At 49.2% G+C, this 70,779-nt stretch overlaps 1 protein-coding gene across 3 annotated transcripts; it reads left to right on the forward strand.

Annotated features, from left to right (window-relative positions):
- The first annotated feature begins 594 nt into the window (after window positions 1–594).
- Window positions 595–57,874, forward strand: Gan (gigaxonin). Of its 3 annotated transcripts, NM_001414939.1 has the most exons (11): window positions 595–922; window positions 25,600–25,714; window positions 28,838–29,188; window positions 32,112–32,329; window positions 32,540–32,661; window positions 35,231–35,343; window positions 36,130–36,279; window positions 37,740–37,876; window positions 38,519–38,647; window positions 45,704–45,813; window positions 45,896–57,874. In NM_001414939.1, exons 1-11 carry the CDS (start codon window positions 756–758, stop codon window positions 46,075–46,077), a joined length of 1,794 nt encoding a protein of 597 aa, NP_001401868.1. In that variant the 5' UTR covers window positions 595–755; the 3' UTR covers window positions 46,078–57,874. The 3 variants fall into 3 exon arrangements, with proteins under 3 accessions (NP_001401868.1, XP_038953702.1, XP_038953701.1); XM_039097774.2 differs by lacking the exon at window positions 25,600–25,714 and having other exon boundaries at window positions 792–922; XM_039097773.2 differs by lacking the exons at window positions 595–922; window positions 25,600–25,714; window positions 28,838–29,188 and adding an exon at window positions 31,605–31,697.
- Window positions 57,875–70,779: the final 12,905 nt, after the last annotated feature.

Raw genomic sequence — 70,779 nt, forward strand, 5'->3', positions numbered from 1 at the left:
TCTCTTCCCCTACTGTAGTCCTGTGCGGGGGCGGGTGAGGGTCATCTACCACAGAGCCCTTTCATCCAGGCCACCATCTAATCTGAGCACCGATCTGCTTTAAACACCCCGATGTTAGTAATGTCCGCAACACCTTACCCCTACAGCGGTATTTAAAACCCTGGCTCCCAATCGCAGACCCTGCAAGAGGAAAACAACTTCCTTGCCACAGCCTTGCAAAACTGAACTGCCTAGTCTCTCGCTTCACCCACGACATCTTCAGCGAATGCTTCTGGCGGACTCCACGCTCTGCCCGGGAATAATGGACGTGAACGTAGCGAGGCGTAACTCCCGCGAAAGGAATAAGTCTTCGGCTTCACTCTGCGTCTCATCCCCGTCCACACTCAGTACTCGATCACCGAAACTAGGAATTCGATCCCGCCGAACCGCTAAAAACCTTCTTCCCGCACCAAGTCTAGAACGCTGGGCGCGCCCGGAGCTCACAGCCCAACCCTTCTGATTGGCTGCTGCGAAGTAGGGCGGGGCGCGGGGCGTCGCGGGAAGATGACGCAACGCCACAATTCCTTAAAGGCGCCGGCCGCACGCGCTGCCGATGGCGCAGGCGCGTTGTTGAACTTCCAGCTCTGACTCCAGAGCTTCACTCAGTCCGGGCGGGAGGACGCGCGGAGTGGCCGGCGGGGACGCGCGCGGGATTCGGGCAAGCGGGCGGGCGGGCGGGCGGGCGGGTCGGTGGCGGCGGAGGAGCGGGAGGCGCGATGGCCGAGGGCAGCGCTGTGTCCGACCCTCAGCACGCCGCGCGCCTGCTGCGGGCGCTCAGCTCGTTCCGGGAGGAGGCGCGTTTCTGCGACGCGCACCTGGTCCTCGACGGCGAGGAGATCCCGGTGCAGAAGAACATCCTGGCGGCGGCCAGCCCGTACATCAGGTGAGCGGGCACCGCCGCCCATCGCCTCCGCATCCCTCCCTCTCTGGCCTGGCCGCTTGCGGCTCCCGTGGCTCTGCCTCCGCGCCCCTCCGGCGCCCAAGGGCCTCTCCCGGAGATCCCCTTCCCCACCGAGATCTCCCGGACCCCGGACCCCCGGGATGTGCCCAAAAGCTCCAAAACACGGTGTACAGGCCGTCCTGGACCCGCACCCGGGAGCAGGGCGGGGCTGCTTTGGGAAGAGCCGCCCCTTCGCCCCGACAGGCCCCGCCCGGCCCGCGGAGCCCCGCAGAAGTTTACCTCCGACTCACCGCACAGTGAGCCCGCCCGGTTTTGCGCCGGGAAGCCAAAACAAACACCGGCGGCATAGGCAGGAAACCCTGTAAGATGTCGGTGGGAAGCCCCCACCCACAAAGCCCAACTGTCACTTCCCCACTCCCTTGTTATAAACAGGTTAAACTGTTGCGAATTTGTGAAGACCCACTGTCATTCTTTGGATACACTTATGGTCGAGGACCCAGAGATTGTAACCACCAAGGGGGCACTATAAAACTTCAGCGACACAAATCTTAGCCCAGTTTACTAGGTTAATGAAAAGGTTGAGACCTAGCTTATAGCATCTTATCAGAATTTGCGAGGAGGGCTCCTGTCTTTTCTTTAGCAACTTTCCTTCAGGCAAACTGGGTTGCTCTTTTAATATCGGGGGGGGGGGGGAGGGGGACTAAAAGCTGGAGAAAGTGCCCAGTAAGCTGGTTAAATATAGACTAATGGTAGACAATGTCACTAGAATTGGCAAGCCAGAAAATGGAAAACTCTGTCTATGCCGTTCTTAGAGCTCTGTCCCTGCAGAACTCGACACATAAGCTGTACTTAATCTTTGCTTTTGGAGACCTTCGAAGTCAGAAGCAATCCAAGTGCCCTTGAAACTTCTGGCTTCTATCCTAGTCTTACCTTATAACATTGGGCTCTTTGTGGACTTGGGGGGTCAGGTGTCTTTGTTAATAGGAAATTTAGATCACCAACAGGACAGCTCATAGCTGGCAGTTCAGAGGTTAGGACAATCAATCAAATTGAATTTCCAGGCCAGACCTTTCCAGTATCCAGAGTAATCGCTGTTTGGGAAATGCTTGGGAATACTACAATGAATGCTGTATTGTTACAAATGCTTAAATGGCACTTGGCTCGAAAGTTGCACATCCTGAAACACTTGCTGTCTCCATCTGCAGTAAACCTTGTATCTCTGTGAGCCACAGTGTAAAGTCAGTGGGCCAAAGAGTTTTGTTTCTTGCTGGGACCTTCACAGAGAACTGGTGCCTGGTGCCAGAGTAAATGTGTTGAATGAATGATCACCTTCCTTTCCAGTGGACCTCAGAGGTTTGGCCCTGTTGTATTTCCATGTTAACTGATTGAGAAGAGCTGGGTGTTTGGAGATCTGCTTATGTTTCAGCTCTTACCTGTCTAGCTGTGGGTTGTTGGGGATGACTTAGTCTGGCCTCCTGCTCATCAAATATGACAAATGAGGGGCACAGTGTTGTTTTGTGTCATTTAATCTCCGAGACATCTACAAAGAAATGTGTAATGAGTTTCAGACACTCTACAGCTTTCCATGCAAGTCTGTCCACTAGTTAGCATGATCTCCTTTGATCCATGTCTGTCAGTTTCCAAGTAGAAACATCTCAGAGGATGTTACCAACTTAGATGTTGAGACTCCTGGTGCCAGTGGCTGAACTAGCAGTGGACTCCCAAGTTTATTACTCATAGTGTCCTGCTCCCACTGTCCTAGATGACAATTGGTTGAATTTGGCTGTACTTGGGATAAAACCAACACTTGATGGCTTATAGTATTTTATTATTTAAATCAGTAGTCTCATTTGTGGGTCAAATGACCCTTTACCAGGGGTTGCCTAAGACCATAAAAAATACCAAATTTACATTGAGATTCATAATGGCGGCAAAATTAGAGTTGTAAATAGCAATGAAAACAATTTTTGTGGTTGGGGGATTCATCACACCATGAGGAACTGAATTAAAGAATTGCAGCTTGGAAACCACTGACTTAAATGCTTGTCAACATGGCCATGGACTGAGCCATTTTGGTTTTGATTTTTAACCAGTTTTTACAATTGGTAGGGAAGATAATGTTAGTATTTTATCAATAAGCTGAATTTTCTTTATTGATAGATTCAGCGTGACTATTGAAATTCTAGAACATTTCTGTGATATTTTTAGATTATCAATTTCAAGGGTATTCCAAAGTAATCTGAATTACTACTTAAAAGCAAAGGTTAATTTTTTCGTTTTTATTTATTTTTAGAATATTTTTATTTTTGGATAATTTCATACACGCAATGTATCTTGATAAAATTTTGGATTTATTTATTTTTGTTTTATGTGTATGGCTGTTTAGCCTGCATGTGTGTCTTTGCACCACGTGTGTGAAGTACCTGCAGAGGCCAGAGAGGCTGTTGAATCCTCTAGAGTTACAGATGATCTTAAGCTGCCATGTGGGTGCTGGGAACTGAACTTGTGTTCCCTGGAAGAGCAGCCAGTGCTCATAACTACTGAGCCATCTCTCCAGTCCCCAGTTTAATAACTTTTGACAGCAGTGCTATTGGACTTTTAAAATGTAGATTTGTTGAAATGGCATTGAAACAAAATGAATTAGGTCTGTGATGTTCTTAATTTATAAATCTAAAAGTATGCGTTTGTTCCATGCTCTTAGCCTGGGTAGAGCCAGTGTCACAGGAGGTCTAACTGTAGTTTAGGAAGCCTTCCCAACTTTATCACTCTAGGGAATAGGACGACACGATCAACATCTTTTCTACTGACTATTCAAAGGTCTCGCGGTATAACTTACTGGTTTAGTCTTTTCTTGGGCTTTCTAGTGTTTGTCCTCTCAATAAATAGCCAATTTCAAGCATGCCATGTTTAAAAAAAGGATTTTCAGTAAAAAGGGGGAAAGCAGGAAAATTCAGTTTCGGCAACAAATCCTTCATAAGCAGCTGAAGGAGGTCTGATGTTGAACCCATGTGTTCTAAAGTTTGAATGCCACGGTGCTCAGGGGAGATGGGCAGATCCTCCCATGATCTGTCACTCCCTCCGCTCTGCAAATGGAAGGCTGCCTTCCCCACAGACTGCTTTCCCAGGCCCACAGCTTGTTGGGGAAACTAGACCTCAGTGCAGCTTCGAGCCTTAGAGATGGCAAGACTCTGCTGGTGGGTATGATGCTCCTCATCTTTCCTTTCTCAGCAGCTCGGACTCCCCCAGGGGATGGCTCCTTGACGTGTAAGACATTGCTTTGGAGCACTGCACAGGCTACCTCGCTTTCCGTCCAAGGCCTTTTGTATCTAACCCAGTCCTGTTAATACAATGGGAAGCGCTGCCCTCCCTCTCAGGCAGTTCTTGGGGGTGATTCAGAGATTTGAGAATCAATCTGTGCTTGTGAAGTGACATCAAAGTGGCTCTGCTCAGGTTCCTGGTCCTGTGTAGACTTTGCAGGGTTTAAACATTTCTGGGACCTGTGATGATACTGTTTGCCATTCAGTCTTGGACAGTAAAGAGTTCCCCAAGATTTTATTTTTAATCCTTTGGTGAGTCAGCCGGCAATGGAAATGGCTTTGCTGTTTGTTTTCGGGTTGGTCCAGTGAAAGTGCAGCGAGATGCTCGCCTTGCCTTGCCTTGCCCTGCAGGACTTGGTTGAGTGTTCTTTATGAGTGCAGCCGGCAGCATTGTGTCATAAGGAGCATTTGTCTCACACTGTGAACTTGGGGACATTCCAGGCCTAAGTATTGACAATCCTGTTTTACCATTTAAATCTTAGAATTGACTCATGGGTGGTGTGGAGAAAAATCCTGAAGGAGGCTAACATGAGCTCTATTGGAGAGCCAAGTTCTTAGTAGCATAGACCTTGTTAGCATCCATTTCAGGGATATCAGAAAGTTCAATGCCACTGGGATTTAAGTATTATCTAATGTTGTTCACTGCATACAGAGCATGTTGTTAGCTCCAAAGCCCTTTCTCTTGAGTCACTTACACAAGTAACGAAGTAGACTTTGGCCCCTCTTGGCTCCTGTGATACGGAAGCCGAGCCACTCCCTCAGGTAGCTACGCCCACACAGGTCCTTGCTATGAACCAGACGCTTTGCCGAGTGCTGTTCTCCGAACAGTCTTTTGCTTTCCTTGATATTTTCATCTTTTCCCTGTGCTTTGAGTTTGTAGCAGCTCCTGAATGATCCCTGTCAGGGTTCTGAGGAACCAGGGTTGTCTCCTGCAGTTTTTAGGATTCTTCCAGTATCCCAGGTTCTGAGGCTCTGTCTGAATCTGCATTACTCTGAGGCTCATGGTACCCATGTCTTGTCAGGATCTTGCAGTGATGGGAATGAAATTGAGCCTACATCCTCCAATGGATCTGGGTCGTTTGTTTGTGTCTGCCTACTATAAGACTTTCTTTCCTAGGAGCTGCTCGAAAGAGCACATCTGTCCCGAAGGTCCCAGAGTCAGGTCTTTTAAAATGCGCAGCAGCAGGTAAAGGCACTTGCTGCCAAACCTGGTGACCTGAGTCTGATCTCTAGGACCTAGGCATGATAGGACCAAAGAGAGCCCTGACTCCTGATACACGTCCTCTGCTATGCAGACAAAAGCGTGCACACATTTTAAATGAACACATTTAACTTTTAAAAATCCAGTGGTCTTTCTTCACCTTGTTTGGTTAAACCAAATGTGTGAGTTTTTCAAAAGGAAAATTCAAAAGAAAAAAGTCGTGATCCCCTTTGGGTCCCTTTCAGATCACCAGAGTGCTCTGGTCTAGCCTTCTATGGAAAGTAAGCATTTCTCAACTGGTGCTGTCTTTTAGGTTTCACTCCCTCAGCTTAAACGTACTTGTTTGTGTACAGCGGTGAATGCCACAGTAGTCCTGAATGCCCTGATTAGAGAGGAAGGTTTCAAATGCAGAAACAAATCAATATGGTTCTTGTTAGCCTGCTGCCGGGACAGAGGGGCAGTGTTGTCCAGAGTCCCGGTATTATTTAGAGTCTGGTGGTGAAGCTCAGCGGTGATTGGCGCTGCCGTCTGATTGCTCCATCTCCTTCTCCCTCCTGACTCCTTCGGCTCTTACTTATATTTTGGGTTTTCCCATCAGTCTCCTTCATCCTTTTTACAGTAATTCTCATTTTATAGTTAGGATTCAAGTGAAGTACTTTTCCACATAGGAACTCTGAAGCCTTAGGAGTCAAAACCACATTATCTATTGTGCAGAGTGCTAATCAGTTGATCTTATGCTGTCAAAGAGGGACCTGCAAGCTCTTTACAGTCCATAAAGAAAACATAATTAAGACAAATAAGGAGGCATTTGGCTTGAGTAGCAGGCAGCAAGTCTCAGGGAGCTGCCTCATCTTTCCAGGGAGAAAGGCTATCATTTTGTGTACTGAAGCTATAATATAAGTGAATAATATGCAAGTTAGGATTCTAGGTTGAGGGCGGAGATGTGGGGGCGTGGGGTGTGACAAATGGCAGGCTCAGGTTACAGCCGTGAACTTCAGTGATTCCCATGGTTCTGTGCCTCCTAGGTGGTAGGAAGCCTGAAAGGAAAGGGTGAAAAGCTCAGGTGAACAGAGCAGGCCTAGCAGACGAGAGAGGCTGCACATCGCCCAGCACAGCTCTTGGCCCTCTTGCTTGCAGAACAGAGTTGGGTTGACTCCAAAGCCAGAGTGACCAAGCCACATGATGATGGGCTGATGTTTGCCTCACATCGCCCGTGGGAGTCAGTGACAAAAGTCCAACATTGTCACAGAGTGACTGTAGGAAAGATACTGGCTAAAAATCTGAAATCTCCCTGGCCTTATGTCATATGGGTCAGAGTTAAATGTAGACACAATTTAAAATATATATAGAACTGCAAAGTCCATGCAGTTTTGAGAGTCCTATCCCCAAGATATCTCATGTATATGAAAATGTAAATCTGGAAGATTAACTTCTGGTCTGAGGGAAGGAAATGCAGACTCATTTCTCAATCTCCATACTCCTTTGGAGAAAAAGGATTAATGCTTGCTCTGGTTAAAGATGCTAGAAAACAGAATACAGAATACATAGGTGAAGCATTTGCCCGGTCAATATATGGTATGTAAAGCCTCCATGAGAAAGAAGGAAGGACGGACGGACGGACAGATGGACGAACTGACGGCAAATGAGCAAGCAAGCTCCAAGGGCTGGAGAGGTGGTGCAGTGGGTACAAGTGTTTGCTGTGCAAGCTTGAGGACCTGGCTTTAGATTCCTTAGTATCCATGTAAAATCTGGGTATGGCAACACGTCTGTAACCCCAGTGCTGGAGTTAGTGGAGGCAGTGGATGCCCAGAGCTGACTGGCAAGCCACTCTAGCTGAAATGGTGGACTATAGGTTCACTGTAAGATGCTCTCTCTCATAAAACCCAAGGTGAAGACTAATCGAAGACATGTAAAGGAAGAAGGAGGCGCCTGAGTGGACCTCTCCTTCACAAACCCCTATGCACCACAGAGGTGCACAGGACACAAACACACTCAGTTCACAGAGCCTTGTTGGGCGGTGTGCAGCCTAAGTGGAGGATAGATAGGCTGGTTTTAACATCTCTGCTGGATTAAGAAGCACCAAGGGGAGCCATCTTTTGTTTCCCTGGAGCTGCGTGCTGATGGAGGCTGTCTCTCCACTGTGCCCTTTTTACTCTGGTTCTTCTCTACCCGGAAGCATTGCCCTGCCATTTTAGGAACAACTTGAAAGAGGAGTCAGTGCTGACAAACTCACACACCTTGAAATGTGTTTTTCAGTTGTTAGCATTTGCCGTGAGCACCTGCTCTGAAAATTGAACACTGTTCTGTGGGGCTCAAGGTATCCCCAAACTTCTGTGGTTTGATTGTTTGTTGGCCAGTCTCTGCACTTGGTCCCTCATCTTGAGGACATGAGGTTGGGTGTGCCTCTCTTCTGACCCATGGAGAATGACAGATGAGGCCAGAGGTTTAACAGTGGGGTTTCAAACAACAGTGAGAATCCCGAGAGGAGTTGCTGATACTTGTGTCTGCCCTGTCTTCTGTAGGCTGGGGTCCAGCTTCATCTTCAGAGACAGAGTCTGAGGCTGCAGGGGCCCCTGGCTTCTACTTTGTAGTAAAGGGAGCATCCCTGTACTCCAGCTTTTCCTTCCGGGGAGTTGGGTTAGGACTGTTTGATGTCGTTTTTAAAGATCCCACCTCCTCCCTCCCTCCCCAGACGCCCCCTTCTCTGTGTGTGTATGTGCATGTGCACACATCTTTCGGAGCCCGTGGAGCTGGGTTACAGGTGATTGTGAGCCACCCAACTTGGTATTAGTAACAACTTAGAACTGTCCTCTGCAAGAATAACTAGCATTCTTAACACTGAACCATTTTCCAGCCCCTACTTATCTGCCTTTAGGCAGGATCTCGGCTATAGAGCCCAGAATAGCCTCAAGTTTAGTGCTTTGGCCGACATGTCTCAGGTGTCAGGATTACAGGTGTGCACCACACCCTCCTGGTGTGGATTCTTTGTCCTCCAGCAGCATCTTCCAGACCTCTCTTTGGTGTGTGGTTCATCAAACTTACAGCACTTGCTAGTGGCAGGGAGGTGTAAAATGCTGTCTGTCCCCTCCTGCAGTGGCACCCAGGAGCAAGAAGTCAATGCTTCCTTCTGGCTCCTATAGGAGCCAGGGTTCCGGGGACAGTGTTTACCACCATTTATGGTCAGCATTGTTCACAAGTGTGTCACATGTGCCTTCGCACATGTGCTGATGGGGAGGAGTGCTGCCTGAAGTGTCTCCAGTGCCCTGTATCTGGTACAGCTAACAGGGGGCCTCGACGGGATCTGCATCAGTTGTTCAGGGGGCTGAAAATAGCGCTAGACCACCGTCAGCAGGTACATTCAGGAGTAATCCCAAGTCTTGGCAGCTACAGCGTGCTGGTCCCTGCTCTCCCAGGGCACACAGGGTCGCCCTTCCTGCCATTTGACTGGGTATTCACTGCCCTCCAGCAACAGGGTCAAAGCTACGATTGGGTACCTGGAACTCTAGGCTGGCTCTACTTTTCTACCTCTGTGGAGCTAGTGAAAGAATAAACACATCTGAGACTTTAAACTCTCTTGGGTGTTCACTTTTTTCATAGTGTGGTCCCAGCGTCTAGCAGAGGGGTTAAGGTCAGGAATGACAGAGGAAACTTCTGTTTACTGATGGACACTTCTGAAATCTCGTTGCAAACAGTGACAGTCTCTGTGAGGCCTCCGGTACAACCGAAGCACCCATCCCTATGTGGCAAGAAAGACCGACTGGTGTGCTGCCGCTGGCTTGCTAACCTTTTCTTTTGTGTTTGTATGCAGCCCTGCCCTGAGCCAGGCAGGCAGCGTTCCAGGGCCTGTGAAGTCCCCACTGGGAAGCCACAGTACACAGTCTGTAGGCAGAGGGGGAGGGAGTGTGTGCTTTGGGGATGCTTCGAGGAACTTGTTCTGTTAGAAGTACCTGTGAGGGAGGAGACATCTAAACTGAAGAGCAGGGGGCAGTGGTGCTGGGTCAGAACCAGCAGTTGGGACAGGGTATCTGCAGAGCAGTGCAGAGCAGAGCAGAGGGCCACCATGCCCGTGGTCCCAGAGGCATGCCGGTGGCACGCTGCCCCTAGATAAGGTGATGCTTCCCTGTCTTAGGAAGTGGCAGAGTAAAGGCGGGAACAAAAGAGCACATTCATGATATCATTGAGCTCATGTAGAGCTGATGGGTTGTGAATGGCACTGGCAGCTTCTTGGAAAAACAGTCTATAGTCTTGTTTATACACCTCTCTCAAGGTCACTTGAGAACAGGTTAGAGGAGTCTGGGCAGGAGCCCTTGATGAGGCTATTGTAGTTTTTCTGATGGAACGTAGGGTACCCTGGACTAGGGCTGGGCGGTAGATGGAACAAGGGGGCTGAATTGGTGATCTCTGCATTGGGGCTTGGTGGAGAAGAAAAGGAGGCACCAAAGTGGTCCCCTACCTCACTGATGATGTCTTCATTTCCACCCATGGAAAGTGCTCACATCACTGATGCTGGATGAGGTTAGGACCCTCTACAGGACTGCCGCAGAGGGTAGAACCTCCTGATGTGAAACAAAGGCTGTGTTTAACCTCCTAGCTGTAGGAGGTCGAAGGACTTCTCCTGGGATCTCAAGTGAAGAAAGCCGTGTGTGAGCAAGGTGTGGAGAGAAGGGAGATGGGTCTGTGGGGGTGTTCATGTAGAACAGGTCTGTGGCCGTGCAGGACAGGAGGGTGCATAAAGAGGGAAGGGAGGCAGAGTGTTCTAGAAGACCAGGTCTCATTGGCTTAGGTTCTTATTCAGTCTTAAGCTGTTGTCAGTACAGAGTGTCTACTGGAATGTGGTGTCTTCTTGTGACCTGGCAAGGGGGAGAATGGAGTTCTCAGCCCATGGCAAGGGGGAGGCCCTAGGTATGGCTGATGTCAGGCTTGAGGAGAAATCAGCTGGCTCCTATTTCAGTGCAGGGTTGGGGGACCTAGACTTAAGACAGAATGGGGAGAGCATAGCTATCGAGGCCAGTAGATAGCCATCCATCGGAGCCTCGCCCTAGTGCATATGTGGCTCCTGACTGACCTGTGGCTGCTTGTGCCTTTCTGGACCCCCTGATACTTTCAGGAGGGTAAATTCATGTCCATTCTTCAAGACCTGCTTCAGATGGCTCAGAGAGCAAAGTGCTTGCTGTGGGAGCACTGGGAAGGTGGAGACGCATGGCTACCAGAGCTCCCTGGCCAGTCCCTGTTACTGAGCTGGCAGGCTCCAGGCTCAGTGAGGTTCCTCATCCCTCAAAACAAGGCAGAGAGTGACAAAACCCCGGCCTCTGCCCTACACATGCATGAGTGCGTGTGGGCACGCATGCGTGCATGCACACATGTGCCTGCTTCAATTACCCCTCTGTCGACAACTTTTTTTTCAGCACTGTCAAATCATTTCCTCCCTCACACAGGCCCCTTCCATGTGTGGCAGAGTGCTCCAGTTTGCCCTCCATCAGTCCTGGGTCCAGCAGAGGGAACAGACAGTGGGCTGGCTGCTTTGAAAGCCCATGATTTTGTATTTCCAGACCTGAGGTGCTAGAGGCATAAGTGGGCCATGCATGTATGAGAGGTAGGTAGGTGTGACCTATCAGTGCTGGTGCTGGCCTCAAGATGCTGTGTGTACCACCCTGGAAGATGAAACTTTCGGCCAAAACCTTTCGCTCCAAGGCTGAGTATATAGGTGTGGAAGGAAGACAGAGTAGCCATCATACCACAAAGAGTAACTGATGGGGGTGGGGAGGGCTGAGGTGCTGTTCAACAACATGGTCAGCTCTGGTGCCAAGAGGCCATGGAGAAGAGACCAAACTGTATTCAGAAGCAGTAGCAGCAGTGAGAGAGCCACTGTCCCGGCAGGGCTGGGGATTTAGTGGAGAAGCATTCATTCCCTTGACAACACTTTGGAAAGCCATGCGCAGCCTCAAGTTGTTTGGAGACAGTTATAGCAGCGGGTTATAAATTAAGGAGCTGCCAGAGCAAAGAGGTGGCTCGGAGCTGGAGCACAGTGCTGCCAAGTGGAAGCTGGTCCTGGAGCCCCCTCCAAGTGTGTGAGGGACTAACTTCTGTTGCTCCTACTCAGGCAACGCAGACAGCCCTTAAAGCTCACATAGCGCTCTGGTTTGAACTTCTCTGAAAGGATGAACTCATGGAACTTCTGCTGTCCCCTGTGTTTATTCAGGAGGCTTGCTGTGTTTGAAAGGCCATAAATCCCCGCTCCTTCTCTTTCGCCTCTCCTGCTCCCCGCCCCCTTCTCCTCTTCCTCTTCCTCCTCCTCACTGCTCCATTTGGAAGGAGAAAATGGAGAGCAAGAGAAATTCGAACCTGCTGCTAGGATGTGGAGTGTCTGTGATATTTAGTGCCATTTATATACTGGAGCAAAGAAGAACCCAGGGAACTCTTTGTGAGGGAGGGAGGGAACAGTTAGCCCACATCCCTCCCTCCCAACCCCCATTCCATTTCTCTGTCTGCTATACAAACACAAGTAAGAAAGACTTCGTAGATGAGCCAGGAGCAGCCTGAGACCCTGGTACCTGTCTTCAGCCTCTTGGCCTTCAGAACTACAAAAAAGAAATGTAATATACACAGTAGCCAAGGCAAAGAGCTATACTTCTGGCATAACCTTTTGCATGAGGTCTCAAGGTCATTGAAGGAGCCACTTTTCAATGACATCTTGAGAAATAATTCTCAAGGAGAAAAATCTGGAAGTGTTAGCATGTCTCGTCATGACTGCGTCTCTCGCCTGTGTTTTCAGAAGACTGGGGTGTAACCAAAGCCAGCCTCTGGCTTGCTTCATTCTAGAAGAATTCGCTTCAGAAGTTGCTGGCTCACCATTGGCCTTTGAGCTCATCTTGAAATCTAGCATGCATTTTCCAGACTTGTCTTTGAAAATGTAAATGTTACTGACTGACTAGGAAATTACAAAAACTGTACTTAAATTTAGAAAATGTATTTCCCATGTGTAAAAAGAAGATGTTATGAGAGTTGAGCTCAGTTTATTTCTGGTCGTGAGTGGTGAGCTGGTGTGATCCTGTAGTCATGTCTGTGTGCACACTATTTGTGTTCACGCTTTCCCTGGAACTTACTTCATATCAACTCTTCCTGTCTCAATAAAAATGCCCATAGCCGGGGCTGGGGATTTAGCTCAGTGGTAGAGCGCTTACCTAGGAAGCGCAAGGCCCTGGGTTCGGTCCCCAGCTCCGAAAAAAAAGAACCAAAAAAAAAAAAAATGCCCATAGCCACGTGGGGGACAGTGTGTGTGTGTGTGTGTGTGTGTGTGTGTGTGTGTGTATGTTTGTTTGTTTGTTTGAGAGACGGGGTCTCCTACCGTAGCCCATAACGCCCTCTAACTCACAGCAGTCCACCCACTTCATTCTCCTTGCAGGCATGAGCTACCACAGCAAGTTCACATAATTATCGCTTTCCGGGCTGTGTATTGCTGCATCATACAGCATTCTCTCGGTCGATGCTCCCGTTTCCGCTTTCTCACCCTGAATAGTGACCCTGTGATCCCATCAGAAAACCCCGAGCTTCCCTCTGCTCTGTGTCTTGTGGGTATCAGGAACTGACCTTGAGGCCTGTGTTCTCTCTCGGTGGATGGTTGAGCCAAACTCGTTCTTGCTGTCTGATGCCTGACGAGGGAGACTGTGCCGTCTTCTAAGGACAAGGGTGACACAGGGCTCATTTCTAAGAAGACCTGTCATGATTATTTAGCACTTTTGGAAGTGGGTTTGCAAAACCATTATTTTGCCTCTCTAGAAATTTTAAAATCATGACCCCTTTAAGGGTCAGACATGTTAGCTTGGAAGTGTCCTGTAATTTTTCTGTTGTGTATCCTTGCTGTTTGTCCTAACACATTTTGAAGACAAAAAATTCTTCCTTCAAAGGTCTTAAAGAAACAGGCAGCAAGGTAGAATTTGCCACCCTTTCTGTTACAGGGTTAGAGCCTTAAGTTTTGGGGCAGAAACATAAACATGGTGCTCTGTTTATCTGTGTTATGCATGTTCCCATGTGTAGTGCCTCTGCACATGTGTCACATGTATGTAGAGGTCAGAGGTCAGCATTCAGTGTCTTCCTCCATTGTTCTCTCTCTCCCTCCCTTCCTTCCTTCCTTCCTTTCTTCCTTTACTTATTTATCTAAGGCTCGAGTGTGTGCGTGTGTGTGTGCAAGCGATGACCCACGCTGAGACCAGAGGTTGACTTTGGGTATCTGTTGCTCTCCACCTTATCTTTTGGAACAAGGTCTCTGACTGAACTGGAGCCCCTCAATTCAGCTAGACTGGCTTCCAGTGAACCCCAGGGATCCTCCTGTCTCCACCCTTCTAGAGCTAGGATAGCAGCTACTCACCACCCGGAACTCAGCTTTTTACATGGGTTCTGTGGATCCAAACTCCAGTCCTTCTGCTTGTGTGGGAAGCGCATCGCTTCACTGTCACTGGCCTGAGGCTCTCTGTTGACTGTTTTGTGTGAGCCTTACCGTCTTCTACACTCAGTGTGGATGCCGCCAACCCTTCACTTACACGGAACCTGTTCCTTCAAGCTTCTGTTCTGTGTTCTGTCTCCTTTCCTTGTCATGCTAATCTCTGCTGAATCCCTTCCCTACTGGAAAGCATACCTGCCTTCACATTGCCTGACCTCACATGTGCCCCAGCGAGAAGCACAGTGACTGTCCCTCCTGACGGTGTCTGGCCTCCACTTCTTAGCTAAGACTTGAGGAGCCAGCTCTCTTAGTGTAAGTCCCCTGTTGCCTTCACTCTGCAATTAAACGTGCCTTTCATGGCTCCACTGAACCTGTCTGTTCCTTGAAGAGCTGTGGAACGTAATCTCCAGACGCAGTGGAAGCTAATACATTTCTCTTCCTTGGCCTGTTCATCGCTGCCCATCACGTTCTTGACATTTCGCCTCTACGCTCCAGTGACGGCTTTTGTCTTGTTTCCCCCACAGTCGACTTTCTGGCTCTCCTCCTTCCTGTCCCTGTATGTGGTAAGGCATAGAGTTCTGACCTTACTCTGTCCCCTTCCCCTACAGCGGCACTAGCTGTGCCAAGACACCTGCTGCCCTCTCCTCTGCCCCAAGCCAAAGGTCACTTAGCTATACATGGCCACCTTCACCCTGGTAGCCACACTGCTCCTTCCATGTAAACTGTGTGTCAGGCGTCTTCATCTGTTGTTGCCTACGTACTTTTCTTTTTTTCGGAGCTGGGGACCAAACCCAGGGCCTTGCTCTTGCTAGGCAAGTGCTCTACCACTGAGTTAAATCCCCAACCCCGCCTACGTACTTTTTAAGGCAAGATCTCTGCCCTCAAACCCTGGGCTTTCAGGCACACAGAGCCATGTCCGTGTGAGTGGCTCGGGATTTGAACCAGGTCTTCCTACCATAAGAACAAACACTCTTACCCACTGAGCCATCTCCTCAGACCCTTATTTCCCTTCAATTTTTTTACGAATTTATATATACATATAATATTTAGGTATGTATATGACGGAGTGGTACACATGCCACGGCAAGGGAGTGCAGGTCAGGGGACAATTTTGTGGAGATGATTCTCTCCTTCCCCTTCGTATGGGTTCCAGGGTTGGAATCAGGCCATCGGGCTCACAGGACTCTACCCACTGAGCCATCTTGCTGACCCCTTCCATCACCTTTAATATATACCAGGCTCCCCAGGAGAGATCTGAGAGCTGCTGGCAAAGAGGCCCTCTCCCTGCTTTCCTTCAGCATCTAAGTGACGCCAACACAGCCCTTCTGCCCTCTGGTTTCTGGACTCTGTCTCCTCCCCTCCTCCCGGCCGTAACTGCCCACTCAGCCTCCAGCTTCTATTGACCCCAAGCTGTGTCGGGCTCCCACTGGCCTGCCTCCCTCCCCTCACAGTCACCATCTGTCTTCCACCCTGCTGCTGCCAGAGGGAGGTTTCCAGAGTAGAATCAGATAACATTTAAAACTCTAATGTCTTCAGAGACCTAGTTGGCTTGGTGCCAAGGCAGGAAAAATACTCCATAAGCCTGGAGTGCCAGAACATGGGGAAGGGCCAAAAAGAGCCAGCCTCAGAAACTGTAGTGGCCGAGCTACAGGATTGGAGCAGCAGAAGACCATGCTGACTTACAGCTGGGACAAACTGAACAGCCAGCGTGTGTCTGCGAGTGAATGAATGAATGAGCAAATGTATTTACAAATGGGACAGGAGATGCAGTGTGCCGCACAAAACCATCTCAGCTAACGTCCGTAAAGGGAACTGAAATAGAAAGTTCTTGAGGCTAAGCACTCAGGAGGCTGAAACAAGAGCATCATGAGTTCAAAGCCGGGCTAGGCAACCTAAAAGAGACCCCAGTGTGTATGTTGTGGGGGAGACGGGAAGGTAGACAGATGTAGATGGGAGTGACACCATCCTTGACAATGGTAGTAATTGTTGCAGGCAGACCCCAGGTACTGGGTCACTGGGCAAGAGTCTGAGGAAAAAATCAATGGATTTTTATATTTTCCCAAATGATCTTCAACGTGTTAATTACCTTTGAAAGGAAAGCGAGTGGTTGCAGTGGCAAACCCTGTCAGAGCCATTTACCCAACTGACCAGTAGGAGGCAGGTTCTCCCCCATGGATCAGGGGACCTCTGTTTCTGGAGCATCCCCGCCACGCTTCAGCCACAACATAATCATATAAATTAGTCAACTCTGACTTAAAGGATGCTGTCCAAGGTACCTGGGCAGCTCAGCAGTCAGAATCAAGAAGGACAAGGAAAGGGGGCTGGAGAGACAGACCCCTTATTCTCAAGAGCACTTACTGCAGGAGACCCAAGTTCAGTTCCCAGCATTCAGTGGCCAGTAGCTCTGGATCCAGAGGATCTAACACCCTCTTCTAGCCTCTGTGAGTGCCTGCACTGAGGTGGTACACAGAAACCCATGCATGCATACACACACACATACATTCCTGCATACATACATACATACATACATGCACACACACGTGCACACACACATACATATATACATGCAAACACCATGAAAAGATGGTAAGCATCACAGACGAGGGTCCTGTGGTGTTTCCTCAGCATTTCCTATGTGTCATGACTTTGATGCTGGGTGAGAACTAGTTGCTTCCTATGGTGCCCCTCGGCTTGGGCTGAGCGTAGTCTCTGGGTGTGTCAGATCTAAAACTGCATGCCATCAGGGGTGTCCCAACCCTAGCAGACTCAGGTCACAGAGACATCTCCTGGACTACGCAGCTTTCTCTCGGTAACCAGGAAGTAGATCTGGGAGTTGATAGTTACCCACTGTCTTGCTGGTTTCAGCATCCGCCTACAGTCTGTAACACCTTCCCCTGGTATTTATTGGTTTGTCTTTGTGCAGAGCTGGACAGGGATAGTAGTTTACTAAGAGGACCATCCAGAGGAGCAACAGACTCTGAGCAGGCTGCCAAGGAGGGAGCCTGTGGACTGTACCAGTTGACACAAGGGAGTTAAAACACAGACTCCCAGCGTCAACACCACATTTGATCTTGTTGACACTTTGTTTAGAAGTGCTGTTGCCATAGCTGCTAGAGTGGGAAGTAGTGGCTGGCTCGCTGACGTTGTCAGGACCTCACAGGGACAAGGAAGGAGTAGTTGCAGAAGACTGAGCTGAGCAGCCTGTGCTGCTGGGGTCATGGCTGCCTCTCTCTCAGTGGAGTGGCTTGGAGTCATCATCACTGTGAGCGCTCATTACTATGCTTCCTGGGATGCCATGTGTGCTGCCTGCTCCCTCCCTGTCCCAAACAGTCTAGATGTTCCCATAGCATCCTGCGTGTGTGTGTTACACATGTAGTTCACGTATGTGTGTGTGTGTGTGCACGTGCTAGAGGCCAGAGGCAATGCCAGGAATGATCCACTATGGCCCCCACCCTACCTTTTCAGACAGGATCTCTCCATCTGTATTGCCTCTCACAAGGCTCAGGGAATATTGCAGAAGGCCAGAAAGAGCCCAAGAGCTGGACGATTTGGAGGAGTACTGTGGAATGTTCTTGTGGACACTTGTGACCTCACAGCAGCTCTGTACCTGTACAGGACCAGGCTGTCAGCAAGGCCAGAGTAGATGAGAGGGCTTCGCCTAAGCTGAGGAGCTCTTACAGTTGATGTTCCCTGGGGAAAGGGGTGCTGTGCCTTTCAGGGATGCGACCCCTGGTAGCTTGCCTAGGAGCAGACAGCTCCTAGAAAGGTCGTGATGGTAGGAGGAGCATGTATTGTGGGGTCTAGAGGGCTTGGAGGGCGGGTTTGGTCAAGATACATTGTAAAGGAACTGGAGAGAGAGCTCAGCTGATGAGAGCATGAACCACCCTTTCAGAGTACCCAGGGTCAGTTCCCAGTACCCATTCGGCAGCTCACAGCCATCTCTAGTTCTAGGGGATCCTTCACCCTCTTTTGGTCTCTGGGAAATGGTAGGCGAAACACCAATACACTTACATATATTTTCCTTAAGTATTTAATATTTTTAAGACAAAGTCTCTCAGCCCCACCAGTTGGCTGTTACTACCCTCAACCCCCATCACTGGGCACAGAGGCATGACCACACATGGCTTTTGTGTAGGTTCTGGGCCCCAGACCCAGAGTCTCATTCATGCTTCTCTGGTAGATGCTTCACCACAGCTCTTTCCCCAACCCTCTACTAAGTAGTAATGCATGCTGAGTTCCCACAGTCTCTCTTTAGAAAATGTGGCCTCCTTAAGGTAAATTCCATGTTCCTTCAAGTCACTAACTCTCAAAGATAAACATTGATCGTCTCGTGTAGCATCAGAGCAAAGCCAGTGCTATGTTTCCTTCTTGGCAGTGGAGACCAGGCTCCCTGAGGAGAGGGAAAGGTGTCCTGTGCCTGTGCCAGTGTCACAGCCTGGAGAGGATGTTGGGAGAGGTGGGGCCACAGCTGTGGCAGGAGCTGCTTCTGAACCTCTGTGGGACCTGGTGGGCCTCTTAGTTGTCAGGACAGCACCTGAACTAAGGTCAGAGCTCTAGAAACCTTTCGGAGTCTGTATTGCATTATAAGCCTAGGTTTCCCAGCAGGCCCCTGGTGACGGTGACCGGGGACATGGAAGCACAGAAAGATGAGGTATGGCTAGCTGACCCTCAGATGAAAGCTTCTTTCCCAGCCAGCCCTACAGGGCAGCTCCCATGTGAGTGCATCAGCCCAGGGGGTAGCGGAGTGCTTGCACATTGGACTGCAGTGCGCCTGGGCTGCTGTGGAGGACATTGCCTCTGGGCATGCCACACGTGATGGTGAATGCTCTCAGCTGCTCTGCTGGCCACTTGTGCCCTGCCCCAGCAGCTGTGGTCACTTCATTTCAGCCACTGATTCCTCGGGGTCAGAATCTATCGGTTCCCACCCTTGTCACATGCTGAGGCCAAGTTTTTATGTCTCAAATACCAGGAATGTTGGTGTGGGGCAGTGCATTAGTTCTTGTTCTTGCTGCTGTAATGTAAGTCCCTTGCTTAAGGAAAGAAAGGTTTACTCAGGCCCTCTGTTTGCAGTTACTGTCAGTTGTGGCGTTGAAGGCCTGGAGCCTGAGGCAGCTGGTCTTGTGGCATCCACAGTCAGGAAACAAAGCATGCCAGTGCTCAGCTCGCCGCCTTTTATTCAGTGCAGGACCCCAGACCATGGATGGTGCCACCCAGAGGTAGGGTCTTCCACCTCAGTTAACCTAATGTAGATGATTCCTCACAGGCTAGGGGACTGACATCCAATTTTAGATCCCGTGGGGTTGGCTGTGTCATCATCACAGGCAAGGTGCGAACAGTCCATTTTCATGGCAGTTAGGGAAAGCAGGTGCAGTTCATTAGGAGATGAACAATCCTGTGAAGGAAAATAAAAGCAGGGAAGAGACGGTGCGGGTGGGCGTGCAGGCTGCCATCGTGGGTGTTGGGAACACCTAGCATGCAGCTGTGGGGGAGAGGCCCCAGAAGCACTCTGGGCAGCAGGAGTGGGCCAGAGCCATGGTATAGCTTACACTTACTGTGCAATCTAAGGCTGACCTAGTTGGTCTAGGATAAGACCCAGATATCTGATTCTCCATAGTAGCTCTCCAGCAGGTTCTGTGAGGTCAGTCCAGGGACCTACTCATAAAGTCCTTCAGTTGTGACTCACAGGATCTGTGAGAGAAATTGTGGGAAGGAAATAAACACTATGCTTCTTGGGGAAAAACAGTCCGATGGAGGAGTGAAGGGGACAGCACACAGACTGTTGGGACGCCATCCTTTGAAACGCCATTGGTGAACTGCACAGACAGTTCAGTGGTTAAGTATACTTGCTGCCCTTTCACAGGACCTGAATTCATCCTCAACACCCATCCTAGTGACTCACAGCCACCTGCAACTCAGGGGTAGGGGACCCAACACCCTCTTCTGTACCCCACAGACACCCATATATTCATGCACTTAGCCACACACATGCACACACATTCACACATAAGTTTTTTATAAACGTGGCATTCAGAGTCCCACAGCACTTTCTTTCCCTCCTCCCCTTTAACACCACACAGGCAGCTCCTTGGACAGGCCCTGTTGTTCATGGTCAGTCTCCTACTGTGGCTTAAGATTTCCTGTTTCACCTAGAAGTTGTGGAACTGTGTGCGAAGCTGGCCTGGGTCTCTAGTTCCCAGTGCACAGCCCCTCTTGCTTAAGCGTCCTGCTGAGAGCTCTGTCACTCTGTGGTTCTCAAGGTGAATGCTCTTCCCCCATGACTGTGGGAGGAGCTGTGAGGCTAGCTGTTGTGTTCCTACTAGAGACAGTGCCATCTAAAGACTGTGTCAGAGGGTACTGGTATCATCTGTTGATTGAAATGTTAGCAACAAATGATACTACCTCAAGTGGGAACCAAAAAAGATCTTCAGAGGGGGAAAAAGCACAAAACAGATGTTAGGGACTGGAGAGGTAACTCAGTGGTTAAGAGTGTCTGGTTATGGGGTTGGGGATTTAGCTCAGTGGTAGAGCGCTTGCCTAGCAAGCGCAAGGCCCTGGGTTCGATCCCCATCTCTGAAAAAAAGAAGAAAAAAAAAAAAAAGAGTGTCTGGTTATATTCCAGAGAATCTGAGTTAGGTTCCCAACTCCCAAGTCAGGCAACTTGCAACCTGTAACTCCAGTTCCAGGGACTCTAGGGCCCTCTTCTGGCCTCATGTAAATGTGCACAAAATACAACTTTAAAAAATTCAGACATAACTTTAGAAAAACATTTTCTTAGCCAGATCATGTCTTAGGATAATTGTAAGCTCACAGCAGAATGTGGGGCATGTGTTTCATCTAACAAACCTGTGTTGGCATTGCATAGTAACCCAGACCGTGGCTCACGTTGGGCTCCCTCTGGTGGGTGTGTAATTTGTACACTTACACAAATGTGTGAATACATGTGTTTGCTAGTACTGTGTCACACACAGACTCTCACTGCCTTAAACCCTTCCCCTACCTGTGTATGTGTGTGAGTGTGTGTGTGTGTGTGAGTGAGTGTGTGTGTGAGTGTGTGTTTTCTGAACTCTCACAAAAACAGAAAAAGGAATGTGGGGGAGAGAGGGTCATCTGTAAAACAAATTCTCCAAAAGAATAAATGACTAGTTTGCTAATTCGGGGTAAAGAGTGCTGGCACAGGCTGTCCCCGAGCGCCTCATAGCTGCAGAGTCCCAGGTGACGTGAATCATAGTAGCTGTGGGAATCATACCATGAATCACCCCAGACTGCAGCACCTCAACTCCGCAGACATCACCTTTCCCTGTGTTCTGCCTGAGTGTATTTCCTTTATTAGAAATGAGTGTTTGCATCAGCAAAGAAGAAAAGCCCCTTCGTTCCTGCTTGTCACTGTCCTGTCAAACCGTCTTCCATGGCTTTTATATGTGAGTGTTTTGCTTGCATGTGTGTATGTGCACCATGTGTGTACAGAGGTCAGAAGAGGGCATCAGATCAAGTTATTAGAAAGTCCTGCCTAGGTAGCTGATTCTCTCAGCTCTGTTGCACCTGAAGTCATCTGGTGGCCTTTTTTCCTGGCATCCCTTCAATGGTAACTAACAGCTCAGAGTGCTTTACAAATAATAGTTGACCATGGTGTTAGTTACATTTCAATTGCTGGGATTAAACACCCCAAAAAATCAACTTAGAAGAAGGAAAAGTATGCTCATTTCTTCAGTCCATGGTTGCTTATATCTGCTGAGGCTGAACGTCCTAGAAGAACACTTGTCAGAGAAAGCTGAAGAAAGGCTCCTTCACCAACCCATAAAGCTGTGAGTCCACAAATGGGTTGGCTCACCCATGAGGTCAGAGGCCTCGGGATCCAGTCTTCTCCCAAAGGCCCTAGACACTGTTGCAATAGGGACTGTCACTTCATCACTTGAGTCTCGGGAGGCATTTAGAGCATCATTTTTTCCGTCCAAACCTGCTGAGTTTCCTGGTAGGCTCACAGTGGTTGGAAGAATTCTTGCCTTGGGCCTGGGAGCTTAGTAGAGGAGCTTGGATGTGGCTCAGTTGGCAGTGTCAGCCTGATGTGTAGGAAGCCCTGGGAGGCAGCACTACACCTGTGGGTCCAGCACCCCGCAAGTGGAGGCAGGGGGATCACAAGACTATGTTTCTCTTTGAGCGAGTCTGAGGCCAGCTAGAAATCCATGAGCCCTGTCAAGGGAAGCTAGGACACGGACTCACACATGCATAGGCACATGAGCACACGCATGCGTATACACACATAAGAATTTGAACCTGTGGCTGTGTGTCTGTTGTGGAGAAGGGGAAGTGTAGCTGTCTTGGTGAGAGCAGTGTTCCGGTCCCTGAAGGAGTCTGCAGACGCTCGGCCGTGGAGCAGCCTGGGATGAGTCTCTCAGGAGGTTGCAGGAAATTGTGCTCAGACAATGCTGCGGGGGAGCAGGGTTAGGATAGAAGGACAGGTGCGTTTAAAACACGGTTCATCATCGCTTTAAATAAACCATAGTTCTTTCAGCCGTCTGCAACACACACCGCACACCCAGACCTTTGAGCAGCGCACTAAGGTGAGAGAGCTCCCCCCAGCTAAGCACACCTTTAACAGCCTTGTGCTTCTCCATCTAGGTCAGAGCAACCACACGGTAATTTGGACATGAAAGTTTAGAGCGTTTTTTTGTTTTAAAGGTTTATTTACTTTAAGGTTTGTTTATGAATACCTTGCCTTCCTGTGTGTATGTATGAATGTGCACTATATATGTAGCTGTGCCCAAGCAGACCAGAACAGGGAAGATATTGACTCCTCTAAAACAGGAGTTAGGAGATAGTTCTGAGCAGCCACATGGGCTCTGATACCTGAACCCAAGTCCTCTGTCAGAGCAGTTAATGCTTCTAACTGTAATTCATATTCATTCTCTCTCTCTCTCTCTCTCTCTCTCCCTCTCCCTCTCCCTCTCCCTCTCCCTCTCCCTCTCCCTCTCCCTCTCCCTCTCCCTCTCCCTCTCCCTCTCCCTCTCCCTCTCCCTCTCCCTCTCCCTCTCCCTCTCCCTCTCTCTCTCTCTCTCTCTCTCTCTCTCTCTCTCTCTCTCTCTCATGCTATGGTGTTTTGTTTTCAGACAGGGTTTCTCTGTGTAGCCCTGGCTGTCCTGGCACTAGCTCTGTAGACCAAGCTGGCCTCAGACTCAGAGATCTGTCAGCTTCTGCCTCCTGAGTGTTGGGATTAAAGGTGTGTGCTGTGGCTACCACTATCCGGTTTTGACTCTCTGAACTTTATTAATTTTTTTATCTCACTTATTCAGGAATGAGTGAGTGAGTGGGTGTGCCCCGGTCGGTGTGCCCCAGCACATGTGGAGATTAGAGTACAATTTGCAGAAGTCGTTTCTGTCTGTCCATCAGATTTCCAGGCTTCTTTACCTGCTGAGCTGTCTTCCCTGACCCTGAACAAAGTATGAAAGACATTCATTATAACAGGAGCCTGGGGTAGCAGTAGTTTGGGGAGTCAAAAAGGAACCTTTAAAATGAAGGAGTGACGGATCCAAGCAGCAGCCACAGCCTCCAAGCTGACCTTGCCCAGGACATGCCTGTGGCTCACCGGTGGAACTTGCTGGAAATTGATTTTCTAAGGTGCTTGGAAAAGAGGGAAGGTGACTGAAGGTGGCCTTAGGAGCCTGAGACACAAGATCTGCACTGTGGGAGCCTCCCAGACCATAACTCAGAACCAGGAAGCATGGCCGTCTTGTCTTGCAGTTTCCTTCCTTTTGTTTTGTTTTCACTGCCCTCTCCTGATGTGCTGAATGTCACCTCGCTTGAGGGGAAAATGCTTTAAAAGACCTGGCCCACTTTGACAGAGGAGGCAGAGGGTGAGTTGGGAGCTGAATGGCTGAGCCATCCACACAGTGACTCTGACACACGTCAGGGAAAGGTGGCTGGGAGACAGGCTTACTTGCACAGGTCCATTTGGGATGCTTTGGTATTGCTCAACTCGTCTCTTGACCGAAGGTGGTCTGACACTTCCTTTTCTTTTTTTTTAAACATTTATTTATTATATGTAAGTCCACTATAGCTGTCTTCAGACACACCAGAAGAGGGCATCAAATCTCATCACAGATGGTTGTGAGCCACCATGTGGTTACTGAGATTTGAACTCAGGACCTCTGGAAGAGCAGCCAGTGCTCTTAACCACTGAGCCATCTCTCCAGCCCTGACACTTCTTTTTTATTATAAGGCATATGGATAGACCGGAGTGGAGGGAGGCCCAGTAAACACTAGCTCAGAAAGACAGGTCAGTAAGTAGTCAAGAGATTTAAATATCAAGGGAACAACATTGTCTGAATACCTGCTTTACAGAGCCTTCAGAGCCATTAGCAGGGCCTCCCTCCATCAGCAGGGCCTCCTGTGCTGCCACCTGGCCGCTGACCCAGGGGTTGCTCCTCACCCTTGACCTTTGCTTCCTCTGCTCTTGCAGGCTGAGTGACAGTGTCTTCTCTGTGTGCACGCCTTCTTTTTGGGTTTACCTTGGTGGGCTGGGACACACTTCCCAACCACATTCAACGAAAGGCTGGCGGGTTGTCTGGTGTCCGTGTATAACTGAAAATGTCTCTATTCTAGCCTGGATTTAAAAAACAAACAACTCTCTTGGGCTATGTGTTTGTTGTGTTACATTTGGGTAGGTTTTTTTTCTCTTTTGTTTGTTTTAAGACAAGGTCTCACCATCCTACCCTCCCCAGCCTGGAACTTACAAAGGAATGCTTGCCTCTGCCTGTCACATACTGGGCTTTAAAGTTCATGCCGTTATACCCGTTCGCCCGCACTTTCTTCCTCCCAGCCTTCTCTTTCTCCCAGGCATTCTGCCTTTCCATGTAGAAAGCAGGCAGCTGCTCTGACCTCCATCCCTTCCTGTGGCCTGTTTCCTTCCGGAGGGCTCATGAGAATCCATCCCCACTCTAGCATCCTCAGGCAACCTAATGATCCACCTTGGACTGAGTCTCTCTCCACTCACAAGTACTTGTTAGGGGCTTTTGTCTGTGACCAGGAGACAGTCCTACCTTAAATCCAACCTCCTGGGTTCATCTTCCAATTTTCTTATGGTATCTCACATATTTTCTAACTTTTTTGAGTTTCTATTTATTTTTCTTTTATGCATATTAATTGTTTGCCTGAGCGTGCCTGTGCACCACTTGCATGCAGTGCCCACAGAGACCAGAGGGGGCGTCTGATCTGGGGATGGAGTTACAGGCGCTTATGCTGGGCCTTGTAGACAGTGCGGATCAAACCTAGGTCCTCTGAAAGAGCTGCACATGCTCTTTCCAATGAGCCATCTCCCAGCGCCATTTTTTTTTTTTTTTTTTTTTTTACAGACGGTGTCTCATTGTGTTGTACCCTTGGCTTTCTTCTGACAGCCATGTCAGTTGGTTCATAACTCTTATAACTCCAGCTCCTGGGGGAATCTGATGTCTCTGGCCTCCATGAGCACCTGCACACATCAGGGCACACATGCGTATAATTAAGAACAAATCTTTGACAAAGATGGCGTAGCGTTTGTGTACTGGGACCAATGGTTTTTTAGCTAAAGCTGCGTGTATTGATCTGAGACTAAGTTCTCTGAGTGGAGTATGTTTGCTACCCAATATGTGTTGTGTTATAGATAGCATTCAGTGCATATATTTTACTTGCTTCTGTTGGTTCATAGACATTTTACATTTTTTCCCTTTCTTAGGACAAAGTTAAACTATAATCCTCCAAAAGATGACGGCTCTACTTATAAGATTGAACTTGAAGGGATATCGGTAACGATTATGAGAGAGATCCTGGATTACATCTTCAGTGGGCAGGTATGGCGAGGCCCAGGCAAGACCTGGCAGAGACCTAGCAGCCTTCAGAGTGGCACTGCCATGTCATCATCTGCCGTCGGTGGCATCTCTTGGCATCTCCTCGGTGATGGCCACACATACACTCTCTCCCAGACCCCGTCTCTAAAGCAGCGACACGGTTCGTGCTCTTCTGAGCTCCACCGTCCAGGTTGAGGTTAGAAGAGTGAGGTACACCCTTCAGCACCGCCTCTTGCCCCATCTTGAATCTGGTGTTGCACAATTTCCACTCTGTCTGTCTTCATGGAAGTAGAAGCGTCTCTGTCACTGAGACTTGTAAAGAAACAGTTTTCTTGTAGGACATTGCAACGAAAGGCTCCTCCCATTGAAAGCCACCCTTAGATAGTGGTCATGTGCTTCACCCCACCCCTGCTGTGTCCTCCTGTGTTCCCTTGACTCACTATGCCACATTGTTTCTGGAGATTGATAATATGCAGACAGGAAATGGTAAGCCACCGAACCTCTCTTTTCCTCGCCTCCCAGCCCAGTGCTCTTTATGCACGGAGGTTTTAGCATAGGACTCTTAAGACTTAGCAAGGATATGGAGGTGGTTCAGTGGCTGAGAGAGCTGGCTGCTCCTCTGGTCCCCAGCACCCACAGTGACAGGTGGCTCACAATCACCTGTGATTCCAGCTCCAGGGGATCTTCTGGCCTCCATGGGTGCACATGCATGTGTACACACACTTGCAAGTGGGCACATACATAACACACAAATAGGAATAAATCTTTAAAAAACAAACAGAAAAGACAAATCAGGAAGGCATATTGGCCAGAGAGCAGAGTGGGGTGTTGTATGTTTAGGTGTGTGAAACTGTGTTCTGCCTCATTTTCTCCAAGATCTTGCCCTTTGCCCTACCCATTGGCGCCTTCGCCACTGCTGTTTCCTGCCTCCCCTTTCTAAAAGACCTGTTTTCCCCATGAGTTGTCCAGTGTTTGGAGTGTATCGCCCATCTTCTCTAAATGCATCCATTCTGTCTACACACTTGGGGATTCTGGTCCTGTTGAAGTGTGTGGTGTGATTTCACAGCATTGGGAAAACACAGTTTAGGGAAACTCTTCCCTAAGTGTAAGGCAGCAGTATGCACATGTGTGATTGTTAAAAATGAATGGAGTTAGAGCCCTTAAACCCTAGGAACCCTGCGCGGCAGGAGGAACCAGGCAGCCTGCTCTCACTGGCAGGGTAAAGTCAGTCAGTTGTAAGCACAGCCAGTGACAGCCTGGGATTGTCTGCAGATTGACTGCTGGGATTTGTCCCAGCTTAAACTTTAGAACACAGGTGGCAACATAGGGATGGCAAAGTCCCGAATTAGCATTAGGTGTCATGGGGATGTGGTTTAGTGTGTTTTCACGGATTTTATTAGATACTCTGCAGTTGCTTCCTCTCTGCTGGCTAAATTGTATATTCCTGGGTCTGGGGATGTGGCTGAGTGCTAGAGTCATCCCAGCACGCATGAGGCCCCACCCATAAGGTATTGAGACCTCCTGCATCAAACATTAATTTAAAAAATGCCCTTTAGTCTTGCCTGCAGCCTGATCTTATGAAGGCTTTTTAACAGTACATACATAAAAAGAAGAAAAAGTGGGCTGGAGAGATGGCTCAGTGTTTAAGAAAGAGGACCAGGTTCAATTCTCAGTACCCACGTGGCAGCTCACAACTGTCTGTACTCCAGTTCCAGGGAATCTGACACCTTTACACAGACATACATATAGGCAAAACTAAAATGCACATAAAATAAAAAAATAAATCAAAAAAGAAGACAGTTATTTATGTTTATTTTCCATGGTTCTGTGCTGTTTCTGAGGCAATTGGTAAGCCCACGTTTTTAAGTTTGTGGTATGAAAGTGCATAGAATCTGGTAAAATGGTTTTTGCTAGGCCTTGAACTCCCTTGTTTCTGAAGTAGTGAGGCCTGGGGAGCTCAGTTGTGTGTGGTGTCCTTTACAGCTGCACAGAGACGTGTGAAGCAGGGAGAGAAGGAGGGATCAGTCAGGAAACTGGAGAAAGTTTATCAGAAGTAAAGAGTCGTAAGGGGAGGAACGTTTACATTAGGGGTTTGATCCAGTGGTGGTTTGAGGCTCCAGCATTGAGCAGGGCTACTGAGGAGATCCAAAGCTTGTACCCGCTGGGCAGTCCCCTCGGCAGACAGGAAGAGATAATGCCAATTTCCACTGGAGGCAGAATTCCCATGAGTAGTCAGGTTTTCGTGTGAGTTGCAGATGTGAGCACGTGGGTAGGTTCCCTCAACAGTAGATCATGCTAACACGGGGGCAAAGCCTGGACAGACGCCATAAAAGTCAGACGTATCAGCCAGGTGGTGGTGGCACATGCCTTTAATTTCAGCGCTCAAGAGGCAGAGATAGGATCTCTGAGTTTGAGGCCAGCCTGCTGTACAGAGCAAGTTCCAGGACAGCCCAGGATACCCAGAGAAACCTTGTCTCAACACAGACAAAAAAAAAACAAACAGATCAGACATATGTGCTGGAAGATAAGGCCCCTTGCTGGAGAGATGGCTCAGTGGTTAAGAGCGCTGTCTGCTCTTTCAGAGGTCCTGAGTTCAATTCCCAGCAACCATATGGTGGCTCACAGCCATCTGTAATGAGATCTGGCGCCCTCTTCTGGCCTGCAGGCTACATGCAGGCAGAAAGCTGTATACATAATAAATAAAGCTTAAAAAAAGAAAAGACAAGTTTAAGGCCCAATGATACCTCAGTCTATTGAAAGATGTGCAGTGTATGGTCAACAATACTTAATCATCTTTGACCTATGTCCCTGGGGAGTGGAGACCTGGAGAGATGGCTCAGTGGTTGAGTGCTTTCCTAATCTTGCAGAGGACCTGAGTTTAGTTCTTGGCACCCATGTTGGCATCTCACAACTGCCTGTAACTCCAGCTCGGGGGATCCAATGCCTCTGACCTCTGCAGGCTCCTGCATTCACGTGCTCATACACATAGTAGTTAAAACTAAATCTTTAGAAGGAAAAGAAGTACTTGGGGACTTCCCGTGAGCCAGACTGCTAGGTTAGTGGTTTGGGGTTTTGTTTTGTCTTGTCTGGATGGCTCCAGCTGTAAAGTGTTGGTGGTCATTACAGATCAGGTTGAACGAAGACACCATCCAAGATGTCGTGCAGGCAGCCGACCTGCTGCTGCTGACGGACCTCAAAACCCTGTGCTGTGAGTTCTTGGAGGGCTGCATCGCGGCGGAGAACTGCATCGGCATCCGGGACTTTGCACTGCATTACTGCCTGCACCACGTGCACTACCTGGCCACCGAGTACCTGGAGACCCACTTCCGAGACGTCAGCAGCACAGAGGAGTTCCTGGAGCTCAGTCCACAGAAACTCAAAGAAGTGATCTCTCTTGAGAAGCTGAATGTTGGCAACGAAAGATACGTGTTTGAGGCCGTGATTCGGTGGATAGCACATGATGTAGAGATGAGAAAGGTACCTTCCCTCAGGACATGGCCTCGGGTCTCCATCTTCCCCTCAGGACATGGTCTCGGGTCTCCATCTTCCCCTCAGGACATGGCCTTGGGTCTCCATCTTCCCCTCAGGACATGGCCTCGGGTCTCCATCTCCCCCTCAGGACATGGCCTCAGGTCTCTATCTTCCCCTCAGGACATGGCCTCGGGTCTCCTTCTGTTAGTGTGTGGGTTTACTTCGTGGGATGGGTAGGGATGTGGTCTGTTGCTAAAGCTATCAGTCTCAGGCTGTTAGCAGGGGCCCTTCTGGTCTACCGAGATGGCAAGGAGGAACACTCCCAGTGCTGGCAGTCCCAGGTCCTCAAGTGTCCAAGGTCCAGGTCCTGAACAGACCCAAAGGCCCCGAGAGCCAGGAGCCTGTCCAGGCTACTCAGTGAGACTTGTCGCTGTACATGCTCAGGATGAAGGTATCTCGCTGGGGCTTTGGTGACCAGCAGCCCTGGCAAGTGACAGCTGTTACGATCCTGGGTTTCTAGCAGCAATGGGCAGCAGGACTCCTATCCAGCACCTATAGCTCCTGAGTTGAGACCCGCGGCTCCTACAGGGTTTCATGGATGTCTCTCAGGCCTAGGATATCAGAGATGCTTGGATGTTACATCTCATTGGCTCTCTGGAACTCCTCTAGAAACAGGACAGGCCCACAGTTTCTCTTTCTCCACTCTTCACAACCTTCCTTGTCTCCTGCGTCCCAGTCAGTTCTGGTCACTTGACGGATGTCTTCAAGTGTCTTACTGCTGTTCGCACTGCACGGCCACCACCAGTTCACTTTCCTCCATTCTCTTCTCTGTGTCACAGTTCATTGTGAGCTGTTAAGATCAAAACTTGGAATGAAGGGCCTCTGAAGGAGAACCTTCTGTGGGACACGGGAGAGCAACTCCCAGGAGCTATGAAAAGGTTTCTTCTCCAGCCAGGAAGGAGGTATAGCATTAGCGTTTGGTATAATGATAGCCGTCCTTCAGGACTGTTAGTAAGGTACAGTCCCTCATGTTTGTGTCAGAGAGGAGATGGCTATAATTGTGCCAGTCACAGGGGACCATCATACCAATGGAGGACTGTTTGCACTAACCTCAGGCTGGCCACCGGGGACATGCTTCCACTCTGGCCTGAGTGGAATGGCCCCTGGAGGTTTGACGGATGTCTTCACGTGTGAGGCTTGTGAAGGACAAAGTCCCAGTGCTGGCTGTCTGGACTGTTGGTGGCAGAGCCAAGCTTGCTTCAGCGGCAGCAGCTATGTTGCCTCCCAGAGGCAGCTACAAGACTGTTTAAAGTAGGTGCTTAGCCGACAGCCAAGGAGCCAGGGCACCTGATAAGGCCCAACAGTTGTCAGGTGGTCCCAGTCCCCAGCGTCTTAGCTGATTTGGACAAAAAATTAAAAGAAACAATTAGCCAGGTGGAGGCAGAAGCCTTGATCCCAGAAGCAGGTGAATCTTTGCGGTGAGGAGAGCCAGAGTTATATGAGATTCTGTCTGAAAATGAATAAACGAATAACAAAACCGGGTGGTGGAGGTCTAGGAGTGACAGCCGGTGAAGGGCCTCAGAGAGTCATCAGAACCCAACAGGAAATGGAGCTTGTTCGAAATTCTTCTCCCCAATCACCTGTTTCAAATAAGAAGTGCACTGCGTTGGTTTTGGGGAATGGATTTGGAGTGCGGAATTACACTGCTCAGTGTTCTTGTCAGTGCAGACTCGGTTCTTAGCGATTACCTTGTAGTTTTCAGATCCCGTAAGCCCGTGAGGGTGTACAGTCGGGAACCACGCTGTGGTCTCAGCGCGGTTAGACCACCTCACTGATCCACGTTAGTAACGGTGACACTCGCAGGGGCTGCTTGAAGACCGTGCTCCTCCTTGGCCTGTGGTACCACCCATCTCTTGCCTCTGGGATTCGACATGGCCTGCTTACTAGGGAAGGTGGCAATTCTCTGTCCCTTGGCTAGTCTGACTTCTCAGAGCATGGAAACATATGTTTTAAGTTACTCAAGGGTTCCTCTTACCCACAGAGGCCATACTTGATGGTTAGTTGATCAAACCTGTGGCCAAATCACCCAGAGCATGAGCAACTGCCAGAGATGGCCACCCAGACCACAGATACCCAAAACTGTGAGGTAGTTTTGAACTGTGATCATTGCAGGAATTATTACACAGTTCTGGGGACTTTTTGTTTTTTATCTTTGACTTTGCTGATTTTCTTACAATATTAATGTTGCCCTGTTGCCCGGGTTTAGCACACTGGACTTCTGTCACCATCCTAGGGCTTCCGCAAATGTGGCTTAGTTACACTTCATCCAGGTACTCAGACAACGCAGCGTCGCTCACTTAACCCACTGGGGCGGGACCTGCAGTGTGAGAAAAGCTCTTGAAACATTGAAACCTTTCTTCCCAGAGACTGGAGAACCAGAAAGTAGAGAAGGAGCGCAGAGCAGAGTGGCACACGCCTGTCATCCCAGGACTTGGAGGCTTGAGACAGGAGGAAGGTGGGCTTGAAGGCAGCCTAGATTACAGCAAGACCGTGTCTCAAGAAGGGGGCTAGAGAAATGGCTACGCAGTTAGGAACATCTGCTGTTTTTGCAGAGGACCCAACCTGAGTTCCTAGCACCCACACCAAGCAGCTCACAACAGCTTGGAAAATCAGACACCCTCTTCTGACCTCTAGGTACCTGCACACACACGTGTACACACACACACACACACACACACACACACACACACACACACACAATCCTTTTTTAAATAAGAAAAGGCAAGGAGGGGGCTGGTGTGCATGTTCAGACAGGACTGACAGACACGATAGTATCGGCTGATAGACTAACAGATACCATCTGCTGGGAACCACACAGGGTTTCAGAAGACATGTGTCATCCCTGTCCTGTCCCTCCTCCTGTCTGCAGGTCCACATGAAGGATGTCATGTCGGCACTGTGGGTTTCAGGGCTGGATTCCAGCTACCTGCGGGAGCAGATGCTAAATGAACCCTTGGTACGAGAAATTGTCAAGGAGTGCAGCAACATCCCCCTCAGCCAGCCGCAGCAGGGGGAGGCCATGCTGGCCAGCTTCAAGCCCAGGGGCTACTCAGAGTGCATAGTGACCATTGGAGGAGAGGAAAGAGTGTGAGTGTGTTGGAGGAGGGGTTGGAAGGGGAGGGGGAGGGGCTCCTGGGAAGGGGGAGGGGAGTGACAACAAAAATTGCGGGATAATTTTCTGTGTCTAAAGTATAACATTAGTTAGCTGATATAAATGTTTAACCATCTGTAGAGTACAGAAATTGACAGTGGTTATCATGAGAGGAACTGTAAAACATCATTTATGTATTTCCTTAGTTCACGGAAACCCACGGCGGCCATGCGGTGTATGTGCCCTCTCTACGACCCCAATCGGCAGCTGTGGATTGAACTGGCTCCTCTGAGCATGCCAAGAATTAACCATGGAGTGCTTTCAGCAGGTACCCTTTGTTCAATCTTAGAGCCCTGTCCGAGTAATACATTCCTTCAGGGTTGTACAGATACGCAGGTATGGTTTTTGCCTGATCTTGGTACTCAGGAGGCAGAGGGTCTCTGAGTCTGAGACCAGCCTGGTCTATAGAGTGAGTTCAGGCCAGCTATGGATATGTTGTCGCATACTGTCTCAAAGAAGAGTGTAATGCTAGGGGGATAGCTCAGATGGTTGAGTGGCCTGGGTGTGAGTTCTAATACCACCCAGGACAGTGATGACATATGGGCTCTAGGGATCAAACTCAGGTTGTCAGCCTTTGCAGCAAGCTCTCTTCCCTGCAGAGCTGTATTGCCTGCCCTTTTGTCTTCCTCATCCGCTTATTTTCCCATGTTCCTCAGCTCTTGGATGTCTCCTCGAGCATGTCAGTCCTTTCTCCACATTCTCTGTTTGTCTTTGTCAGCTCTGTCCTTTTTCCTGGGTGTGAGGGGTTCTCCATGCAGTCCTGACTGTCCTAGGGTTCTCTATGCAGTCTTGGCAGTCCTGGAGCTCACTCTATGAACCAGGCTGGTCTTGAACTCAAAGAGATCCTCCTGCTTCTGCCTCCCAAGTGCTGGACTTAAAGGCGTGTATCATTACTGCCCAGCAGCTTCTGTCTTTTTGTCTCTGTCATGGGGTTGATGGTTGATTTTGATCTGTCTCGGTGAGCCTGTTAGTTAGGCCCCACCTTGGGGTTTATTTCTGTGTCTCTCTCTCTGGGCATGGTTCCGTGTGTGTCATTTATTAGCTGTGTGTTCCTCTGTGAGTGGTTCAGTGTGTGTCACTCAGTGGCTGTGTGTTTCTTGGGGTTGTGGTGACATTTGCTGCTCTGTCTTCCTGGTCACCCAGTACTTTAAGCCTTTGCAGCTCTGGTGTTTGCTTCTGCCCTTCTTCCACAGGACCAGAGCTCTTGGTGTGCCTGAGAGCCTTTGCTGGGTGCTTTTACTTGTTCCTAGACAAGTTTAAATCTGTGAGCTGGCCAAGGCAGGAAAAGGCACTTGCCACCATGCCTGATAACCTGAGTTTAATCCCTGGGACTCAGGAAGTGGAAGGAGAGAAACAACTCCTGCAAGTTGTCCTCTGACTGTCATACATGATCCATGGCATGTGCATATATGTACACACATGCACACACTCTACATTTTTTATTTTAATCTTTCGAGAATGCCATACATGAGAACATTATATTACCCTGTTATCTCCAACTCTTCCCATGTCCCATGACCTCCTCTTCTGTGATTTATTTATATGTATATATGTATATATATACATGTATACCTATATAAGTATATATATTTAAATGTATTATAAATATATACCTGTATAATATAAATTATGTTCCTATGTAAACATAGGTATATATGTATGTGTATGTATTTAGATGATAGATAGGTAGATGATAGATAGATGTGTATATAAAATCCCCTGAGTCAGTGTTGACTGTATGTACATGTGTCTAGGGTTGACCATTTAGGATTGGGAAACCTATCAGGGACTCATCCCTGAAGAAAACAGATTCTCCTCAGTATCCATTGACTGTCTCTGGTGTCACCTAGAAGCATATGGGGCCGTATGTGATTTTCCCATCCGTGCTGCTATGACGACTAACTGTGCGCTCAGCTGCTGAGAGTTGAGAGTCCATGGGTGCAGCTTCCCTGGGGCGTCTAAAAGACACTGTCTTGCAGCAGACATCCGCCTTTCAACTCATACAGGCTTTCCTCTCCTCTCTTCCATGATGTCCCCTGAGCCTTAGGTGTAGGACTTGTGTTGTTGATGTCCCAGTGAGAGTCAGACACCCCGGGGTTATTTGTTTCCTGCATTTTGTCCAGTTGTTCTCTGCACGTGTTCTATCTGCCGCAGACAGAAGCTTCTTTGATGAGGCTGAGAGCTGCACTTACTGAGAGAGTGTGTACATCGTCAAATGTGATTTTAAAGAAGGAAGCTGAGTGCTGGTTCGAGCTGGCCCCTTACTTACTCCTTTCTTCATTTGTACAGTGTTGGGGATAAATCTTGGGACCTTGTCTGTGCTCATCTGTGCCCTTACTGACCTCTTGGTGGCATTGCTGCCCCAACAGCAGGCTCGAAGTTACTCTTGCACTCTGTCTGCATGTCCAGTGCCCTGGTCTGAGAGTCCCTGTGCCCTTGAGAATAGGTGTGGACTGTAGGTCAGATGCTGTTGAGACTCAGAGCTAAGGGACAAAGTGAGGAGCTGAGATAGCCGATGGGACACCTTTCCTCCTCTTCCTCTAGGGGAACCAACTCAGAGCCTGTGTTGAATAAAGCCGAATGGCCAGAGTGACTAACAAGTTTGTTAGGGAGGTTAGGGGTGAGGGAGGGGAGCTCTAAATGCCAGGCCACTGCACCATGGCATCTGCTGGAGTGTCCTATCTGTCCCCTGTGCTTCTTTTTTTTTTTTTTTTTTTTTTTTTTTTTTTTGGTTCTTTTTTTCGGAGCTGGGGACCGAACCCAGGGCCTTGTGCTTCCTAGGCAAGTGCTCTACCACTGAGCTAAATCCCCAACCCCGTCCCTTGTGCTTCTTACAGAAGGATTTCTGTTTGTGTTGGGGGGCCAAGATGAAAACAAGCAGACACTGAGCTCAGGAGAGAAGTATGACCCAGATGCCAACACGTGGACTGCACTCCCACCCATGAACGAGGTATGGTGCCCTTTGTCTCCAGGGTGTTCCTTTTCTCTCTGGCAGTTTTACTGGGTGTGGGTTAGCACGTAGGGAAAGAAGAGGTAGCCTGGCCTCGCCCTACCAGGAACCCTGGTCTCTGAAAGCTCCTTCTCCTCCCCATCCCTGCCTCCTCCTGGCCTCCTGCCTAGCACCACCTCCCTGCAAAGACCCTGTTCCTCACCTCCCTTTCTGCTTTCCTGCCTCAGGATGCCTTCCCACCACCTTTCCCCCCCCCCCTCTCTCTCTCTCTCTCTCTCTCTCTGCTGTGCCCCACCTCTGCACACACTGGCTTTACGTGTTCCTAAGAGACTCTACAGCTAGGAATTTTCTGTGTTCTGTTTGGGCTGTGAGTAAATTCCAGCACCTCAGGCTCTGGAATTCTGAGACCCGGGCATGCCCTGTCTTCCCTGTGCCTCTCCTGGCCACAGGTGCTCCACATGACATGGCTTAGCCACCTTTCACAGTCACCTCAGAAACCTGCTTGCCCATAACTGTACAGAAGCAACACCATGGAGCCAGCTGTCCTTGTAGGCGCTCTTCTCAATTCTGTAGGTTAAGCACAGCATCTCTGCTGATGAGCCTGCATCTTTTGTCTCTGGACCTGAGGAGTGACTAGGTTTGTCTGTTGTGCTGAGGAAGCCACACACAGTGAGGAGACATTCCCAGGAGAAGCAGTGTGAACAAGTCTCCTCTTTGCCCGGACACTGGAATAAAATCATGTGGAACATGCACTTTGGCCCACCAAGGTCTGCAATGTCTTTCCAGGCCAGGCACAACTTTGGGATTGTGGAGATTGATGGAATGCTCTACATTCTCGGAGGGGAGGACGGTGACCGCGAGCTGATTTCCATGGAGTGTTACGATATTTATTCAAAAACCTGGACGAAGCAACCTGACCTGACCATGGTTAGGAAGGTGAGTGAGTGAGAGCCTCAGGCTGCTGCTGCTGGCTTCTTTACACACTGGCTTCAGAGCCAGGGTCTCTCTCCTGGGATGGTCGTCGCAGTGGGAAGGCTCCCCCCAGGGCCTCACACAGTACTCTAGTCCTCGGCACACCTCCTCATTTCTTAGTGTGCCTGTGGCACAGCAGGAAATGCTCAGCGGATGCAGGCCCTAGAATTCTGCCTCTGCTGGCAGCTTGCCTTCATGTCTGCAGTCACACATCACAGCAGGAGAGAGCCTGTGCGAGCTTTAGTCTGGCTCAGTGCAGTGGTGCTGTGTTGCACGGTCTGGAGTAGATGCTTTGTGAGTAGCTGGGTTCCCCCCTCCTCCATTCCCAACTTTCTCTGCAAATGAAAGGCTGCAATGGCTTCCTCCTGTGAGCCTCTGTCATCAGCCTCTGTCTGATGGCGGACTGTTCATCCATAGGGCTCTGGTCCAGGCCATGGATATCCTGTCTTCTCTTACCATGTACATTTCTGTCTTAGGGTTTCATTGCTGTGAAGAGACACCATGACCATGGCAACTCTCATATGGGAAATATTTAACTGGGGCTGGCTTATAATTTTGAGGGTTTAGTCCATTATCATCAAGGCAGGAGGCATGGCATGGTCCAGGCAGACATGATTCTGGAGAAGGAGCTAAGAGGTTTCATCTTGATTCACAGGCTGCATAGGAAAGACTGTCACAGTAGGCACAGCTTGAGCCTATGAGACATCAAAGCCCACCCCTCAGTGACACTCTTCCTCCAACAAGGCCACATCTCCTAATAGCACCACTCCCTGTGGGCCTGTGAGGCCATTTTATTCAAACCACCACACCATGCAGCTAAACAATCATGATAGCAACGGAGCAACTTCCTGTTCCAGTATCCTACCTCCTGGGAGTGTAGACTCTGGAGGAAGGAGAGGGATGCTTCCATTCCCCATGTCGCCCTATGTGGTGGACCTCACGGCTCGTGCGCACCGGGCAAGTGCCGTGCTACTGCCTACAATGCCAGCAAAAAGTGAGCTCATGGGAACATTGAGACGGCCCCGTGGGTAGAGGTGCTTTGCGTCAGCTTTATGATATATCTCACCTGATATGTCAGAGTCCACATGGTGGAAGAAGAGAGCTAGGTTTAAAAAAAAAACAAACATTTTATAAGATGGTGGCCTGAAATCCAGTGTAGTGGCAGACCCCTGGCCTGGCCCAGCACGGCCCCCCAAGTAGTAAGGGAAATTGGAGTTGCTGGCTTCTGCTGAGACTTCCAGTGCATGTCACCAGGTGTTTCTTTCCATCCCCGGGGTCCTGTGGGTCATGTTAGAAGGCATCGTGGTTTTGCTGTTAGGAATCAGAGCTTGTCCTATGTATGTGACCATGTTCTGGGCCAGTCCTGTCTGTCCATCCGTTCTGATGACAAATGGTCCCCTCCTACCACTGTCTTTTCCTTTCAGATTGGCTGCTATGCAGCTATGAAAAAGAAAATCTATGCCATGGGCGGAGGCTCCTATGGGAAGCTGTTCGAGTCTGTGGAGTGCTACGATCCACGGACCCAGCAGTGGACTGCCATATGCCCACTGAAAGAGAGGAGGTGAGGCGGGGCGTGAGCTCATCAGTACGCTGCTGTTGATGAGGCCTCAGACCTAGCAGCCCTAAAACAGGAGGCCCATATGCACATGTAACATAGAGCATTGCAGGTACAACAAGCAGTAAATGCTGGGGAGATGGCTCAGTGTTAAAGTGTGTGCTGTGCTGCACAAACATGGGGGCCAGCGCTCAGATCCCCAGCATCCAAGTCAGTGTCAGGCAGGTGGTCCCAGGACTGGAAAGACAAAGACAAGGGGCCCCTAAGAAAGCTGGCTAGCTGGACTGTGCTATCAGCACACTCTGGGTTTGATTGAGAGACCCTGCCTTAATGAATAAGGAATCACTAGTGACATCAACCTTGGGACACACACACACACACACACACACACACACACACACACGTGCCTATACACATCAAGACATAAAGGAATTGGGTTGGGCATGGTGGCATATGCCTCTATCACAGCACTTGGAGACTGCTGAGGCAGGAGGATTGCTGTGAGTTCAAGGACAGTCTGATGTACATCATGAGGTCCAACCTACCCTGAAGTCTCAAAAAAGACCAGCAAACAAAAGAACAGTAGTAGAGGAATTAGGGCTGAGGTCCTGAGTTCTAAGCCAGCACCTGTGTTCTGTGACCCTGCAGGTTTGGAGCAGTGGCCTGTGGTGTTGCCATGGAGCTGTATGTATTTGGAGGCGTCCGAAGTCGAGAGGACATCCAGGGCAGCGAGATGGTCACCTGCAAGTCTGAGTTCTATCATGACGAGTTTAAGAGGTAACCAGTCTGGAGGCTTCCACACCTACTCATGCGCTCGCTCGCGCTCTCTCTCTCTCTCTCTCTCTCTCTCTCTCTCTCTCTCTCTCTCTCTCTCTCTCTCCCCAGTCTCCAGGCTCTCCCTTCTGTCCCCTCACTCCATGCTTCAGAGATGTGTCTTGGCTTTGATTTCCAGTGACATCACTGAGTTCTCTGTTGAGGGCTTGTGTCCACTACGTGCTGGATATTTTTTCAGTGACTTCAGAATTGGTGTCTTAGTTACATCTCTATTGCTGTGGTAAGATGTAAGACTAAGACAGCTTATAGAAGAACGCATATCATTGGGCTTACAGTTTCAGAGGGTTAGAGTCCAGGGAGGTAGAGCAAAGGCATGGTGGTAGAAACAACTGAACAACTGAGAGGTTACATCTTTGTCCAAGAGTTGGAGGCAGAGAGAGAGAGAGAGAGAGAGAGAGAGAGAGAGAGAGAGAGAGAGAGAGAACACTGACGAGTCTCTTGAAACCACAGAACCCATCACACCTCCTCCAAGTCTATACTTCCTAACCCTTCCCAAAAAGTCCCACCAACTAGGGACCAAGGATTCAAATATATGGGTTTATGGAATTTATTCTCATTCAAACCACCATAGTGACTTAAAGAAACAGCGTGGAATCTGGAACTTAGCATATATTTGACATTGTCCTGTTAGTACATATGACTTTGTTTTGTTTGTTTTTGGACACAGGGTCTCTCTATGTATTCAGGCTGTCTGGGAACTCGCTACTTAGACCAGGCTGGCATTGAAACTCAGAGACCCACCTGTTTCTGCCTCCCAGGTGCTGGGGTTGAAGGCGTGCAGCACCACAGCTGGCAGATACGGCCTTTTATGACAGGGCCTTCATCTGCTTTTTCTGCTGCCCAGAAGCTCCACACTGAGCCCTCAGCTAGCTCAGCTCCAGAGAGAGCCTTTGCTGTCTTCTCCCAGCCTCACGCACTACTCAGTCCCTGATCCCTTATCCTCTGCCCATGTGTCTGGCTGCGTGACTGCTAACTGAATGTATACAAGGCAAGGTCCCATGTGGTCCTCCAGCATCAAACCTGACAAGCATCAGATGCTCCGTCAGTTAAGCTGCTGTCTGAGATATTAAAACACTGACGGGATTCAATTGTCAGGACCCCAAAAGAGAGTGAAAGCTGAGTCCTACAGCCTGTCCTCTGACTTCCACACAGCTTGTCAGTGTGTGCGCACAGACACGCACGCACACACAGACATACCCACACAGGGAGACAAAAGCACACAGACACAAACACACAGAGACACACAGGGAGTTATATACAGAGAGAGACACACGCTTATCCACACCAAGACATAGACAGACACATACAGGCACACACACACACAGGCACAAATACCAGAGAGACAAAAACATACACAGACACACACACAGAGACACAGACAGACATAAACACAACACACAGAGATATAAGCACACAACACAGACACAAACACACAGAGACACACACGGAGATATATACAGAGAGAGACACAAGCTTATCCACACCAAGACATAGACAGACACATACAGGGGCGTGCGCGCACACGCACACGCACACACACACACACACACACACACACACACACACACACACACACACACGTAGGGAGCCTGCTGCAGTGTGAGACTCTGTGCTTTGCTCCTGTTACCAGATGGGGGTGCTGTGAGATAACGCCTTGTCTCCTGCCTTTGAGACAAGGAGAATAATGAACAGACCCAGCGTGTTAGCCGAGCATATGAATGTTGCTGGGTCTGTCACGTGTTTTCCATCTCGAATATGTTCAGACATGTCTTTACTTCTGTCATTAGAGGTAGACTGCCAGGGGAATTCACTAGACAGAAAATGAGGAGGCAGCTTCGAAGGCGTTCGCTGCGTGGGGGTGGGCGAGGGATGTCAGGCTTGTTAAGTTCTTTGATAAGCCACAGTGGGGGAGTGCTGTCTGTCTCCGTAGGAAACAGTGTATCAATCTCCCGCCCAGATGAGCCTGAGACAGTCTGTCCCTCTGGATTAACAAGCAGTAGCAGTGTGTTTGGCTTTTGATAAAATACGGACACAAACCTTTTTTTGTGATGACTGACTCCGTGTGTAGTCAGTGTGAGCTGCAACGTGTCAGAAGTCATTGGCTTACGTTTCTGTTCTTTTTGTCTGTTGCCTTGAGTGGGATCAGTCTGACTATAGTGCTTCCCCGGCGTCCCAGGGCAGCCGTATTGTTAGAACCTTGGTCTTCCAGTCAGCCGCTCGGAGTCTGCTCTGAGCCAGAGACTACAGCGCTGTGAATGGGAAGGAGTGTGTGCTTCTTCCTGTCTCTCTGTCTGCCTTAGTTCTTTCTTTCTCTTGTTCTGTTTTGAGGTCTCACTTTGTAGCCCTGACTGGCCTGGAACTCTGTAGTCTGGCCATGCCCCACGGAGATCTGCCTGCCTTTAAATTTATGTCTTATTACTCATTTGTGTATGTGTATATGTGTGCCATGTGTGTGGGTGCTCAAGGGGGTCAAAAGAGGGTGTGAGACCCCTAGCAGCTGTGAGCACCAGACGTGGGTGCTAGGAACCGAACTCAGGTCTTCTTGAAAAGCAGCCAGCACTCTTGACCTCTACCCATGTCTCCAGCCCCATTCTTGTATTTAAAGGTAGTGGGGGCGGGGGCAGTAGATAAAGTACTTGCTGCTCAAGCCTGCAGGTTTTCATTGTCCCTAGCACCCTCAAGGAAGCCAGGCATGACATCGGCCTAGACCCATGTGCAAGCACACAATCACACCTGAGTACATACACAAACACATATGAATACATACACCATCACCCAAAAAATAAATAGAGCTCATGATCTTAAAAACTGTTTTTCCTACTAAAATCCATACATCTCCAGCCTTTGGGTTCCCAGGCTCCCGTTTAGCCTGTAAACAGAGCAGCTGCCAGGACCTCTTGTCAGTGACACACAGGACATTTGCACATTTGTAAAACACTGAGCATGAGCAGAACCAGATGTTCCCCTGCAGCCTGCGAGGCTCAGGCACTGCCAGCCGGTCTTACAGCGAGCACAGAGCACAGGTGCTGAGCGGTCAGCAGACCCCAAACCCACCTGCAGGGTCCCCTCTACACCCACCTGCTGGCCTGACTGTGTTCCCATAAATACTGGCTGAAAAGTCCCAGGCAGCAGCGAGGCAGCGTCCCCTCCTGGGTGTGCACTCTGCACACTGAGGAAGCTGCTGCAGACACATGAAGTGTCTGCCTTAGATGCAAGACCATTCAGATTGTGGTGATCTTTCTTTCCTGTCTTTGTTCCTTATTTTTAGATTAAAACTTTCCTGGAAAAATGCCATATCTTAATATTTTCTATGGTTTCTGGATTTTTTTTTTAAGGCTGTTAAAAAAGAAAAAGAGGAAAGACCACAAAGTACTCCCAAGTCATGGTAAAGACACATGGAGACAGGGGCTTCCCTCCCTCCTCTGGAATTCCCTGAGCCCCTGTGGTGTTCTCAGCTGTCCACACAGCCTCTCCCAGGACTGCCACACTTCTCCTTTCACCCTCAGTAGGGGTCTCTCGGGCTCCTCTCCTGCTGCTGTGTTCTCCCTGTCCTAGAGCTGTTGCATGCGCTGTCCCTTCCTCTCTTCTGCAGAGTAGAGCAGACACTGAGGTCCTCCCTGCACCCTGCTCAGGGCCCTGAGCTGTGCTTAGTGTCTGCTGAATGTCCTCCCTGTCCTGAGGCTGAAGCAGCTCCTGTGACATCTTCCCTTCCTGGGTCCAGTCCTCGTGCTCTGGTTCCTGCTCTGTTAGCACACAGTCCTGTGTTAACTTTGACGTTGTGACCTTTCTGTCGTTGAGAGTACAAGTGCACAGGCATGCCTGGATGAATGCTGGAGACCCAGGAAGGACTAAGTAAAATCCCTGAGCACTCCTGCCCTCCAAAGATAGGAAGCCACCAAATCCGAGGGAAGTGACAGCAGACAAACACGGGAGGCCCATCTCATGGGCACGTCACTTAGAGACTAGAAATGGCTGGACGTGGGGGGCTGTACCTATAATCTGAGTACTTAGAAGACTGAAACGGGAGAATTGCTAGTTCAGACCAACATCCATTAGACTGAGAACTCAGAGGAGAGAATTGAGGAGGACATGTCAGGTCAGTCTTGAAAAGCAGTATGCAGTGTCCTCAGTTCTGGGGTGACTAGGCTGATCGCCATTACTGCCCAGATGGGGTGTATCTGGGACAGACTGCGTCTTCTATCCCAGGCCTTGTTCTGCAGCTGTGGATCTGGCTGATGGTTTTCTCTTCACTCTCCTATCTGCACGGATGTACAGTGGAGGTTTCTACGTCTGAGTCTTATGCGCAGGGCCAGCGGTTAACCTGCGCAGTGTGCGCTCGGGGCCGAGCTAACCGTGTGTGAAAGTCGCTCATCCTGGTGCTCTGAAGAGACACCACACTGTCTGGCCTTGCGAACGTCACACCATTTGGGTCTGATGCTTAGAAGGGAGTTCTTCTCTTGCCTTAGAAAGACTGTGAGTCCCAGGGAGCAGACTCTGCTCACCTTGAATCACAGTCCATCCTGGAGGAGAAACCACCCAGTAACCTGAACAGAGAATGCAGTGATGTACAGAATTACTGAGTAGCCATGACAAGGGATGGAGATAACCCTGACTAGGTAGAATACATGTGTGTACATGTGTGAGCCCTGGTAAGCCACCTGATCGTAGGCTAGACATGTGGCTCAGGAGAGAGCGTGATAGAGCCCCAGGGCCCATCCTCTGTACCCCATAACCTGGGCATGTTATCCAGCACTCATGCAGTGGAAGCAGAAGAACAGAGGTTAAAGGTCACCTTTGGCAGCTTAGCCTGGGCCCTGTCTCAGAAAGTGAAAGGAGGAGGGAGGGAGAGATGTTGAAGGAAAGAGGGGAGAAATACAGTGGCTTAGCTTTGTTTTTTTAATCTTGGGTAAATTATCTTGTTTCTTTGTTTCTCGGAACTTAAAATAAGGAAGCTGTGTGTTTGTCTGTGAAGTTTGTTGAAGTGAGTGTGTTCTGTGTGAGGTGTTTCTTTGTTGGTAGTGGACATCAGAGGCCACAAACCTACAGTGCTGGTTCTGTTAGCTGCTGTGCGGCAGAGTGGAGAGGCCAAAGTGTCCACAGAACGTCATGCCCCGCCCTGGACAGCGGAGCCCCAAGGCTGCTTAGGCAGTGGCTGTGATCTGGCATAGCTGTACGCCGTTAGTGGGAAATGGGTCAGTTTCCTGAGTGAACATTACTACATGGCAAAGCCTAGAATTTATTTATCTCACATGAAGGTCGGAGACCACCTTTGCAGGAGTTGAGTCTACGACACAGAGCCTAAAGAGCAAGCTTGGGCAACAGGCTGAACACCAAACGCCCACGTCTGAGCCATGTCTATTTGCAGTAATGTTTTTATATTTATTTATGTTTATGAGTGTTTTGCTTGTATTATATGTGTACCATGTGAAGGTTAGAAGAGAGCATCAGGGGGTTGGGGATTTAGCTCAGTGGTAGAGTGCTTGCCTAGGAAGTGCAAGGCCCTGGGTTCGGTCCCCAGCTCCAGAAAAAAAAAAGAAAAGAAAAGAAAAAAAGAAAAGAACCGAAGAGAGCATCAGATCCCCTAGAACTACGAGCTACCGTGTGGGTTCTAGGAATTGAACCTGTGTCTTCTGAAAAAGCAGTAAGTGCTCTAACCACTGAGCCTCCTCGCCAGCCCCTGCAGTAAACTTAGACTTGTAGCAACGCCTCAGAAGCCAAGGTGTCCCCGTAAGCCATTCACTTAGCTCCTGACGTTAGCGACCCCCTTGATCAGAACACACATGTGAGCTCTGCAGTCCTAGTCATGTTAGTCCTGCAATGTCACTAGCGTGTCCCTTGCCTCACTTCAGCCTGGATTCTAGTTGCCAAGAGGTGTTATGGTTCCTTGCTGTCCATTAGCCTGTGATAGCCTGTTTCCTGATCTTGACACTTGAAGATTGGTCAGGTATCTTCTAGAATGCTTTTTTTTTTTTTAAGGATTTATCTTATTTTTATTTGTGTGTGGGTTTTCTGAAATGAGCGAGTTTTCTAATAGATATTTTGCAAAAGAAGGTACACAGAGTGGCCAGCAAGCCCTTGCCAAAATACCAACATAGTTGGACTTTAAGGAAGTAAGTCTTCAAAGGGCTGAGGGCGCCGTGACCTGGTGAGCATAAGCGACTGGCATTCCCATGCCTTACTGACTAGAAAACAGAGCAGCACTGTGCTTTGGGAAGAGGACATTTTCTCATCACGGAAGTGGCACCCAGCCACTCCCACTAAGTCCAGCGGTTCCATAAGTCCACCAAAAATGAGGACCAAACAAGGCTCCTCACCTCAGGTCCCTGACTGTTGTGGTCACAGCAGCCCGAGCCAGAAGGCATCCAGATGAATCCTAGCCAGTGTGATGGGGCCCAGTCCTGGGCTGCAGAGAGCTCGGCTGTGTAGAGCATTTGCTGCACTTACGAAGGCCAGGTTCAGTTCCCAGCACCCACACCAGTGGGCTCACAGTTAGCTGTAACTCTAGTTCCAGGGGTTTTGACCTTATCTGCTGACCTCCATGGGCACTGCACTCACACATATACTACACACAGTCATACACATACAATTAAAAAGTCAAATAATCGGGGTTGGGGATTTAGCTCAATGGTAGAGCGCTTGCCTAGCAAGTGCAAGGCCCTGAGTTCGGTCCCCAGCTCCGAAAAAAAGGAAAAAAAAAAAGTCAAATAATCAACCAAGCAAGCAAGCTGCAGAGTGTGAGTGACGGAAGCCGAGCGTGACTGAGTGCCAGGAGCTGTGGTGTGCAGCGGAGACAGCCCCGGTCTGTGAGAGGCACTGACTGAGCCTCTGCTGTCTGTCTTGTCAGTAACTACAGTCAAGGTTCCTGTGAGCAGAGTCGGGGTCAAGAGAGGCAGGGTGCGGTGTGCTGATGGCTTGCCGAGCTGCCTTGTCCGTTTTGTCTTCCTAACGGTGTCAGCTTTACATCTGATTTCCTGAGTTGTCTGTCGGCCTTGCTTCCAGGTGGATCTACCTTAACGATCAGAACCTGTGCATTCCAGCCAGTTCCTCCTTTGTCTATGGAGCAGTCCCCATAGGAGCCAGTATTTATGTTATCGGAGACCTTGACACAGGTAAGAGAGCTGCGAAGCTTTACTGGGGGCTGCTTCCTGTGGCTCAGGGGCGTCGCTCAGCTCTGCTCCCTCTGTGATTTAGGTACCAACTATGACTACGTGCGGGAGTTTAAGAGAAGCACAGGCACCTGGCACCACACGAAGCCACTCCTGCCATCTGACCTCCGTCGCACAGGCTGTGCAGCCCTGCGCATAGCCAACTGCAAGCTCTTCCGCCTGCAGCTGCAGCAAGGCTTGTTCCGCATCCGGGTCCATTCCCCTTGAGGAGGAAGAGGAGCCAAAAGTGAGATCCTGCCCCAAGCGCATCACGTGGCTGGACGGCAGCAAGCGCAGAGAAGCAGCCCCATCTTGCTGTGTGCTGGGCTTCAGTATGGTTACTCTTTGGTGGTTTTTTAATGCTCAGGCTTCTGCCCTTGTCTGGAGACCGTGTACTGTTGAAAAACTACCTGGGAGGAATCAGTTCCTCCAGCCTGATGCGTCCGTAACCAAGGCAAGCGAATGTCCTAAGAGGAGGGTGTGGGGTTGGTGTCGTGTGAAATATGAAAGTTAAAACCCTGAGGTGCATTTTCCCAGAGGGAACTCTTACCTGACTGACTGCCGAGTTCCAGTGTGTGTGGCTGTGGTAAACAAAACAGCGGAATCTGAATATGCAAGCCAACATACGAGGCATATAAGGTGGTTCTTGCATTGCGTGTGGAGGGGAGGATGCCTAGCTCCACCCAGAAATTGAGGTTTGTGCAGTTACTTTCCACTCATTACTAGTGCTCTGTCTTCAGCCTCTTAAAAACTATATTCTGATGAATTGAAACTGAGACTAAACTATCTGGCAACAGTCTACCTTAGTCAAGATCCAGTCACCCAAGGAGCTCAAGTTGGAAGGCTCCGTGTGAGCTTAAAGGAGCTGCTCACTGTAAAAGATCCTGGGCCAGGCCGAGAGAGTTCTGGGTGGTGCTGTGAGAGCGGAGGGAGTTCAGTCATACTGTTCTTCCTTTCCACCTGGAAAAGCAAAACCATTTCTACGCCCCGGGCTGTCAGTGCAGAGGGGACTTTAGACAGAGTCAGGCAAATGTGCGTTCTGCTGTGACTAAAATCAATGAAGCATTACCAAGCAAAGCTGTCGAGATAACGTGTATAGGGATCAAAAGGTCTTCATCCCACCTGTCCGAAAGCACACTCAGACCTGGTCACTGCTGCTCAGAGCCTTGCCTTTGAGTGCGGGTGTGCACAGAGTTGTCTTTGTGACAGGCCCTCCCAGAGCTAGGAGTTTAGATGACTTGTGTTCCCAGTAATGTTTGGCTGGTAGAATAAACTACCTCAACTTAGTTTTATTCTGTTCCCATTAGTACCCTTCCCCTCCCCTTCCTCATCACCCTCCGGCTCACTTCCCATTAGTAAAAACAATTCTTTAGTTAGTGGAATTTATCTAGTAAGATATTTTGTTTTCCATTGAGATTATGGCACCTTGGTGTGAAATGAGGGACTCGGTTATTTCATAGTGTGCAATATCAAGTTTCCAGTCAACCTGATAGAGAGTTCCTCATTTCTAACTGTTTTCTTCAATTGCTTTCACCTACGACTGTAAGAGGCAACATTGTGTCTTAGTGATCGCTAAGTGTCTAAGTGCATCCTTTGGTTAAATTAGAGAACAGGAATTTCTTTCAGAAACTTCCTACCTGAGCTGTTTATATGCAATTAAAGTGCATAGAAGACATCAATCCTATTTTCCTAAAAGGGTGGTCCTCTGCAGGATTCTCGGACACCTGCTGGGAGCCATCAGCACTAAGAGATTGCTAAGGAGAGCTAAGGGTGGTGGGAGGGGAGAGGGTGGTGGAAAAGGGGCTGGGACCCCCGCTTCCTAACTGCTATGGCCAGAAGCAACTTGGCAAGAGAAAGTCTAAGGTTTTTTCCTTTGCTGTAGGCCAGACGTGCCACACATTTATGCTATCCAGGGAATTGGGTGTCAGTCAAAGCCAGCCTCGGACTAGGATGGCATGTTTCCATCAAAGAAGCTGCCGCAGAGAAGCGCTCGCTCTCTGCTGTTGCCGAGATGGAGAGAAATTGCCAAAAAGGGCAAGTTGACTTTGGTGAAACCTCTGCTCAGGACAGAGTCATGGCCAGACAGACAGAGAGCGACTGACATCCAGACAGCTGTGGTAACTGCTCTGTTTTGGTTGATGTTTGTTTGTTTGTTTGTTTGTTTGTTTGTTTGTTTGTTTGTTTTTAACTTCTGAAATTTAAAATTCTCCTCAGTCTGCTTCAGGCCTCTCCAAGGAGACAGTTCCTTGTCTAGCGTGGCAGATGACAGCAGTGTCGCCAGTGCCTAGTGACTTGGTCAGTTCACTTTAAAAAAAACAAACAAACAAAAAAACCACAAACAAACAAAAAACAAAACAGGTTTTTAGTTCAGTTAATTGACACGGTAGCTGCAGAAATTAATGTTTTATAAAGTAAATTTGCAACTTAATATGGGATGCAATATCAACAAAAGCTGCTAAGTGCCAAACTATTATTCTATTATTTTGTGTGTGTGTGTGTGTGCGTGTGTGTGCGTGTGTGTGTGTGCGTGTATAAGATGATCTTGTTGAAGAGTAGGGCTATATTTAATTTGATTTCGATGTTTCAAAGGCAGTCACACCTCTTCATAGCTCTTCTCTCAGCGTTGTGAAGTAGCTTGTAGCTCCTTCCGTGCAGGCTTGCGTTACTACCCAACTTGTGTCTCAGCATCGGGGTGGTCCTTCCCTCCTCTCTAAGGCACTTTGACTGATGTATGCTCTTGCATTTGGCAACTGAGGCTAGATCTGAAATTCTGAGACACAAACGTCTTTGGGGGAAGTGCAGTTTATTTACTGGAAGGCCGTCTCTTAGACCACAGTAGGCAAAGCAAGGTACTCTCCTGAGCTGGGGTGTGAAGTAGGCCTGTTGCTTGCTTGTTTGCTTTTTTGTTTTTCTAACATATCAAAACACAGATTTTTTTTTCAAAGATTTAAGTGCTTAATTTGAAATGAAGTGGTTTGGTTTTTTGGTTTGGTTTTTTTTTTCTTATCTCGGAGTGCTTGTGTTGTATGAGGAGAGAAAGTATGACGGGAGAGTGAATGTGTGTATGCATGCTGTGCCGTGTGACTTGAAAGTCCGTCTGTGTATGTTTACCTTTGAATCGTAGTCACAAGCTACATGCACTACTGTCTCCTGGTGCTTCAGATAAGCCCTTGACTCTGCCGGCCTTCAGTCGCGCAGCCGTGTCAAACACACGCGGCGTGTACATGTCAGTTTTGCGAGGCTGCATCTCTCTTCCTTAGGAGGATTTTTAAAATGTATTTACCAGCTAGCCGTTGGTTCTGGAAAGGGCTGGTCTAGGGCTGAGCATGACTGCTCAGAGGAGTTACGGCTCCGGCTGGACTCTTCACAGGATCCAGCAAGTAGAAGACCTGGGGTTGTGTCTGACCCCTGACCCCTGTTTATGCTGCAGCAGATGTTTTGTTCCGTCGCTCTGAGCATTGCTGGCGAGGCTACTGTGATGGCTCTGGGCTCAAAGGTGTCATTATATTCTTTATAAGTGGGCAGAGGCCACCCCTAACACATTCTTTCTATGGAGGTGGAAGTAGAGCTGTTCTTGCTGTGGTGCCTCAGGGTCTGAAGGGCCACCTGTCAGGTGTCTGGGGAAGCAGCTAGCACCTCTTGAGGGCTCTGCTTAGCCCAGGACACTACACCCGGGGTCCCAGAAGCCCTCCAGCTTTCCCGATTGCACAGCCCTCCTGTGGCCAGTTGGATGCTCCGGGAAGGAGTGAGGTGGCTTTCACTGTATGAACCTAGAGGCCCAGAACTGCCTGGGAAATGCCTGCTGAAGGGAGAATCAAGGCGTCTTTGTTACACGTGACTCCCCTTTAGCTGAGAGCACTGAGGAAGCCAGTGATTGGTGAGGCATGACAGTGCCTGTCCCGGAGCACGCAGCAAATACTGAGCAGCTCCCAAGAATGGCGCCCGCTCGTGTTTCTGGGAACCTTACCGGAAGCAGGTGGGACTCAGCCCTCCCTGTCTGGCTTATGAAGTCACTGGAGCTTGAGTGAGGACTCTGTCTGTGGGAGTTGATCGGGGTTTGCAAGCAGGTACTGAGTCGTGGTACCTCAGCCTTCATCTCGATACTTTGCATTAGGCAGAGAATGTCCTCACCAGTCCTGCTGGGTTCTAAATGACACGTTGTGTGTGTTGGTGGGCTGGCCCATGGAGCAGGCAATGAGGACAGAATCAAAAATGCCAAGTGCCTGGTGTACCCAGCACATACCTGTGGCTCCAGGTGCTTCTGTAGGACAGTGAAGACCCGTGCGTGCACCCTCATAATGACCATCATGCTAATGTTAGGTTGACTGCTGCATCGAATGAGCTCAGAATCTTTTCCAGAACTTTCTGCTTTGATCCTCTCACGTTTGAGGAAGGTGCGGATGCTCTTTCCTCTTCCTACAAGGAACACTCAGATGTGAGCCAAATGCAGAAGCCAGGCCTTTGGGCTTCCCAGGGGTAGTCTGGCCGATTCAACAGACTTGATTTTTTTTCTTGGCACGCAGGTGTTTTTATTTCTAAAAAGGATGCATCACTTGTATGGTTTCAGCTTCCAGGCCAAGCCCTGGCAGCTGAAGAAACTGGACGGCCTTTGCTTCTCACGGCAGTTAGTCGGAAGTCTCAGGCTCTACTGTCTTCTAGAAGCCAGGCAGGGTTTGCTCATAAAGACTAAAGCTAACACTTCACTGAATTTGCCCCATGTGGTCAGAGAGGGAGGAAAACTGCCTTGGCACACCAAGGGGTCTTTCTGCCTGTTGAATAGTCCCCAAGACCTCCATGCAGCTCCATGAGCTATAATGCATACACTTACGGGGTAGGCACCAGCGCAAGCCCATTGGCCCAGAGTGGACAGGAGGCTCCGCCCAGGAAGCTGTCTCACTCCTGCTGCAGTAAAGTCAGGCGGAGCTGAACCGTAGGCTCAACTACAGTTTTTGCAGCCGTGAGTAGCTCTGCCTTCTGCCTGGTGAATTCTGTTCTTTCCTTTACTTTAAGCATTGTAGCACTGACGGTAGATTTGGAGGCCCTGTCCCATGGCTCTTCCTCATCAGATACGGAGACACTGGTGCTGGACGTCTCCTGGCAGCACCAGAGAAGTCTCCATTGCCTGCTTTATGGTATTTCCTGGTTAATCGGAGGGGTAATGCTTACATTCGTTCCCGCTCTTAGTATCTGTGGTCAGTTACCTCATGATGTAGCGTTGTACTTGGTTCCCTGTCAAAAAAAAAAAAAAAAAAAAAAAAAGAAATCAGTGTTCTGCCCTATAACACAAGCCTGGAAGCAGGCAGTGAGCAGCCTGAGGTCGGATCCCCTAGACATGTTTTCCCTCCCCCCACCCCACCCCTGCCCCCTTTTTACTAGGCACTTTAAACCTGGAGGAGCAGTAATTCTTCTGGGGCTACTGCAAGGTGATTACTTGAAAGAGTCACTTAAAAGGCTGTGTTTTCCTGTAGCAGTGAAGTACATATGCACACAGCCCTGCTGTGCAGAACAGAGGGCTTAGTCTCCGTCCTCGTTAGGATCAGAGAAGAGAGGGCCTGTCTGATTTGACACAGTTTGCGACTGAGACGCCTGAGGCTGCTGTTATGCTTCTCAAAGGTACTGTTGTTTCTTAGGAGTTTTCCTTTTTACTGGCTCCTTACTACATTCTCTCCCCTTCAGTTCTGATAGACCAGATGTCAGAATGAAGCAAATGTGTTCCAGGTTCAAGACCGAGGTTGACCCAACTACCTCGAATCACATTCTGCTTAAAATCATGACTGGAGTGATTTGTCATACATGACAGGGGACTGTCCTTCTCTTCCCCCTGTGTATCTGTTCTCCACACCATCAGTAACGTCCCCAGTGCCCCCACCTCTGGTTTCCCCTGGTCCCCAAGTCAGGTTGAAGTTGCTAAGGGAGCTCTGCCATTGGATACCCTCTCCCAGGAGTTAGCTCTCAGAGTAACAGCCATTTCTCACGTCATAGTTGGAGCTGGCCTACTTAAATGGAAGACTTGGGTAGTCAATAGTAGTCAAAAGAACCCTGTGCTCTTTGCAGAGCCTGACCCTCTCCTCAGCCTTGTGCTCCCCTCAGAGCACTCACCCTCAGATCCAAGCCTCTCCTTAAGAGACCCAGCCTTCCCTTCAGAGCCCCGTGCTCCACTCAGAGCCCTACGATCCCCCCACAGGCCTGAGCTCCCCTTGGAGGCCTGCATGCTTAGACTAACTAGAGAACAAATTGTACTAGACATTAAATTTGTATGCTGATGCCTTTCACAGTTGGCCCAGAGACTTGAACATGGCAGAGCTTCTCCTCAGGTGGCAATGTATGGCAGCATTTGAACCCTGCTGAGCCCATGATTTCGGTGAGCAGCACCCAAGAGAACAAGTCCTCCCTTCCTGCGTTGGCCCCAGACCCATGGTTTCAGTTGTTCCTAGGAAATTACCTGGGACTTGAACAGATCCAAAGGTCAGGTGCATGGGCTCTGGATTGGGGAACCCAGGGTTGCAGACTTGTGTCCCTGTCTTCTGGTCTCAAGGCTCAGTTCAGTTTGTCTTTGGAGGGAGGGCGGGCAGTATGGGTTTTAGCTTCTGTGTGGGTTTTAGCCTCTCTGTGCTCTAAAGAAAGGGTGGACTGCGGAGCCTGGCTGTGTTGTTACCCATCAGTAGTGCAGTTGCCTTGTTGGTCATGTCTGCTGTCCACGCAGACAGTGGGCATGTGAGGCACTGGGCCAGCAGGGCACTGGTTGGGAACTGAGGATCCCAGGCTCCTGTCACTGCCCGCCCTAGTGTCCGCCACCATCTTAGAAAGCAGCCGACATCTGTTGTGCTTAGAAAATCTTTTTCCTTTTGGACACACACCACACATCCCACCTCTCATCTCTGATGTTAGAGTATCAGAAATACCCCCAAGACTTGTGTTTAGGGTGTTCGAGGGTTACAGTCAGGCCAAGCATGGTGGCGCACACCTTTAGACCCAGCGATGGGAGACGGGGACGGGCAGGTGGAGCTCTGTGGGTTTGAGGCCAGCCTGGTCTACATAGCAAGCGCCAGGACAACTAGGACTACATAGAGAAACCCTGTCTCAAAAAATCAAAAGCAAACACAAAGAATGTGGTCATGTCCTCTTTTAAGAGCTTGCCTGACAAAGTCCTCTAAGGATCTTTAAAGTCCTTTACCAAGGTGGAACCTTCCCTTTTCACCAGAATATCAAATTTGTCATATACGTTGACCAAGTAAACCGTGTATTTTCTGTATTGCTGATCGAGACCTTAGACTTAAGCTACTACAGCTGCTGCTGCTCTTTCTTTCCTCCTCCTCCTCCTCCTCCTCTTCTTCCTCCTCCTCTTCCTCCTCCTCCTCTGCCTCCTCTTCCTCGTCCTCCTCCTCTTCCTCCTCCTCTTCTTCCTCCTCCTCCTCTTCCTCCTCCTCCTCCTCCTCTTCCTCCTCCTCCTCCTCCTGCTTCTGTTTGGATCTTGTGTATGGAAACTGCTACCCTCTGTGTCCATGTGGTGAAGCACGCTTCCAGTCTGAGGTTCTGGGCAGGTATGCATTGTGAGGCTTGAGCACCCTGGAGCCATCTGGTCTCTGAGCAGGTGAGCAGGCCCTTATAAAGGTCTTTCGGTGAGCATATGAAGGAGCATTTCAGACCAGTAGGCAGAACTACAGAATTTCATTGTCTTGTTTATTTATGTTGTGCATTTTTTTTCTTGAGTTTTTTGAGACAAGGTCTTAAGCCTTCTGCCTCTGTTCCCATCAGGTGGAGTGATGTTAGGGTAACAGGGTGCCTTCCGCAGTCCTGACTGATTGTGTCTGCCAACACTACCAGGGGACCCGCTGTGCTCAGGGCAGCCCATGTGCTGCTCTGCCCACATCCAGAGCTCTCGCAAGCTAGGGGCCCTGGGGACTGTTTATTTAGTAAAGAGGAGTCGTTCCGTGACTCTTGTGAGGTAATCCTATGTCCCGTCTAGACTTTGCCTTCTGCCCTCCACTGTTATCATCACTTTGGTCCCTTGACTGTGGCCCCTGGCCACCAGCCATCACAGCAGTCCCTTCCCCAGGTGCTCGTGTCCGACTTTCCCTAACAGTCTTTTATTTCCAGAGATTTCTTTAAGCCATAATGCCCACCAGGAGCATCATGTTTGGCTGACACACATTTTGTTTTAAGCTTGTTGCTGCCTATTCTGCCTTAAGCTGGGAAGTGACACTCATGTCCCGAGCTGGGCTGCCTGCCCAGGAAGGTGCTTGGCAAGCTCAGCCAACTTCCCCTGGGAGCCAGCATGGTTCTTTGTTACCTCTTGTGAAACATTTCTAGGGAACCCATTTTGTTCCTATTCTATCCCTTCTGGGGAAAGCATGCCACAGAGCCCCTCAGCACTGGGGTAGGAAGTGAGCTGTTCACTTCATCCCTGCCTAGAAATGGGAAGGAACTGGGTGCTCATGAGAGAGCAGCCCGGCTGGTGAGAACAGCTCCCCTCCCCATCCTCAGGCTGTTCTCCTGGCCCCTGCCTGATCCTGGGAGGAGACTGAGAACAAGGTCCTTCCCACAGCCCTCTGGAGGGAGGGATCTGGATCCATTCATCAGAGCATCCTCTTATAGTCTACTGGCTTTCAAGCCCCCACCCTTCTCCTGACCTGGCTTTCTAGTTGCTTGAACTGTGTCAAAGAATCAAGGAGGGTGGGGGGAGGGCAAGATGGCTTAACAGTTAAAGCTTGGTAACCCGAGCTTAATTCCCAGAATCCATGTGGTAGAAAGAGAAAACTGATTCCCACAAGTTGTCCTCTGGCCTACACACACACACTCACATACACCATTATTACTAAGTAAATGTAAAAGGAAAATTAAGCCAAGTGGTGGTGGCGCATGCCTTTAATCCCAGTACTCTGGAGGCAGAGACAGGCAGATCTCTGAGTTCGAGGCCAGCCTAATCTACAAAGTGAGCTCCAGGACAGGCAGGGCCACACAGGGAAACTTTGTCTCAAAAACACAAAGAGAGAAAACTGGAAAAAGGAAGGAGAGAGCTGTAACTCTGCTCCCTGGACCAGGCACGGGAGCAGCAGCCTACCCAGAACGTGCCTTCTCAGCCCCTGACCATCCCTGCGCTGGCAGCTCCCACCAAGCCAGCCCTGGCAGCAAGACAAACACCTGCCTCCCAGCAGCTTCTGGGTCAGCACCCAGCATAGCCAAACCCATCTCCAGCCTGGAGCAACTGGGGACTAGGAGGAGCCTTCCACCTCCCCTGAGGCCACCATAGACTCCCAGAGTCAGGGGCCAGCACCAGGCCACATGTACTACCTCAGCATCTAGCATCTGTCTCAGCACTGTGTGGTCCAGATTGTCCATCAAGATGTGCTAGAGTGGGGTCAGACGCCTCACACAGGCGGGTTGACACCCTCCCTCTCCGCACTGGCCCCTCAGCTCGCTGTGGGATTCCTTCCTGCATCCCATGGCGTGCTCCAGTGAGCAAGCCAGGCTTCTGTCTCCTCCTGCCTTGTTTAGCTCTGACTTCAAATACACCATGAACCCCCAAACTGTGAGTAGAGTCAGAAGTGGGAATAGCTTGTTTGCAGTGAGAAAGGGACCACTTTTTTATATTTTCATCGCAAGGGTTTTTGCTTCAAGAGAAACTCTAGAAACTGTATGTGATGCTGATGACCAGGGCCATGAGGACTGTGGGGATACCTAGAATAACTCACAGAACTTGACTGCAGGCTGTGTAAAGACAACAGTAACCGAGTGTAGGGCTGGAGAGGCAGCTCAGCTCAAGCTGCCTAGAACTCTAGCTCCAGGGGATCCGATACCCTCCTTCTGACCTCCTCAAGCGTGCATACACACAAATAAAAACAGGTAAATAATAATTTGGAAACTGGTACCCAGGGCAAAAGTATCCTCAAACTTAAAAAAAACACAACTAAGCCTTCACTCTGTCATGTAACAACTTCTTCTAGATGGCACCTTAGGGTTCAGCTTCATCACTTAGAGGTCATCTAAATCCTACGGGCACGAAGAACTGTATGTTAGGAGCTACACCAAGTGGCCTTCCGTGGAGAAAGAAGTCAGGCATGGTGGTGAATAAACACCTTTAATCCCAGCACTCCGAAGGCAGAGCCAGGCAGATCTCTTGAGTCCAGGCTAGCCTGGTCTACAGAGCAAGTTCCAGGACAGACAGGGCCACACGGAAACCCTGTCTTTCAAAAAAAAGAAAAGAAAAGAAAGCACGAGCTGCCTGTCTCTTAATTCAGCAGCCAGTGACTTCTGCCCGTGGGGTCCTTCCGTCTGGAACCCACTTGACAGCCAGTTTCCATTTAGATCATCCTCCCGAAAACTTCCATGTCAGCAGTGGCACATGGTAACGCTTCCTTTGACCGTGGTGTCCCATTTGTAAATTATGACAGCCATAAACAAAGATGGTGGCTTCAGTGGGAGTGCCGACCACACTTCACAGTGAGTCCACAGTTCATGCCCAGCCCCTCACCCCCGACCCCCAGCCTAGATCGCCCCACCCTTGCCATTCGTCAGTATCCAGGCTGCAGATGCAGCCCAGGCAGAACTCTGCAGCAGTCAGAATGAGATCCACCCACGGTGCACAATGAACACAGTGATTTGCTGGTCTCCTGTCCCTAGTGTCTGCTGCTAGGAGAGGAAACCAACAAACCCATTGAAAAGAGAATGTAAACTGAGTTAAATAAGATTGCCCATCCCTGGGGCTGGGGATTTAGCTCAGTGGTAGAGCGCTTGCCTAGCAAACGCAAGGCCCTGGGTTCAGTCCCCAGCTCCGAAAAAAAGAAAAAGGAAAAAAAAAAAAAAAAGATTGCCCATCCCTGGGCTGGGGACCACCCTTCCCAGGGCCCTGCTTCTGTAGAGAGGCCCGAGAGTACTCCTACTGTGTGTACTGTGCTGATAGTAATCATCCTTGCAAAGAGCTGGCTCCTAGCACATTGCTGGCTTACCCTGTGATGCTTCTACCATAAGGACAACTCCATAAAAACCGTATAAATACCGGGCTTCAGAAATACCGTACCAAGCTGGGCAGTGGGCAGTGGTGGCGCACACCTTTGATCCTAGCACCCAGGAGGCAGAGACAGGCAGATCTCTGTGAGTTCAAGGCCAGCCTGGTCTACAGAGCTAGTCCTAGGACAGCCAGGACCTCACAAACACTGTCTGGAGGAAAAAAGTAGGTAAATAAGTAGAATCTGTCAAAACAAATCTGTCTCATTAACATATCTGTATTCCATGGCATGGTACCCGTGGAACAGCTCTTCACTTAAACCCTGCAGCTCTCACTATTCAGTGTTGTTCCCAGACAGAAGACAGCTGTGCTCAGGTGAGGCTGAGTGTGGAAAAGCTGAGCGCCCTTTGCACAGTGCTCTTGCTGGAAAACTGGCGTTCGCAACGGGCGCACATAAACAGAATGAAAACCATTGTCTAAATAGTGTAAAATATTTGAGGGACCAGAAGGTCACAAAGTACAAAACTGTCCAGAGAATTTCCTCCCACTGTCCCTGTCTCCTGCCTTGTGGGCCAAACGTATCCGTTGGGTGGAGTGACCGATTTTCTATTCCTTTGCTGGTGTCTACTATAGCAAAGTCAGAAATCATTTTTTTAACTTGTAATGTTTCTTACAAAGTTATTTTATGGTTTACAAGCAACACCGATGCAGAAGGGTGTGTTGATTTCCGTAAGTGGCTGCATTTTGTTTACAGGACTTGGGTATTGTGGCTGACTGGGGTCCGGTCCTCAGCTCTAGCACTAGACCTGGGTCCTGGGGAAATGTGGTCATTGTGCTGTTCCCTCGTACCCAGGATCAGTGAAAGTGTTTTCTCTTTTTACGTAGTTTGTATGGACTGGGTTTTATAATGGTAAGAAAACAGAGTGTTGTATTTTGAGCTGAAATTTGTGTACGGTCAAGTAATTCTGTTTTATGTATTGGAAGTGCGTTTACAACTTGAACTATTTTCTAGAAGAGTGTTGGACAAAGTGAATTGTCTTCAAGCTGTTTCATTAACTAATAAAATCATTTGATGGGGAAGACATTTGAATTCCTTTGTTGTGTGTGTGTGTGTGTGTGTGTGTGTGTGTGTGTGTGTGTGTGTGTGCAGGTGCATGCATACATGTATGTAGAGGCCAGAGGTCATCAGTGTCTTTTCTTCCTAAACACCTTCTGCTCAGCCCCCCACCCTGGCCAGTGAACCCCAGAATCTTCACCTCTCCCATGGCAGGATTATGAATTTATGCCACCACGCCTAGTGCTTTTGTTTGTCTTAATGTGCGACTTGAGGACGAAATGTGGGTTCTCCTCCATGCAAGGCAAGTACTGTACCAGCTAAGCCAGTGCCACAGCCCCTTGTTTTATTTATTTACCTCTTTTTTTTTTTTATGGATTCTGCTGAGTCAGCATTGATGGACCAGTCTTAAAAACATACATACACCACACATGCACTCACGAGCACATACATGAGTGCACACACAGGTGCACTCACAATACAGATCTACACTGATGTCACAGGACAAAGAACTTAGAGAATCTCTCAGAAAGCCAAGTCAAGTAGATTGAGTTTGTATACACAGACTGCAGGTTGGCCCCAATCATGGATGGTAGAGTCATTTGATTTTGGGTCATGTAGGTCTGGACACTTGGCCTTTGGTGCTGTGGGCACATCCTTTTATCCTGGGGAGGGTTGCTGTTGAACAGTCTTTGAATAAAGCCCTTAAAACCAGGGCTGGAATCCGGCCATGATGGGTCACACCTTTGATCCCAGCACTCAAGAGGCAGAGGCAGGTGGATCTCTTGAGTTTGAGCCCAACCCCATCTACAGAGTGAGTTCCAAGATAGCCAGGGCTACACAGAATGGAGTTGGGAGCTCCATGAAGCTTCACCTTCAATGCCCAAGTCTCAAATGTTCAGCATCATAGAGAGATCCCTTCAATGTGTTTGAAACATGGACCATACCCCTGTGTCTTCATCCTGGCTGTGCCCACTGACTGAACAGGACATTTTCACAGTCTTCTGTGAGCCTTTCAACTCAGACCCTGTCCTCTTCCGGAGTTGTATGCTATGCTGGAAAATGGCATCTGAACTTGACATAAGCCTCAGCACCTGAGAGGCGGGAACCTCAAGAATATGCTTCTGTGTGACAGGGCTGTAGGCAAGCCTATGAAGTGTCTTGGTGATTGACCGGGAAGGACCCAGCTCATTGTGGGCTGGCCCAGGTTCTACAGGACAGGAGGCTGAGCAAGCCATGGGGAGTGATCCAGTAAGCAGCATCCCTCCATGGCCTCTACATCAGCTCTTGCCTCCAGGTTCCTACCCTGCTTGAGTTCCTGTCCTGGCTCCTTCAATGATGAACCGTGCTATAGACGTGTGAGCCGAATGAACCCTTTCCTCCCTAACTTGCTTTGGTCCTGGTGTCTCATCTCATTGATAGAAACCCTGACTAGGACACATATCGTCATGTGAACCAGAGCAGTGGCAGAAGCTGTGAGAAACTCCTGGGCCAACTGATAGGCCAGGTCCTGCTATTACACATATATGATCTGCCCCAAAAAGGAAGCCAGGCTTTGATGGGTTCCATGTCACCTTTCATAAACAAAGAGTTCACATTGCTAGTATCAGTCCAGTAAATGTGCAGAGTTTGTTGAGCCAAAAGTCACTGTCTTCAGTGCTATGACTGCTTCTAACAGGATCTTACACCATGACAGAGACCTGAGCACCCCACTGTATCCTCACAGCACCAAAAAAATTACTTTGTCCAACCCAACGCAGAGCTGGGATGTAAGTTTACTTTCGACATCCACAGCCACAACCGTGTCATGGCACTGCGTGTCTCTCTGAAGAGGGACAGACCTTTCTGGGGACTTGGTGACCAGGGATGGGGCAACGCACAGGATTGTGGAGCACAAGAGACAAGAAAACTTTCCCAGACAGGAGCTGGGTAAGCTCAGCCATTCTCCGCTGAAACAACTGAAAACACCAAAATGATTTATCAACTATTGACCAAGTTTCAGTCAGTCAGTCAGTCAGTCAGTCAGTCAGTCAGTCAGTCAGACAGTCAGTCAGTCAGACAGATAGTCAGTCAGACAGGCAGACAGACAGGCAGACAGGCAGACAGACAGTCAAACAGGCAGACAGTCAGTCAAACAGTCAAACAGACAATCTGTCCTGACCTCTTATTTCAACCTCCCAAGACAAGGCTCTCCTCTTGTGTACTAATGACATGTATGTTTCTCCAGGAGCTGCCCCACAGAGGAGGCCAGGCAGGAACCACCATGCCTGCCGAGTAAGGGTTTTGATTTTGTTTTGAGACAGGACCTCATGTAACCCAGGCTAGCCTCAAACTAACTGTGTAGCTCAGGATGACCTTAAACATCTGACCCTCACGCTTCCACCTCCTGAGTAATTAGCTTGCCCCTGTGTACCACCACACCCCACTCTAATTATGTTTTTTAACTGAGCCCAGGGCCCTGTCCCTGCCGGGCAAGCACTCATCCACTGAGGTACCTACAGTCTCAAGACAAGGATTTGGGTTTCCTCTTCTTTTCTTTCTTTTTTTTTTCTAAGATTTATTTATTTTATGTGTATGATACACTGTAGCTGTCTTCAAACACACCAGAAGAGGACATCAGATCCCATTACAGATGGTTGTGAGCCACCATGTGGTTGCTGGGAATGGAATTCAGGACCTCTGGAAGAGCAGTCACTACTTTTCTTTTTTCTTTTCTATTTTTTTAAAAAGGTTTTTGAATTTTAAGAAGCCCGTGTCTCTTCAAATGTAGCAGCACATGCCTTTACTCCCACCACTTGAGAGATGAGGACGGGCAGATCTCTGAATTTGAGGGACAGTAAATCCCGGGCCAGCCAGGGCTGTGTAGTGAGAGCCTGGCTCGAAAACAAAACAAACAAATTATAATCCAACAATAAAAGAAGCCGGCTTCGCTGAAAAACATAAAAGCTTATAAGTGTGAACTCGGGCCACCCTGTGTCAGGAAAGCCCCTGGAACTGGGCCTCTTACTGTCTCCCTCACCACTGGGCCATAGATCAAAAACAAGACTGGACCTTTGAGTGCAAGACCATCCACCTCTACCCAAGGATACCATTCTACTTGGACACAGAATCCAGGGAACTAGTTAAGTCACAGGACCTGATAGACATGGGCCATGTGGCCTGACAGCACTATTTTTTTTTTAAGATTTATTCATTTATTTATTTTATATATTTGATCTATTTTCATGTATTTTATTTTATGCTCTATCTGTATCTACACCTGCATGCCAGAAGAGGGCATCAGATCCCATAACAGAGGGTCGTGAGCCACCATGTGGTTTCTGCAAATTGAACTCAGGACCTCTGGAAGAGCAGACAGTGCATTTAACTGCTAGGCCATCCCTCCAACCCGACAGTGCTACTTTTAAAAGTGAGGGATGGATACTTTACTCTCTCTACCATGGCTGCAATTTAAAACTTCTCATTAGGAGCCAGAGAGATGGCTCAGTGTGTGAGGTCCGAACTGAACCTCTTCCAGGACCTCTTGAATGAGACTCACAGAGACAGTGATCGATGCAACAGCAAGAGGAGTTTAATTCTGACAGGGTGGGGTCCTCCCACTTCAAGGGGAGACCACCCTGAGCAGACTCTGACAGGGAGTTACATACCTTGCAAACAATTGGGGCAGAATTCAAACAATTGGTAACTAGGCAGGGTATTATTGATGGAACAAAGTGACCTCCAGGTTAACTCATGATCAGTGGACTGTTCTGGACTTTCCAGGGGGCACGGTTGGGAGTCAAGGGGAGGTTGGTTGGGGTAACAGGTAGCTTTGTTTGACAGTTTGGCTTGAAGTTGCTCTGGGAGCTAACTACTCCCTGGAAGAGAGGTTCTTTGTGCTTGGAGGTTTTCGATGGAACTTTCCCCTGGCCTTAGATTGACCCCAACTCTGACTCTTTCAAGTGGTTAGGAGCACTTGTTGCACAAACCGTGAGGACCACATCTCAGATTCCAGCACCCACGTACCAAACCAGGCATCCTGTAGCCCAGTTCTGCAGGAGGATGGCTGGAGCTTCCTCAGATCCAGCCTAGCAGAGAAAACATGAGCACCCTTGCCTCAAAGAGTAGGTGGGGAGAGAGAGGACAACACAGACCTCTCTTCTAGCTGCCAGGCACTGACGCCTGCACACACTCGTACACACATCATCATCATGCAAAGACATCATTTAGCTGTTGGTGGGTTTTGGTTTCTCAAGACAGGGTCTCTCTGTGTGGCCCCAGCTGCCCTGGAACTCACTCTGTAGACCAGGCTGGCCTCGAACTCCCAGAGATCTACCTGCCTCTGCCTCCTGAGTGCTGGGATCAAAGGCGTTGCATCACCACAGCCCCGCACAGGCTATAAAAACGCATCTATAGGGGCTGGGGATTTAGCTCAGTGGTAGAGCGCTTACCTAGGAAGCGCAAGGCCCTGGGTTCAGTCCCCAGCTCCGAAAAAAAGAACCAAAAAAAAAAAAACAAAAACAAAAACAAAAACAAAAACAAAAAAACCGCATCTATAAAAGCTAAAAAGGAGACTTCTCACTCTGAGTAGAAGAAGGACTGCGGATGTGGCTGAGCTTGTAGAGTGCTTGCTGAGGGTACATAAAGTCTTTAAACCCTAACCCCACAAGGACTGGGTGTGACAGCATAGACACAAGTAACCCTAACACTTGTGGAGGCCGGGAGGTCAGGAGTTCAAAGTCATTGTCAGATGTATAGCGGGTTCAAGGCCAGCCTGGGGGATACATGAGACCCTTTCTCAGTTTTCACATACCCTAATCAACACGTGTCCCCATGCACCACCCAGCTTTGCAAACTGGTGAGCCCAGTCTAGTCTTTCCCAGCCTAGGGTGAAGGTGGGGACCTTTTCATCCTCTCTGCTGCCCACACCTGAACGGTGGAGGAGAAGAGCCCAGAATCCCAGCTTCCGCTCTCACAGTAAGGGTGGATATCTTTCTATTGCACAGGATGCACTTCTCATCTGTGGCCAGGAAAGAGATGGTAGGGACAGTGTAGTGTCCTGGGAGCAGTGGCCACGCCTCCTGTTGCCCAGTGGAGGTGGTGCCCTGACCAGTGGCAGCTGTCCCTGCAGCATCTGCTGTTTCAACATCTGCAGAAATATTCTTTTATTTTATTTGCTTGAGCTTTTTTTGTTTTGTTTTGGTTTGGTTTGGTTTTTGTTTTTTTTTTTTTTTTGGTTCTTTTTTTCGGAGCTGGGGACCGAACCCAGGGCCTTGCGCTTCCTAGGTAAGCGCTCTACCACTGAGCTAAATCCCCAGCCCCTTGCTTGAGCTTTTGATATATAGTCCAGGCGGTCCTGGCCATTGCTACGTAGCCTGGAATAGTTTTAAACTTATGATATGGGAGATAGACGCAGGAGGATTCAGAGTTCAAGGAATCTTTAATCATATTGCCAGCTTGGGTTCGTCCTTGTCTATGTAAGGTCCTGTGTTGTTTTAATAAAGAAGGAAAGAACAAAAGAAAGAAAGAAAAGAAGAAACAAATAAAGAAAAGAATGAAGGAAGGAAGAGAGAGACAGAGAGACAGAGAGACAGAGAGAGACAGAGAATCTAACACTGTTGAAACTAAGCAAACCTCTAGAGGTCCGATTTCTGACTCTGGCTCTCTCCCATTATGTGGTTCATGGGAGTTACTGTTCCCAATTCTAGGTTGGTCCTTCCATTCCATAGGATAAGGCAGTGACATCATGCTGGTTCCCTGTCCTGGGCCTGAATTGGTCTTGCATCTTTTCCTTGGCTTCCTGAAACTCTCAGGCTACCCGGGTGAGGAAACCGGCAAGCTAGACCACAAGAACCTAAAGGTTAGATCGTCTGGGTCCCAAGAGCCTACATAGAGAGTCCCACTGTCAGCCACATCAGCTATGGTGAACAAGGCCCATAGCAACCCCCAGCCAGGGATGTCAGCAAGCTACACCTGAGGCCACGAGGGACCTCAAGCCAGAGCGACAACAGCAGAAGCCCTCAGCTGAGGCCAGCCCACATGCCACCCTGGAAAGAAACAAGTGAGGATTCCGGAAACACAGCGGGGGTGACCCACACTTAACCCTCAGTCTCTCTGTTTACTCGCTTGCTCTATCTCTTCCCCATCTACCCACCACCAACGCCCACTAGTTCTCTGGAATATCAGTACCAGCAGCCACAGACCGTGTCCAGTTGCCAGTGCTTCACATGACACCCAGCAGGTACTTGATAAAGGTTTGAGGAAAAGAGCGTCACGTTGCCAGGCAGTGGTGAGCCGCTCCTTTCATCCCAGCACTTGGGAGGAAGGGGCAGAAGGATCTCTGTGAGTTCTAGACCAGCTTGGTCTCCATAGTGAGTGTCAGGTCAGCCAGAGCGATAGAGTGAGACGCTGTCTCAAAATACAAAACAAAACAAAACAAAAACAACAAAAAGACAAAACACAAAGCCAACAGTGGTGGCGCACGTCCCTAATCCCCGCACTAGGAAGGCAGAGGCAGGCAGTTCTCTAGGTTCAAGGCTAATTTAGTGGAAGACCCAGCTCCAGGATGGCCAGGGCTACACAGAGAAACCCTTGTCTTGAAAAACCGGGAAACAAACAGCAATAAAAGTTGACCAACATTTGCAGCGCCAGTTCTGTCACAAGACGCCAAGCTATAGGTTGGGGACATACAGAGCACACGTGAATGCCATACTGGGGGTTCTGGAGCACATCCGGGTCAGAGGTCATACCCAGAAGCCCATGGAATCACCGTCATGCGTTTACCTGTGTGTACCTACTTCCATTTACCTACTTCCAATACAGGGATCCAAGAACTGTGAGTCCTTGTGTAGGTGTGGGCAAGAAATGCTTGTTGCTAAGGAGACATGGTGGTGTCTGCCTTAACGTCCATTGGTCCCCACAGATCTGGGGCCTGAAGAGATGGCGTAAGAATGCTCAGGCTCTGGACCTACAAACAGAATCCAAGTGGGTCCCTTCTGAAGGAGGTGGGATCATTTGCCTGACCACCCCACCACCACCACCACCACCACCACCCCCGCCTCTTGCTGTCAGTGATCCAATCATAAATGCTTTAGAAAAGAAGTCTGACTCAAGACGGACAGAGGCCAGGTGATGTCACCCGTGTAGATGTCCAGGTTAGCCATTCTAGAACCCTCTAGGGCAGTCCTGGCCACGGCCACCATGTTCACAAAGCAGCCAAGAAGATCTCAGCAAACAAGGCTTCTGCATTCCTGGAGCCTGGATATCCTTCAAGGAGAGATCCGAGGCTCTCTGGCCCTTCCTGGAAAACTAGCAACTGAGGTGTGACTAGAAGAATCTGGGCGGGTCCCTTCCGACCACAGTCCTGAGCAGAACTTCCCCCAGAGCCCCAGGCAGAGAGCGGGAGGGCCGTGATGACTTCACATGGATTAGGGACTCTTGGCAGGGACAAAGCAGACCTTTATACCAGCCTGCTGACCTTGCCCTGAGTGGGTGATGCCTACTCTTCCTGCTGAGGAGAGGCAGGAGTCACTCACCAAGGGCTCTGAGTCAGGCGTATAAAGAACACAAAGGATGCTGCAGCCAACTAACTCTTCCCGACACCTGCTGGGTGCCACCCTGCTGGCTGCTGTCCCCTCCCCTTAAGAGACCCAGGACACCAGCCAAGCTGTGACTCTGGACTTCCTACCTTCCAATACCCAGAATCACCTGGGCACACTCCACCTGAGATCAATTAAATCAAACCTCCAGGCAGCCACCCAAATCTCAGCCTTTTCTAAAGCGAGAGTCTGAGGCCCAGCATCCTCCACTCACCACTGCCAAACACCATCAGGTTTTTGAGATTGATCTGTGTCAGGCTCTGCAAACGCCGTACCTATAAATATCAGTTCCTTGACTCCTTCACGTGATCCTTCTACGGTTAGCATCATTATCACGATCTCTGGTTTACAGCTGAGAAGGACCGAGGCACAAGGCCATGAAGGCCGTCGGCCAGTACTAAGAAGTAGCAGCTGAGAACTGAATCCTTGTGTCTGAGCAGGGCTGTGCAAGCACAGAAGGAGGAAAAGATCTGGAAAACAGAGTGGACCGCAAATCAAGTACTATTTTAATAGGAAGGGCACTAGCTTGTTAGAGTTGCCGTCCCAGGGATGTAACTCAGGTGGTCAGGCTTGTGGGGCAAGCGCTTTACCCCTGAGCCATCTTCCCAGCCCAGAGGGTCTTGCTTTTAAAAGATGTACAGAAGGGGCTGTGTGTCATCCCAGCCAAGAACTAGCCCTCTCTGGTGGGGCTCGACCACTGAGCTACATCCCAAGCCCCTAGCGGGCCTTAATTTTCTTAGTGATGTATTTACTTTTATGTAGATAGGGGTGTTTTGCCTGCATGATGTCTGTGTACTGTGTGTATGCGTGGGACCCAAAAGAGGCCAGAAGACAGCATTGTATCCCTGGAACTGAAGTTACAGGTGGTTGTAAGTCGCCATGTGGGTGCTGGAAACGGAATCTGGATCCTATGCAAGAGCAGCCAGTGCTCTTAACCCTGGAGCCACCTCTCCAGGCCCTTGGCTCTTTTGTGTTTGAGGGTGTAGCAAGGTATGGGAACACCCTCAGAGAGCGCCATCTACATGGTTGTTGCCGTTGGTGGTGGTGGTGTTATTGATACTGTGTTTCTCTCTGACCCAGAACCTGCCAAGCAGCTTAGGGTAGCTGACTACTTGAGTCTGTCTTCACCTCTCCAGTGCTAGGATCCCTAGCGTTGGCCACCGTGCTAGCGCTGGTAACGTGGGTTCTGAAGATTGGGCCCAGGTCCTCCTGTTTTCAAGGCAAACGCATTAGTAATGGAGCCATCTCCAGCCCCCACTGGGCCTCTCCGAGCACACGGGCAGACTCTCTCAGGCCTCTTCCGTCCCATGCATCACCTGGTTCATTCCAGGAAACAAGGAGGACCTCATCTACGCATCTGCATCCCACGGCGATGTCAGCCTTTCGGGAACTTGGAGTGCGGGTGTATTAGACCCTCTCTGCCTTGTGCACCAGCCCTTTGTTGGCGCCTGTCACATAAAGCACAACCAGCTTGGGTGACCTTGGCAGGTGGAGAGGGCTGCCCGCTCTCTGCTCAGATTCCCAAGCACCAGAGCCCACATAGGACTTTTCCTCTGCTTCCAAAGGGCCCCCTAAGCACAAATCAGGGCGTGAGTGGTCAGGGCTCAGGAAAATAGACAGACCAACAGCCTCCATGTAATGTGGCCCATCTAAAAGCTGCAAGGACTTGTGGTTACTGCTGTCCTTCCAATCACCTGACATCTGTAATGGCAACTGTGGGCGCGGAACACAAGACTTAGTGTCTGGCTAGGGGCTGGCCTCAGTTTTCTTATCTGAATAATGGGCTTGATAGTAATCCAGTTCCCGAAATACACTGTAACCCTCCATGAGTGACAGCTGTTGGGTGTTATTTTATCCGTGTAAACAAGATCAGGAGAGCCCTTGAGAGCTCTAATTTTTTTATTTGGTGTGAGGCTGAGTCTCATATAGCCCAGGTGGATTTCAAACTTGCTCAGTAGTGACCTTGACCTTGACCTTGACCTTACGCTCCTTTGCTCCTTCGCTCCTTCAGCATCCCCCTGCCTCAGGGTTGAGCCTCCAGGTGTCTGTGGCCACTGCAGTTCAGACGGCTTTGGGTGGAAACCTTCGAGTGCAAGGTGAGCACTCTACCAATTAAACCACATTCCCAGATCAAGAAAAACTATTTTCCCCCAAAAAATACTTTCAATATTTTGGGGATTCTGTGGGCTAGGGTGAATCCTGAGTCCAAGAGGACTCAGAGAACTGTCTGGGGGAGACGAGAGTACTGAATTAGTAGTATCTTCCAACACATATAGAGACCCAGAAACTGTCTAGAAATGTGTCCTCCTTCCCAACTTCTCTCTGTGAGCAGCTTTTCCTCATCTTTGTTACCGTCAGCCTACAAACCCCCCAATATCTTCTCATTCCCGGTTTAGTCCTCCGGCATCAAAGTGCAGTGGTAGAAATGGGCAGCAGAGGGCGTCGAAACCCACGAGGATTCGGCTCTCCGCTCTCGGCTCTCAGGACTGTAGCCTGGAACCCGGAAGCAGGAAGAGAGCGAGCTGCCTGTCACCTGTGCCCTCCTCGCCCAGTCTAACACGGAACCCTAGTACCCTGGGTTCTTCTTGCTGATGCAGAAGAACAGTTGGAAGCCCCTGCACCTTTCCTGATCCTGACCCAAAGCGGTCCCTGACCTCTGGAGGTCTGTCTGGGTCATACCCTGCCGCAGGGCAGCCATGACCACGGTGAAGGGAAATTGCTCGAAGGAAGCTGCTTCTATAAATATTGCTTGATAAGAACTTCTGTGATGGGAGAGGTTGGAATGTTGCAGGTCCAAGGCCAGATTATCAAGGGCCATCTTTAGGCAGTCATAGCCATTTATTGTCCTCCTCTGGTAATTAGTTAAGTCGTTTGGAATGCATAAAGAGACCCCCTACCTCCTGACAACCCCAAAGCTAAGAATGAGATCAGCTAACATCTGGCGCCTCTTATAGACATGTCCCTGCATTGCGGGAACCCACTCAACCTGGTGTCTCCCGCAAAGTATTTGAAACATCGATCTGTGATTCTCCTTGTTCTGTTACCATAATAGCTTCAAGAAGCAGTTCCTGCCCTGCAAAATGGAATTTGGGTACCTTGAGTCTGCAATGCAGGCTCACTCAATTTTTTTTCCCCCAGAAATAAACAATTTTTCATTCCTCTTAAGGTGAAGGCTATATTTTTGATGTAGACACTACATAATAGATGTTCTTTTAAAAAATACTAGATTTATTAATTTTATTTTGAGTATATGAATGTCAGGCTGGAGAGATGGCTCAGCCATTGCGAGCACTGGTTGTTCTTTTCAGATGTCCTGAGTTCAATTCCCAGCAACCACACAGAAGCTCCCAACCATCTATAATGGATCGCTGAGAGGACAACATACAATGAATAAATCTTTTTTTTTTAACAGTATATGGGGGTCTGGAGAGATGGCTCAGTGGTTAAGAGCACTAACTGCTCCTCCAGAAGTCCTGAGTTCAATTCCCAGCAACCACATGGTGGCTTACAACCATCTGTAATGGGATCAGATGCCCTCTTCTGCTGTGTTGGAAGACAGCTACAGTGTGATATATATAGATATAGATATAGATATAGATATAGATATAGATATAGATATAGATATAGATATAGATAGATAATGTGTATGTATATATTTTAAAAATGTTTTAATAAGTATATGAATGTCTCACCTAAGTGTATGTATGTGCACTGCATGAGTGAGGGGTACCCATGGAGGTGAGAAAAGGGTGTTGGATCCCCTAGAAGTGATGTTATGAATGGTTACAAGCTGCCATGTAGAGGAATAAACGCAGGTCCTCTACATTAGCAAGTACTCTTAATCATGGTGCCCCCCCACCCCCGTGAACATTCTTGGCTGTGCCCATCCGGTCAGTGTCAGCTGCGTTCGACTTGCAACATCCTCAGGTTTGAATCCGAAGTGGAGGCAGAGCAGCAAGACCAAGAGCCCGAGAGAATGTTGTAAGAAGTCCAGAGTCAGTGAAGTGTGCCAGACTCTCTGTGGTGGAGCTGGTGGGGGGGACAGGTCAGTGATGCTTCCGCAAGCTCTAGGCAGTGGAGGTCCTGGAGGAGTTAGTCACTCACACTCCTGGCAGAGTGACTTGGGTAGATTCAAGCTCAAAGTCTGATCACCCATAATGCTTCCCCACCTGGCTCGAAACTCTTCAGCCTGGATTTTTCTTTTCTTTCTTTTCTTTTTTTTTTAAATGATTTATTTATTTTATGTATATGAGTACACTGTTGCTGTCTTCAGACCAGAAGAGAGCATCAGATCCTATTACAGATGGTTGTGAGCCACCATGTGGTTGCTGGGATTTGAACTCAGAACCTCTGGAAGAGCAATCAGTGCTCTTAACCATCACTGAGCCATCTGAGCCATCACTGTAGCCCATGGATTGTTCTTCATTCAGCATTCACATGTCAACCTAGATGGGTTCTCACAGGACAAAGGTGCCCACTAAGTGTCCATCTGGAAGGGTGGGATGACCCCGGGGTCATCCCACCCTTCTCCACTTATCCTATGCCCTGTTTGTATTTCTTATAGTCATGTCTCCATTGTGCCTGGGTTCAGTGTTCACTCCATTCCAGCCCTGGCTCAACTCAGTGCGAAAACCATTCCCTTGGTCTCCTAACTCCACACGTTGCCTTTCTGCTGCAGGCTGAATTCTCCAGGATATCATTCACCTGCCTAGCTCCGTCGTTTCAGAAGCAGTGTCACACGATAACGCCAAAGAGAGCTAAACGGAAGGTGGGTCGCTATAAAACCCCACATAAGGCATCAAGTATCCTCCCACACACGAAGCAGAACTCAGATGCTCACCCTTTTTGAAGCTCCCCCGGGAAGGCAGCCACAGGTGTGCCCTGTGTGTGATTCAGACAGCAGAAGCAGAGAGGCCATCGGTGACGTAGATTTTCTAAAAAAGGTCACATCCAAATTCTCGGAGCCACATTCCCTCCCTGTACATGGTGACTGTACTGTAAAACTCGGAGTCACTCTTACAAAGGAGTGGGAAAAGAAAGCACATTTGTGTATAAAATGAGGTTGAGTTTTAGATGAGGGCCACGTCAAGTAGGTAGGGCTTGTGCCCACATGAACAGACGAACATCAATGTCCTAGAGGACTGTCCTACACAGCCCAGAATGTCTGGCCTTCCTGCCCACTGATCCCACCAAATGCCAAAAGCTCCCACACTTGTTCATGGTCGGGATAAATTTTCAGTGCCAAAAGGGATGATCTTGCCCCCAGGATGACAAGGGATTATTGGGTCAGGCACACTTCCAGCCTACCGCCTTCATGAGGTCTACACACAGTGTTCTCTTTCTTGGTTTCCAGT

Source organism: Rattus norvegicus, chromosome 19 (genome assembly GCF_036323735.1).
Source record: "Rattus norvegicus strain BN/NHsdMcwi chromosome 19, GRCr8, whole genome shotgun sequence".
Classification (NCBI taxonomy): domain Eukaryota; kingdom Metazoa; phylum Chordata; class Mammalia; order Rodentia; family Muridae; genus Rattus; species Rattus norvegicus.

What these genes read in the sequence shown, in the direction of transcription:
- Gan (NM_001414939.1), top strand. Translation starts at nt 756, where the DNA reads ATGGCCGAGGGCAGCGCTGTGTCCGACCCTCAGCACGCCGCGCGCCTG. An exon ending in ATGATGTAGAGATGAGAAAG is followed by an intron (nt 29,189 to 32,111) that starts GTACCTTCCCTC and finishes TCCTGTCTGCAG; the next exon opens with GTCCACATGAAGGATGTCAT. An exon ending in TATCGGAGACCTTGACACAG is followed by an intron (nt 45,814 to 45,895) that starts GTAAGAGAGCTG and finishes TCTGTGATTTAG; the next exon opens with GTACCAACTATGACTACGTG.